Below are 53872 nucleotides of genomic sequence, written 5' to 3' on the forward strand. Positions count from 1 at the left end.
GGGTCCCAGTGAGGTGCCAGCCTCAGTACCCACCACCAAACCCCCCCATGTGCCCCTGTGGGGGTCCCAGTGAGGTGCCAGCCCCGGTACCCACTACCATCCCCCTCTAGGCTCCTGTGGGGTTCCGGGGGGGTGCCAGCCCCGGTACCCACCACCAAACCCCCCCGTGTGCCCCTGTGGGGTTCTTGGGGGGGTGCCAGCCCCAGTACCCACCACAAACCCCCCCGTGTGCCCCTGTGGGGGTCCCGGGGAGGTGCCAGCCCCAGTACCCACCACAAGGGATTCCCAGCATGGTACCAGCCCCAGTACCCGCCTCAAAGGGGTCCCAGTGAGGTGCCAGCCCCAGTACCCACCACAAACCCCCCGCCCCGTGTGCCCCAGGCGTGCAAGTTCGCGCTGCGGATGTGCGGGCCCAGCCTGGGCTGTGAGGGGCTGCGGGACATGTTCCTGAACCACCTGCACCAGGACAGGGGGCTGCACTTCGGGGAGTTCCTCAACCACGTCTGCAAGCACCTCGTGAGGGACAGGGGGGCACCGGGGGGCTCTGGGGACAGGGAGGGGGCTGTGGGGACAGGGAGGGGGCTGTGGGGGCACCGGGGGGCTGTGGGGACAGGGATGGGACTGTGGGGGCACCGGGGGGCTGTGGGGACAGGGATGGGACTGTGGGGGCACCGGGGGGCTGTGGGGACAGGGAGGGGGCTGTGGGGACAGGGAGGGGGCTGTGGGGCAGGGAGGGGGCTGTGGGGACAGGGAGGGGGCTGTGGGATCAGGGATGGGGCTCTGGGGACAGGGAGGGGGCTGTGGGGGCACCGGGGGGCTGTGGGGACAGGGATGGGGCTGTGGGATCAGGAATGGGGCTGTGGGGACAGGGATGGGGCTGTGGGGACAGGGATGGGGCTGTGGGGACAGGGATGGGGTTGTGGGAATGGGGACAGGGATGGGGCTGTGGGATCAGGGATGGGGCTGTGGGATCAGGGATGGGGCTGTGGGGACAGAGAGGGGGCTGTGGGGACACCGGGGGGCTGTGGGGAAAGGGATGGGGCTGTGGGGACAGGGAGGGGGCTGTGGGATCAGGGAGGGGGCTGTGGGGACAGGGAGGGGGCTGTGGGGACAGGGAGGGGGCTGTGGGGACACCGGGGGGCTGTGGGATCAGGGATGGGGCTGTGGGGACAGGGATGGGGCTGTGGGGACAGGGAGGGGGCTGTAGGATCAGGGATGGGGCTGTGGGATCAGGGATGGGGCTGTGGGGACAGGGAGGGGGCTGTGGGATCAGGGAGGGGGCTGTGGGATCAGGGAGGGGGCTGTGGGGACAGGGAGGGGGCTGTGGGGACAGGGAGGGGGCTGTGGGGACAGGGATGGGGCTGTGGGGACACCGGGGGGCTGTGGGGACAGGGAGGGGGCTGTGGGGACAGGAATGGGGCTGTGGGGACACCGGGGGGCTGTGGGGACAGGGAGGGGGCTGTGGGGACAGGGAGGGGGCTGTGGGGACAGGGAGGGGGCTGTGGGATCAGGGATGGGGCTACGGGGACAGGGAGGGGGCTGTGGGATCAGGGAGGGGGCTGTGGGGACACCGGGGGGCTGTGGGGACAGGGAGGGGGCTGTGGGATCAGGGAGGGGGCTGTGGGATCAGGGATGGGGCTGTGGGGACAGGGAGGGGGCTGTGGGATCAGGGATGGGGCTGTGGGGACACCGGGGGGCTGTGGGGACAGGGAGGGGGCTGTGGGGACAGGAATGGGGCTGTGGGGACACCGGGGGGCTCTGGGGACAGGGAGGGGGCTGTGGGGACAGGGAGGGGGCTGTGGGATCAGGGATGGGGCTGCGGGGACAGGGAGGGGGTTGTGGGATCAGGGAGGGGGCTGTGGGATCAGGGATGGGGCTGTGGGATCAGGGATGGGGCTGTGGGATCAGGGATGGGACCGTGGGATCAGGGATGGGGCTGTGGGATCAGGGATGGGGCTGTGGGGACAGGGAGTGGGTTGTGGGGACAGGGAGGGGGCTGTGGGGACAGGGATGGGGCTGTGGGACAGGGAGGGGCTGTGGGGACAGGGATGGGGCTGTGGGATCAGGGATGGGGCTGTGGGATCAGGGATGGGACCGTGGGATCAGGGAGGGGGCTGTGGGATCAGGGAGGGGGCTGTGGGGACAGGGATGGGACTGTGGGGACAGGGAGGGGACTGTGGGGATCACGGAGGGGGCTGTGGGGACAGGGATGGGGCTGTGGGATCAGGAATGGGGCTGTGGGGACAGGGATGGGACTGTGGGATCAGGGAGGGGGCTGTGGGATCAGGGAGGGGGCTGTGGGGACAGGGAGGGGGCTGTGGGGACAGGGAGGGGGCTGTGGGGACAGGGGGTTTTGAGTGTATTTTGGGTAGCTCTGGGGTATTTGGGGTGGTTTGGGCTGTTTTTGGGGTAGTTGAGTGTATTTTGGGTAGCTCTGGGGTATTTGGGGGTGGTTTGGGCTGTTTTAGGGGTAGTCGATGAGGCTCTGGAGGGATCCCACTCCCCCTGGGGGGACACTGGGAGCGTCCCCAACCTCCTGGAGAGCCCCTGGAGCTGGAATTCCAGGGCTGGGATGAGCCTGGCACCTGCCAGGAGAAGATTTTGGGGGGGAATTTGGGCTCAGGGGGGGCTCAGCCCAGCCAGGGACGCCGTGGGGGGAGTTCCCAGAGAGCCCCAATTCCTGCTGGGATCCAGGAGAGCCCAAATTCCTGCTGGGATCTGGGAGAGCCCCAATCCCTGCTGGGATCCAGGAGATTCCCAATCCCTGCTGGGATCCAGGAGATTCCCAATCCCTGCTGGGATCTGGAAAAGCCCCAATCCCTGCTGGGATCCAGGAGATTCCCAATCCCTAGTCGCCAGGATCCAGGAGATTCCCAATCCCTGCCAGGATCCAGGAGATTCCCAAACCCTGCTGGGATCCAGGAGAGTCCCAATCCCTGCTGGGATCCAGGAGAGCCCCAAACCCTGTTGGGATCTGGAAAAGCCCCAATCCCTGCTGGGATCCAGGAGATTCCCAAACCCTGTTGGGATCCAGGAGATTCCCAATCCCTGATGGGATCCAGGAGATTCCCAATCCCTGCTGGGATCCAGGAGATTCCCAAAGAGAGCCCCAATCCCTGCTGGGATCCAATTCCTGCTGGGATCCAGGAGATTCCCAATCCCTGCTGGGATCTGGGAGAGTCCAAAGAGAGCCCCAATCCCTGCTGGGATCCAATTCCTGCTGGGATCCAGGAGATTCCCAATCCCTGTTGGGATCCAGGAGAGCCCTAATTCCTGCTGGGATCCAGGAGAGCCCTAATTCCTGCTGGGATCCAGGAGAGCCCCAATCCCTGCTGGGATCCAGGAGATTCCCAATCCTTGATGGGATCCAGGAAATTCCCAATCCCTGCTGGGATCCAGGAGATTCCCAATCCTTGCTGGGATCCAGGAAATTCCCAATCCTTGCTGGGATCCAGGAAATTCCCAATCCCTGATGGGATCCAGGAGATTCCCAAAGAGAGCCCCAATCCCTGCTGGGATCCAATTCCTGCTGGGATCCAGGAGATTCCCAATCCCTGCTGGGATCCAGAAAAGCCCCAATTCCTGCTGGGATCTGGGAGATTCCCAATTCCTGCTGGGATCCAGGAGAGCCCAAATCCCTGCTGGGATCCAGGAGATTCCCAATCCCTGCTGGGATCCGGGAGATTCCCAATCCCTGCTGGGATCCAGGAGAGCCCCAAACCCTGTTGGGATCCAGGAGATTCCCAATCCCTGATGGGATCCAGGAGATTCCCAATCCTTGCTGGGATCCAGGAAATTCCCAATCCCTGCTGGGATCCAGGAGATTCCCAATCCTTGTTGGGATCCAGGAAATTCCCAATCCCTGATGGGATCCAGGAGATTCCCAAAGAGAGCCCCAATCCCTGCTGGGATCCAATCCCTGCTGGGATTCAGGAGATTCCCAAACCCTGTTGGGATCCAGGAGATTCCCAATCCCTGCTGGGATCCAGAAAAGCCCCAATTCCTGCTGGGATCTGGGAGATTCCCAATCCCTGCTGGGATCCAGGAGAGCCCAAATCCCTGCTGGGATCCAGGAGATTCCCAATCCCTGCTGGGATCCAGGAGAGCCCAAATCCCTGCTGGGATCCAGGAGATTCCCAATCCCTGCTGGGATCTGGGAGAGTCCAAAGAGAGCCCCAATCCCTGCTGGGATCCAGGAGAGCCCCAATCCCTGTTGGGATCCAGGAGAGCCCTAATTCCTGCTGGGATCCAGGAGAGCCCTAATTCCTGCTGGGATCCAGGAGAGCCCTAATTCCTGCTGGGATCCAGGAGATTCCCAATCCCTGCTGGGATCTGGAAAAACCCCAATCCCTGCTGGGATCCAGGAGATTCCCAATCCCTGCTGGGATCTGGAAAAACCCCAATCCCTGCTGGGATCCAGGAGAGCCCCAATCCCTGCTGGGATCCAGGAGATTCCCAATCCCTGCTGGGATCCAGGAGAGCCCCAATCCCTGCTGGGATCCAGGAGATTCCCAATCCCTGCTGGGATCCAATTCCTGCTGGGATCCAGGAGATTCCCAATCCCTGCTGGGATCTGGAAAAGCCCCAATCCCTGCTGGGAGTGGGATTTGGGGGGTCCCTCGGGTGGAATTTCCCCAAAAAGGGGCCATAAACACCCCCCCCCCCCCCCGGTGGCATTTTGGGAGCGGAGTTACGGAATTTTTCCTGGATTTCAGGGATTTTCTCCCCCCCCCCCCCCCCGTCACCGGTGACCTCATCACAGGCTCTGGTTTAAAACCAAAAAAAAACCCCCAAAAAATAAATAATAAAAAAAAAAAAAACCCACGGAAACTTTCGGAGCCTTCCAAGGGGGAGCTGAAAAAACACTAAAAAAGGAAAAACTCTGTTTTCCGTTGGCCCTTTCCAGCAGAAAGGGAGGCCTGGGCTGAGTGCTGGGATGAGGGAACTGCCCCCGGGTTAAATTAGAAATAAAGGCACAGGAGGGTCCTGAGTAAGTTTAAATTAAAATGAAAGGCAAAGGAGGGTCCCGAGTAAATTTAAATTAAAATAAAATGCACAGGATGGTCCTGAATAAATTTAAATTAGAGGTAAAGGCACAGGAGGGTCCTGAGTAAATTTAAATTAAAATTAAATGCACAGGATGGTCCTGAGTAAATTAAAATTAAAATTAAAGGCAGAGGAGGGTCCTGAGTAAATTAAATTAAAAGTAAAGGCACAGGATGATCCTGAGTAAATTTAAATTAGAGGTAAAGGCACAGGAGGGTCCTGAGTAAGTTTAAATTAAAAGTAAGGGTACAGGAGGGTCCTGAGTAAATTTAAATTAAAAGTAAGGGCACAGGATGGTCCTGAGTAAATTTAAATTAAAAGTAAAGGCACAGGATGGTTCTGAGTAAATTTAAATTAGAGGTAAAGGCACAGGAGGGTCCTGAGTAAGTTTAAATTAAAAGTAAAGGCACGGGATGGTCCTGAATAAATTTAAATTAGAAATAAAGGCACAGGAGGGTCCTGAGTAAGTTTAAATTAGAAATAAATGCACAGGAGGGTCCCGAGTAAATATAAATTAAAAGTAAAGGCACAGGATGGTCCTGAGTAAATTTAAATTAAAATAAAATGCACAGGATGGTCCTGAGTAAGTTTAAATTAAAAGTAAAGGCAGAGGATGGTCCTGAGTAAATTAAAATTAAAATTAAATGCACAGGAGGGTCCTGAGAAAATTTAAATTAGAAATAAATGCACGGGATGGTCCTGAGTAAATTTAAATTAGAGGTAAAGGCACAGGAGGGTCCTGAGTAAATTTAAATTAGAGGTAAAGGCACAGGAGGGTCCTGAGTAAATTAAATTAAAAGTAAAGGCACAGGATGGTCCTGAGTAAATTTAAATTAGAAATAAATGCACGGGATGGTCCTGAGTAAATTAAAATTAGAGGTAAAGGCACAGGATGGTCCTGAGTAAATTTAAATTAGAAATAAATGCACGGGATGGTCCTGAGTAAATTAAAATTAGAGGTAAAGGCACAGGAGGGTCCTGAGTAAGTTTAAATTAAAAGTAAGGGTACAGGATGGTCCTGAGTAAATTTAAATTAAAAGTAAAGGCAGAGGAGGGTCCTGAGTAAATTAAATTAAAATAAAATGCACAGGATGGTCCTGAGTAAATTTAAATTAGAGGTAAAGGCACAGGAGGGTCCTGAGTAAATTTAAATTAAAATTAAATGCACAGGATGGTCCTGAGTAAATTAAAATTAAAATTAAATGCACAGGATGGTCCTGAGTAAATTAAAATTAAAATTAAAGGCAGAGGAGGGTCCTGAGTAAATTAAATTAAAAGTAAAGGCACAGGATGATCCTGAGTAAATTTAAATTAGAGGTAAAGGCACAGGAGGGTCCTGAGTAAGTTTAAATTAAAAGTAAGGGTACAGGATGGTCCTGAGTAAATTTAATTTAAAAGTAAGGGCACAGGATGGTCCTGAGTAAATTTAAATTAAAAGTAAAGGCACAGGATGGTCCTGAGTAAATTTAAATTAGAAATAAATGCACGGGATGGTCCTGAGTAAATTAAAATTAGAGGTAAAGGCAGAGGAGGGTCCTGAGTAAGTTTAAATTAGAAATAAATGCACAGGATGGTCCCGAGTAAATTAAAATTAAAATGAAATGCACAGGATGTAAAGGCACAGGATGGTCCTGAGTAAATTTAAATTAAAAGTAAAGGCACAGGAGGGTTCTGAGTAAATTTAAATTAGAGGTAAAGGCAAAGGAGGGTCCTGAGTAAGTTTAAATTAAAAGTAAAGGCACGGGATGGTCCTGAATAAATTTAAATTAGAAATAAAGGCACAGGAGGGTCCTGAGTAAATTTAAATTAGAAATAAATGCACAGGAGGGTCCTGAGTAAATTTAAATTAGAAGTAAAGGCACAGGAGGGTCCTGAGTAAGTTTAAATTAAAAGTAAGGGCACGGGATGGTCCTGAGTAAATTTAAATTAAATGTAAAGGCACAGGATGGTCCTGAATAAATTTAAATTAGAAATAAATGCACTGGATGGTCCTGAGTAAATTTAAATTAGAGGTAAAGGCACAGGAGGGTCCTGAGTAAGTTTAAATTAAAAGTAAGGGCACAGGATGGTCCTGAGTAAATTAAAATTAGAGGTAAAGGCACAGGAGGGTCCTGAGTAAATTTGAATTAAAAGTAAAGGCACAGGTGGTCCCAGGGGGGGAGGACAGGGGGCACCCCGGGAATGCAGGACACGGCAGCCGGGGTTGTATCCAGAGGAGTTTTAATGAGCCCCGGGAATCCGGAGCGGGAGCGACGATCCCGGGAGGGTCCGGGCTCCGGGAGGGTCCCGGTGGGACGTGGTGGTCCTGGTGGGAGGGTCCCACCGTGGTGTCCCCAGCCCGGGGAGGGTCCCACCGTGGTGTCCCCAGCCCGGGGAGGGTCCCACAATGGTGGTCCCAGCCCTGCCCCACTCCCAGGGGGTGCTGGACCCGGAGCAGGGCCGGGATCCCTTGGGACGAGGAGCAGGGATCCCTCGGGATGAGGAGCAGGGCCAGGATCCCTCGGGATAAGGAGCAGGGATCCTTCGGGATGAGGAGCAGGGATCCCTCGGGATGAGGAGCAGGGCCGGGATCCCTCGGGATGAGGAGCAGGGATCCTTCGGGATGAGGAGCAGGGATCCCTCGGGATGAGGAGCAGGGATCCCTCGGGATGAGGAGCAGGGCCGGGATCCCTCGGGATGAGGAGCAGGGCCAGGATCCCTCAGGATGAGGAGCAGGACTGGGATCCCTCGGGATGAGGAGCAGGGCCGGGATCCCTCGGGATGAGGAGCAGGGCCGGGATCCCTCGGGATGAGGAGCAGGGCTGGGATCCCTCGGGATGAGGAGCAGGGATCCCTCGGGATAAGGAGCAGGGATCCTTCGGGATGAGGAGCAGGGATCCCTCGGGATGAGGAGCAGGGCCGGGATCCCTCGGGATGAGGAGCAGGGCTGGGATCCCTCGGGATAAGGAGCAGGGATCCTTCGGGATGAGGAGCAGGGATCCCTCGGGATGAGGAGCAGGGCTGGGATCCCTCGGGATGAGGAGCAGGGATCCCTCGGGATGAGGAGCAGGGATCCCTCGGGATGAGGAGCAGGGCTGGGATCCCTCGGGATGAGGAGCAGGATTGGGATCCCTCGGGATGAGGAGCAGGGATCCCTCGGGATGAGGAGCAGGGCTGGGATCCCTCGGGATGAGGAGCAGGGTCGGGATCCTTCAGGATGAGGAGCCGGGCCGGGATCCCTCGGGATGAGGAGCAGGGCCGGGATCCCTCGGGATGAGGAGCAGGGATCCCTCGGGATGAGGAGCAGGACTGGGATCCCTCGGGATGAGGAGCAGGGCCGGGATCCCTCGGGATGAGGAGCAGGGCTGGGATCCCTCGGGATGAGGAGCAGGGCTGGGATCCCTCGGGATGAGGAGCAGGGATCCCTCGGGATGAGGAGCAGGGCCGGGATCCCTCGGGATGAGGAGCAGGGATCCCTTGGGATGAGGAGCAGGGCAGGGATCCCTCGGGATGAGGAGCAGGGCTGGGATCCCTCGGGATGAGGAGCAGGGCCGGGATCCCTCGGGATGAGGAGCAGGGATCCCTTGGGATGAGGAGCAGGGATCCCTTGGGATGAGGAGCAGGGCAAGGATCCCTCGGGATGAGGAGCAGGGCCGGGATCCCTCGGGATGAGGAGCAGGGCCGGGATCCCTCGGGATGAGGAGCAGGGATCCCTCGGGATGAGGAGCAGGGCAGGGATCCCTCGGGATGAGAAGCAGGGCTGGGGTCCCTCAGGATGAGGAGCAGGGATCCCTCGGGATGAGGAGCAGGGTCGGGATCCCTTGGGATGAGGAGCAGGGCCGGGATCCCTCAGGATGAGGAGCAGGGATCCCTCGGGATGAGGAGCAGGGCCGGGATCCCTCAGGATGAGGAGCAGGGCCGGGATCCCTCGGGATGAGGAGCAGGGATCCCTCGGGATGAGGAGCAGGGCCGGGATCCCTCGGGATGAGGAGCAGGGCCGGGATCCCTCGGGATGAGGAGCAGGGCCGGGATCCCTCGGGATGAGGAGCAGGGCTGGGATCCCTCGGGATGAGGAGCAGGGATCCCTCGGGATGAGGAGCAGGGCTGGGATCCCTCGGGATGAGGAGCAGGGATCCCTCGGGATGAAGAGGAGGGCTGGGATCCCTCGGGATGAGGAGCAGGGATCCCTTGGGATGAGGAGCAGGGATCCCTCGGGATGAGGAGCAGGGCTGGGATCCCTCGGGATGAGGAGCAGGACTGGGATCCCTCGGGATGAGGAGCAGGGCCAGGGTCCCTCGGGATGAGGAGCAGGGCTGGGGTCCCTCGGGATGAGGAGCAGAGCCGGGATCCCTCGGGATGAGGAGCAGGGCTGGGATCCCTCGGGATGAGGAGCAGGGTTGGGATCCCTCGGGATGAGGAGCCGGGCCGGGATCCCTCGGGATGAGGAGCAGGGCCGGGATCCCTCGGGATGAGGAGCAGGGCTGGGATCCCTCGGGATGAGGAGCAGGGTTGGGATCCCTCGGGATGAGGAGCAGGGATCCCTCGGGATGAGGAGCAGGGCTGGGATCCCTCAGGATGAGGAGCAGGGCCGGGATCCCTCGGGATGAGGAGCAGGGCTGGGATCCCTCGGGATGAGGAGCAGGGATCCCTCGGGATGAGGAGCAGGGCTGGGATCCCTCGGGATGAGGAGCAGGGTTGGGATCCCTCGGGATGAGGAGCAGGGCCAGGATCCCTCGGGATGAGGAGCAGGGCCGGGATCCCTCGGGATGAGGAGCAGGGCTGGGATCCCTCGGGATGAGGAGCAGGGATCCCTCGGGATGAGGAGCAGGGCTGGGATCCCTCGGGATGAGGAGCAGGGCCGGGATCCCTCGGGATGAGGAGCAGGGCTGGGATCCCTCGGGATGAGGAGCAGGGCCGGGATCCCTCGGGATGAGCTACGTGTAGAGCCGGACGGTGCCGTCGGCGCCCGAGGAGAACACCCAGGGCTGGGTGGGGTGGAAAAGCACGTCCAGGACCCCCAGGTCCAGGGTGAGAACGTGGCCCTTGAGCACCTTCACGGGCACCAGCAGCGGGTTCTGCAGCAGGTCACTGGGGGGGTGGAGGGGGGACAGGTCAGTGGGGGCTCCGACCTCCCTGGGGTCCCCAAACCACCCCAAAAATGCTGTGTCCTACCCCAAAAATGCTGTGTCCGTGTTACAATCTGCCCCAAAAATGCTGTGTCCCACCCCAAAAATGCTTTGTCCTACCCCAGAAATGCTGTGTCCCACCCCAGAAATGCTGTGTCCCACCCCAAAAATGCTTTGTCCTACCCCAGAAATGCTGTGTCCCACCCCAAAAATGCTTTGTCCTACCCCAGAAATGCTGTGTCCCACCCCAGAAATGCTGTGTCCTACCCCAGAAATGCTGTGTCCCACCCCAGAAATGCTGTGTCCCACCCCAAAAATGCTTTGTCCTACCCCAGAAATGCTGTGTCCCACCCCAAAAATGCTTTGTCCTACCCCAGAAATGCTGTGTCCCACCCCAAAAATGCTTTGTCCTACCCCAGAAATGCTGTGTCCCACCCCAGAAATGCTGTGTCCCACCCCAAAAATGCTGTGTCCCACCCCGAGGTGCCCCACAGCCCCTGCAGGGCTCTGCTGGAGGAGGGGGACACTCAATCCTGGACCCCAAGGTCACCACACACCCCTCTGGCACCTTCACTGGGATAGTGGTGGGCACGGGACAGGTCAGAGGGGGCTCTGACCACCCTAGGGTCCCCAAACCACCCCAGAAATGCTCTGTCCCACCCCAAAAATGCTGTGTCCTACCCCAAAAATGCTGTGTCCTACCCCAAAAATGCTGTGTCCCACCCCAGAAATGCTGTGTCCTACCCCAAAAATGCTCTGTCCTACCCCAAAAATGCTCTGTCCTACCCCAGAAATGCTGGGTCCCGCCCCAAAAATGCCGTGTCCAGCCCCAAAAATGGTGTGTCCCACCCCAAAAATGCTGTGTCCTGCCCCAGAAATGCTGTGTCCCACCCCAGAAATGCTCTGTCCTACCCCAAAAATGCTGCGTCCCACCCCAGAAATGCTGTGTCCCACCCCGAGGTGCCCCACAGACCCTGCAGGGCTCTGCTGGAGGAGGGGGGGACTCAATCCTGGACCCCAAGGTCACCCACCACACACCCCTCTGGCACCTTCGCTGGGATAGTGGTGGGCACGGGACAGGTCGGTGGGGTCCCCGAACCACCCCAAAAATGCTGTGTCCCACCCCAAAAATGCTGTGTCCCACCCCAAAAATGCTGTGTCCTACCCCAGAAATGCTGTGTCCCACCCCAGAAATGCTGTGTCCCACCCCAAAAATGCTGTGTCCCACCCCAAAAATGCTCTGTCCCACCCCAAAAATGCTCTGTCCCACCCCGAGGTGCCCGACAGCCTCTGCAGGGCTCTGCTGGAGGAGGGGGACACTCAATCCTGGACCCCAAGGTCACCACACACCCCTCTGGCACCTTCACTGGGATAGTGGTGGGCACAGGACAGCTCAGAGGGGTCCCCGAACCACCCCAAAAATGCTGTGTCCTACCTCAAAAATGCTGTGTCCTACCCCAAAAATGCTGTGTCCCACCCCAAAAATGCTCTGTCCTACCCCAGAAATGCTGTGTCCCACCCCAAAAATGCTCTGTCCCACCCCAAAAATGCTCTGTCCCACCCCAAAAATTCTCTGTCCCACCCCAAAAATGCTCTGTCCCACCCCAGAAATGCTGTGTCCCACCCCAAAAATGCTGTGTCCCACCCCAAAAATGCTCTGTCCCACCCCAGAAATGCTCTGTCCCACCCCAGAAATGCTGGGTCCCACCCCAAAAATGCTCTGTCCTACCCCAGAAATGCTCTGTCCCACCCCAAAATTGCTCTGTCCCACCCCAGAAATGCTGTGTCCCACCCCAAAAATGCTGTGTCCCACCCCAAAAATGCTCTGTCCTACCCCAAAAATGCTGTGTCCTACCCCAAAAATGCTGTGTCCCACCCCAGAAATGCTGTGTCCTACCCCAAAAATGCTCTGTCCTACCCCAGAAATGCTGTGTCCTACCCCAGAAATGCTGTGTCCCACCCCAAAAATGCTCTGTCCCACCCCGAGGTGCCCCACAGCCCCTGCAGGGCTCTGCTGGAGGAGGGGGACACTCAATCCTGGACCCCAAGGTCACCACACACCCCTCTGGCACCTTCACTGGGATAGTGGTGGGCACAGGACAGCTCAGAGGGGTCCCCGAACCACCCCAAAAATGCTGTGTCCTACCTCAAAAATGCTGTGTCCTACCCCAAAAATGCTGTGTCCCACCCCAAAAATGCTGTGTCCTACCCCAGAAATGCTGTGTCCCACCCCAAAAATGCTGTGTCCCACCCCGAGGTGCCCCACAGCCTCTGCAGGGCTCTGCTGGAGGAGGGGGGGACTCAATCCCGGACCCCAAGGTCACCCACCACACACCCCTCTGGCACCTTCGCTGGGATAGTGGTGGGCACGGGACAGGTCAGAGGGGGCTCTGACCACCCTGGGGTCCCCGAACCACCCCAGAAATGCTCTGTCCCACCCCAAAAATGCTGGGTCCCACCCCAAAAATGCTGTGTCCTACCCCAAAAATGCTCTGTCCTACCCCAAAAATGCTCTGTCCTACCCCAGAAATGCTGTGTCCCACCCCAAAATTGCTCTGTCCCACCCCAGAAATGCTGTGTCCCACCCCAGAAATGCTGTGTCCCACCCCAGAAATGCTGTGTCCCACCCCAAAAATGCTCTGTCCTACCCCAGAAATGCTCTGTCCTACCCCAAAAATGCTCTGTCCTACCCCAGAAATGCTGGGTCCCACCCCAAAAATGCTCTGTCCCACCCCAAAAATGCTCTGTCCCACCCCAAAAATGCTGTGTCCCACCCCAAAAATGCTCTGTCCCACCCCAGAAATGCTCTGTCCCACCCCAGAAATGCTGGGTCCCACCCCAAAAATGCTCTGTCCTACCCCAGAAATGCTGTGTCCCACCCCAAAATTGCTCTGTCCCACCCCAGAAATGCTGTGTCCCACCCCAAAAATGCTGTGTCCCACCCCAAAAATGCTCTGTCCTACCCCAAAAATGCTGTGTCCTACCCCAAAAATGCTGTGTCCCACCCCAGAAATGCTGTGTCCCACCCCAAAAATGCTGTGTCCCACCCCGAGGTGCCCGACAGCCTCTGCAGGGCTCTGCTGGAGGAGGGGGACACTCAATCCTGGACCCCAAGGTCACCACACACCCCTCTGGCACCTTCACTGGGATAGTGGTGGGCACAGGACAGGTCAGAGGGGGCTCTGACCACCCTAGGGTCCCCAAACCACCCCAGAAATGCTCTGTCCCACCCCAAAAATGCTGTGTCCCACCCCAAAAATGCTGTGTCCTACCCCAAAAATGCTCTGTCCCACCCCAGAAATGCTGTGTCCCACCCCAAAAATGCTCTGTCCTACCCCAAAAATGCTCTGTCCCACCCCAAAAATGCTCTGTCCTACCCCAGAAATGCTGTGTCCTACCCCAAAAATGCTCTGTCCCACCCCAAAAATGCTCTGTCCCACCCCAAAAATGCTCTGTCCTACCCCAGAAATGCTGTGTCCTACCCCAGAAATGCTGGGTCCCACCCCAAAAATGCTGTGTCCCACCCCAAAAATGCTGTGTCCAGCCCCAAAAATGCTGTGTCCCACCCCAGAAATGCTGTGTCCCACCCCAGAAATGCTGTGTCCCACCCCAAAAATGCTGTGTCCAGCCCCAAAAATGCTGTGTCCCACCCCAAAAATGCTCTGTCCCACCCCAGAAATGCTGTGTCCCACCCCAAAAATGCTGTGTCCCACCCCAAAAATGCTCTGTCCTACCCCAAAAATGCTGTGTCCTACCCCAAAAATGCTGTGTCCCACCCCAGAAATGCTGTGTCCTACCCCAAAAATGCTCTGTCCTACCCCAGAAATGCTGTGTCCTACCCCAGAAATGCTGTGTCCCACCCCAAAAATGCTCTGTCCCACCCCGAGGTGCCCGACAGCCTCTGCAGGGCTCTGCTGGAGGAGGGGGACACTCAATCCTGGACCCCAAGGTCACCACACACCCCTCTGGCACCTTCACTGGGATAGTGGTGGGCACAGGACAGGTCAGAGGGGGCTCTGACCACCCTAGGGTCCCCAAACCACCCCAGAAATGCTCTGTCCCACCCCAAAAATGCTGTGTCCCACCCCAAAAATGCTGTGTCCCACCCCAAAAATGCTGTGTCCTACCCCAAAAATGCTCTGTCCCACCCCAAAAATGCTCTGTCCCACCCCAGAAATGCTGTGTCCCACCCCAGAAATGCTCTGTCCTACCCCAAAAATGCTGTGTCCCGCCCCAAAAATGCTGTGTCCCACCCCAAAAATGCTGTGTCCCGCCCTGAGGGGCCCCAGAGGCTCTGCTGGAGGAGAGGAGCCCCCATCCCAGCCCCCCCAGCCCCACGTACTTGTAGACCATGCCGTGGCAGACGATGACGGAGCCGTCGTCGGAGCCGGAGGCGAAGAGCGGGTAGTGCCGGTGGAAGGCCACGCTGCGCAGGGCACGCCGGTGGTGCCTGGCACGGGGGAGGGATTGTTGGCATGGGGGGAACTGGGGGGGAGAAAAGGGGGGCTCGGGCCTGCCCGTGGGATTTGGGATGGGACGGGTTTGAGGGAACCCCCTTGGCTGTGGGAGAGGGGAACTGGGACAAACTGGGAGCTGCTGTGGGCTCTGGAGAGCTGAGACTGTCCCCATTTAGGAACTGGGATAAACTGGGAGCTGAGAGTGTGCCCAGGGGAACTGGGATAAACTGGGAGCTGAGACTGTCCCCAGGGGAACTGGGATAAACTGGGAGCTGCTGGGGGCTCTGGAGAACTGAGACTGTGCCCATTTAGGAACTGGGACAAACTGGGAGCTGAGAGTGTCCCCAGGGGAACTGGGACAAACTGGGAGCTGTTGTGGGCTCTGGAGAGCTGAGACTGTCCCCAGGGGAACTGGGATAAACTGGGAGCTGAGACTGTGCCCAGGGGAACTGGGACAAACTGGGAGCTGAGACTGTCCCCATTTAGGAACTGGGACAAACTGGGAGTTGAGACTGTGCCCAGGGGAACTGGGATAAACTGGGAGCTGCTGTGGGTTCTGGAGAGCTGAGACTGTCCCCATTTAGGAACTGGGACAAACTGGGAGCTGCTGTGGGTTCTGGAGAGCTGAGACTGTCCCCATTTAGGAACTGGGATAAACTGGGAGCTGAGACTGTTCCCAGGGGAACTGGGACAAACTGGGAGCTGTTGTGGGCTCTGGAGAGCTGAGATTGTGCCCAGGGGAACTGGGATAAACTGGGAGCTGAGACTGTTCCCAGGGGAATTGGGATAAACTGGGAGCTGAGACTGTCCCCATTTAGGAACTGGGACAAACTGGGAGCTGAGACTGTGCCCAGGGGAACTGGGATAAACTGGGAGCTGAGAGTGTGCCCAGGGGAACTGGGATAAACTGGGAGCTGAGACTGTTCCCAGGGGAACTGGGATAAACTGGGAGCTGCTGGGGGCTCTGGAGAGATGAGACTGTGCCCATTTAGGAACTGGGATAAACTGGGAGCTGAGACTGTCCCCGGGGGAACTGGGATAAACTGGGAGCTGAGACTGTGCCCAGGGGAACTGGGATAAACTGGGAGCTGAGAGTGTTCCCAGGGGAACTGGGACAAACTGGGAGCTGAGACTGTTCCCAGGGGAACTGGGATAAACTGGGAGCTGCTGGGGGCTCTGGAGAACTGAGACTGTGCCCATTTAGGAACTGGGACAAACTGGGAGCTGAGAGTGTCCCCAGGGGAACTGGGACAAACTGGGAGCTGTTGTGGGCTCTGGAGAGCTGAGACTGTCCCCAGGGGAACTGGGATAAACTGGGAGCTGAGAGTGTTCCCAGGGGAACTGGGATAAACTGGGAGATGAGACTGTGCCCAGGGGAACTGGGATAAACTGGGAGCTGAGACTGTCCCCATTTAGGAACTGGGACAAACTGGGAGTTGAGACTGTGCCCAGGGGAACTGGGATAAACTGGGAGCTGCTGTGGGTTCTGGAGAGCTGAGACTGTCCCCATTTAGGAACTGGGATAAACTGGGAGCTGCTGTGGGCTCTGGAGAGCTGAGACTGTCCCCATTTAGGAACTGGGATAAACTGGGAGCTGAGACTGTTCCCAGGGGAACTGGGACAAACTGGGAGCTGTTGTGGGCTCTGGAGAGCTGAGATTGTGCCCAGGGGAACTGGGATAAACTGGGAGCTGAGAGTGTGCCCAGGGGAACTGGGACAAACTGGGAGCTGAGACTGTTCCCAGGGGAACTGGGATAAACTGGGAGCTGCTGTGGGCTCTGGAGAGATGAGACTGTGCCCATTTAGGAACTGGGATAAACTGGGAGCTGAGACTGTCCCCGGGGGAACTGGGATAAACTGGGAGCTGAGACTGTCCCCAGGGGAACTGGGATAAACTGGGAGCTGAGACTGTGCCCAGGGGAACTGGGATAAACTGGGAGCTGAGACTGTCCCCGGGGGAACTGGGACAAACTGGGAGCTGCTGGGGGCTCTGGAGAGCTGAGACTGTCCCCAGGGGAACTGGGATAAACTGGGAGCTGCTGTGGTCCCTCAGAGCTGCCACTGTCTCCATGTGGGAGTGGAGAGGGCAACTGGCACAAACTGGGACCTGTTGAGTTCTGTGACCCCTGGGGAGCTGCCACTGTCCCCATTTAGGAGGAGAGAGGGCAACTGGGACAAACTGGGACCAGTTGAGATTCCTGAGCCCTGGGGAGCTGCCCACTGTCCCCACACGGGAGAGGAACTGGGACAAACTGGGAGCTGCTGTGGGCTCTGGAGAGCTGAGACTGTCCCCATTTAGGAACTGGGACAAACTGGGAGTTGATGGGGGTCTGGAGAGCTGAGACTGTCCCCAGGGCAACTGGGACAAACTGGGACCAGTTGAGATCCCTGAGCCCTGAGGAGCTGCCACTGTCCCCACATGGGAGAGGAACTGGGACAAACTGGGAGCTGCTGTGGGCTCTGGAGAGCTGAGACTGTCCCCATTTAGGAACTGGGACAAACTGGGAGTTGATGGGGGTCTGGAGAGCTGAGACTGTCCCCAGGGCAACTGGGACAAACTGGGACCAGTTGAGATCCCTGAGCCCTGAGGAGCTGCCACTGTCCCCACATGGGAGAGGAACTGGGACAAACTGGGAGATGAGACTGTCCCCATTTAGGAACTGGGACAAACTGGGAGTTGAGACTGTCCCCATTTAGGAACTGGGACAAACTGGGAGCTGAGACTGTGCTCAGGGGAACTGGGACAAACTGGGAGCTGCTGTGGGCTCTGGAGAGATGAGACTGTGCCCATTTAGGAACTGGGACAAACTGGGAGCTGAGACTGTTCCCAGGGGAACTGGGACAAACTGGGAGCTGAGACTGTCCCTGGGGAAACTGGGATAAACTGGGAGCTGAGACTGTGCCCAGGGGAACTGGGACAAACTGGGAGATGAGACTGTGCCCAGGGGAACTGGGACAAACTGGGATCTGCTGTGGGCTCTGGAGAGCTGAGACTGTCCCCATTTAGGAACTGGGACAAACTGGGAGCTGAGACTGTTCCCAGGGGAACTGGGACAAACTGGGAGCTGAGACTGTTCCCAGGGGAACTGGGACAAACTGGGAGCTGAGACTGTCCCTGGGGAAACTGGGATAAACTGGGAGCTGAGACTGTTCCCAGGGGAACTGGGACAAACTGGGAGATGAGACTGTGCCCAGGGGAACTGGGACAAACTGGGATCTGCTGTGGGCTCTGGAGAGCTGAGACTGTCCCCATTTAGGAACTGGGACAAACTGGGAGCTGCTGTGGCCCAACTGGCTGCTCCCAGCACAGCCCCAGGGGCTCCAATTCCCCGGGCAGGTCCCAGGGGAGGGCCCAGCCCCAACTGGGGGGCTCTGGGGGGCTCTGGGCAGGGCAGGGGGGGCTGGCAGGGGCTCACCGGAGCAGTTGGTAGGGTCTGGTGGACAGGTCCAGGTCAAACCAGGCCAGTTTGCTGTCGTAGCTCCCACAGATCACGTTGTCACCTGCACAGGGAATTAGGGAATTAGGGAATTAGGGAATGGTGGGGGCACTTTGGGGGGAGATTGAGGTGTTGGAGTGTGCAGAGGAGGGACAGGGGGATGGGGAATGGTGTCACCTGCACAGGGAACAGGGAATTAGGGGATGCCTGGAATGGTGGGGGCACTTTGGGGGGCATTGGAGTGTCCAGAGGAGGGACAAGGGGATGGGGAATGGTGTCACCTGTGCAGGGAATTAGGGGAATGCCTGGAATGGTGGGGGCACTTCGGGGGGAGATTGAGGCGTTGGAGTGTCCAGAGGAGGGACAGGGGGACAGGGAATGGTGTCACCTGCACAGGGAACAGGGAATTAGGGAATTCCTGGAATGGGGGGGGCACTCTGGGGGGGAGATTGAGGTGTTGGAGTGTCCAGAGGAGGCACAGGGGGATGGGGAATGGTGTCACCTGCACAGGGAACAGGGAATTAGGGAATTCCTGGAATGGTGGGGGCACTTTGGGGGGAGATTGAGGTGTTGGAGAGTCCAGAGGAGGGACAAGGGGATGGGGAATGGTGTCACCTGCACAGGGAATTATGGGAATGCCTGGAATGGTGGGGGCACTTTGGGGGGTAGATTCAGGTGTTGGAGCATCCAGAGGAGGGACAGGGGGACAGGGAATGTTGTCACCTGCACAGAGAATTAGGGAATTCCTGGAATGGTGGGGGCACTTTGGAGGCAGATTCAGGTGTTGGGGTGTCCAGAGGAGGGACAGGGGGATGGGGAATGGTGTCACCTGCACAGGGAACAGGGAATTAGGGAATTAGGGAATGGTGGGGGCACTTTGGGGGGAGATTGAGGTGTTGGAGTGTCCAGAGGAGGGACAGGGGGACAGGGAATGGTGTCACCTGCATAGGAAATTAGGGAATTATGGGAATGCCTGGAATGGTGGGGGTAGTTTGGGGGGCATTGGAGTGTCCAGAGGAGGGACAGGGGGATGGGGAAAGGGCCTGGAGGGCACTGGGTGTGTTCAGCTGGAGAAGAGGAGCCTGAGGGGAGACATCAGTGGGGTCTTCAGCTTCCTGGGCAGGGGCAGAGACTGAGCTGTGCTCTGGGGGGAGCAGGGACAGGACCCAGGGAAGGGCTGGAGCTGTGCCAGGGCAGGCTCAGGGGGGGATTTTAGAAGAAGGAGTGGCTGGAGGAATGCTCTCAGGGCCAGGGTGAGATTTTTGGGGTGTCCAGGAGGAAAAAAAAAAGAAAAAAAAAGAAAAAAAAAGAAAAAAAAAAGGAAAAAAAGAAAAAAAAAGGAAAAAAAAGGGAAAAAAGAAAAAGAAGAAAAAAAGGAAAAAAAAAAGAAAAAAAGGAAAAAAGAAAAAAGGAAAAAAGAAAAAAGGAAAAAAGAAAAAAAGAAAAAAGAAAAAGAAGAAAAAAAGAAAAAAGAAAAAAAGGAAAAAAAGAAAAAAGGAAAAAAGAAAAAAAAGAAAAAAGAAAAAGAAGAAAAAAGAAAAAAGAAAAAGAAAAAAAAGAAAAAACAGGAAAAATAGAAAAAAGGAAAAAAGAAAAAAAAGAAAAAAGAAAAAGAAGAAAAAAAGAAAAAAGAAAAAAAAAGGAAAAAAGAAAAAAGGAAAAAAGAAAAAAAGAAAAAAGAAAAAGAAGAAAAAAAGAAAAAACAGGAAAAATAGAAAAAAGGAAAAAAGAAAAAAAAGAAAAAAGAAAAAGAAGAAAAAAAGAAAAAAGAAAAAAAAAGGAAAAAAGAAAAAAGGAAAAAAGAAAAAAAAGAAAAAAGAAAAAGAAGAAAAAAAGAAAAAACAGGAAAAATAGAAAAAAGGAAAAAAGAAAAAAAAGAAAAAAGAAAAAGAAGAAAAAAAGAAAAAAGAAAAAAAGGAAAAAAAGAAAAAAACCAGGAAAAATAGAAAAAAGGAAAACAGAAAAAAAAGGAAAAAAGAAAAAAAGAAAAAAAGAAAAAGAAAAAAGAAAAAAGGAAAAAAGAAAAAAAGAAAAGAAAAAAGAAAATAGAAAAAAGAAAAAGAAAGAAAAAAAGAAAAAAAGAAAAAAAGGAAAAAAAGAAAAAAGAAAACAAAAAGAAAACAAAAGAAAACAAAAAGAAAAAAAAAAGAAAAAAAGAAAAGAAAAAGATAAAGAAGTCACAAAAACAAGGCCTGTAGCTTTTTATAGGCCAGGAGTTGGACTGGATGGGACAAGGTATTGAGGATATTGAGGTCCTGGGCTCAGCCTGGAGAGGAGGAGGCTCAGGGGAGACCTCCTCACTCTCTGCAACCCCCTGACAGGAGGGGGGAGCCAGGGGGGGTTGGTCTCTTCTCCCATCAGCAAGACAAGAGGGCTGGGTCTGGAGCTGTGCCAGGGGAGGGTTAGGGTGGATATCAGGAAGAATTTCTTTGCAGAGAGGGTGCTCAGCCCTTGGAATGGGCTGCCCAGGGAAGGGGTGGATTCTCCATCCCTGGAGGTGTTTAAGGACAGACTGGATGTGGCATCAGTGCCATGGGCTGGGAACCACGGCGGGGTTGGATCAAGGGTTGGACTGGATGATCTCGGAGGTCCCTTCCAACCCAGCTGATTCTGGGATTCTCTGATTCTGTGGTTCTGTAATTCTGTGATTCTGTGACTGTGATTCTGTGATTCTGTGATTCTCTGATTCTATGACTCTGTGATTCTGTGATTCTCTGATTCTGTAATTCTCTGATTCTGTGATTCTGTAATTCTTGGATTCTCTGATTCTGTGACTGTGATTCTGTGATTCTCTGATTCTGTGATTCTCTGATTCTGTAATTCTCTGATTCTGTGATTCTGTAATTCTTGGATTCTCTGATTCTGTGACTGTGATTCTGTGATTCTCTGATTCTGTGATTCTCTGATTCTATGATTCTCTGATTTGTGATTCTGTGATTCTGTGATTCTATGACTGTGATTCTCTGACTGTGCTTCTGTGATTCTGTAATTCTCTGATTCTCTGATTCTCTGATTCTGTGACCGCGATTCTATAATTCTGTGATTCTATGATTCCATGATTCTGTGATCCTCTGATTCTATCATTTTGTGATCCTGTGATTCTATGACTGTGATTCTCTTATTCTCTGATTCTGTGATTCTGTGATTCTGATTCTGTGATTCTCTGATTCTGTGATTCTGTAATTCTCTGATTCTGTGATTCTGTGATTCTCTGATTCTGTGATTCTGTAATTCTCTGATTCTGTGATTCTCTGATTCTATGACTGTGATTCTCTGATTCTGTAATTCTCTGATTCTGTGATTCTCTGATTCTCTGATTCTGTGATTCCATGATTCTGTGATTCTCTTATTCTATGATTCTCTGATTCTATGATTCTGTGATTCTGATTCTGTGATTCTGTGATTCTGTGATTCTATGACTGTGATTCTCTGACTCTGCTTCTGTGATTCTGTAATTCTCTGATTCTCTGATTCTGTGACTGTGATTCTATAATTCTGTGATTCTATGATTCCATGATTCTGTGATCCTCTGATTCTATCATTTTGTGATTCTGATTCTGTGATTCTCTGATTCTCTGATTCTGTGATTCTCTGATTCTCTGATTGTGATTCTCTTATTCTATGATTTTGTGATTCTGTGATTCTGTGACTGTGATTCTATAATTCTGTGATTCTGTAATTCTCTGATTCTCTGATTCTGTGATTCTCTGATTCTGTGATTCTCTGATTCTGTAATTCTTGGATTCTCTGATTCTCTGATTCTGTAATTCTTGGATTCTCTGATTCTCTGATTCTGTGACTGTGATTCTGTGATTCTCTGATTCTGTGATTCTGTAATTCTCTGATTCTGTGATTCTATGACTGTGATTCTCTGATTCTCTGATCTCTGATTCTGTAATTCTCTGATTCTGTGATTCTGTAATTCTCTGATTCTGTGATTCTATGATTGTGATTCTCTGATTCTCTGATCTCTGATTCTGTAACTCTGGGATTCTGTGATTCTCTGATTCTGTGACTGTGATTCTGTGATTCTGTGATTCTGTAATTCTCTGATTCTGTAATTCTCTGATTCTCTGATCTCTGATTCTGTAATTCTGTAATTCTCTGATTCTGTGATTCCGTGTTTCTCTGATTCTCTGACTGTGATTCCCTGATCCTCTGACTCCAAGCCATTCCACCATCCCACAATCCCACGACCCCCCCAAGTCCCTCCAGCCCCCCCTGGGCAGGGTGGGACCCTCACCCACCTCCGGGGTGCACGGCCATGCTGGACACCCACTTGCAGTTGCTCATGAGCTTCTTGGTGAGCTCCTGCTTGAGCAGGTTGTAGACGCGGACGCAGCGCTGGGTGGCCACGAAGAAGAAGGGCCGGGTGGGGTGGAACTGGACGCACTGGACCATCCCCTTGCTCCTCTGGAAGGGGGCCTGGCTCCAGCGCTTGCTGCTCTGGTGGATCAGCACCTGCCGGCTGCCCGTGTCGCTCACCACGCTGGCAAAGTAGTCGCCCTTGCCGTGCCACGTCACCTGCTTCACCGGCTGGGGGCACAGCGAGGGGAGAGGGGGGGTAAGGAGGGAGGGGAGATGGAATTTGGGGGGTAACAAGGGAGGGGAGATGGTGACAAGGGAGGGGAGATGGAACTGGGGTGGTGACAAGGGAGGGGAGATGGAATTTGGGTGGTAACAAGGGAGGGGAGAGGGTTGGTAACGAGGGGAGGGGAGATGGAACTGGGGTGGGAACAAGGGAGGGGAGATGGAAGTAGAGTGGGAACAAGGGAGGGGAGATGGAACTGGGGTGGGAACAGGGGAGGGGAGATGGTAACAAGGGAGGGGAGATGGAACTGGGGTGGTGACAAGGGAGGGGAGATGGAACTGGGGTGGTGACAGGGGAGGGGAGATGGTAACAAGGGAGGGGAGATGGAACTGGGGTGGTAGGAAGGGAGGGGAGATGGAACTGCGTTGGTAGGAAGGGAGGGGAGATGGAACTGGGGTGGGAACAAGGGAGGGGAGATGGAAATGGGTGGGTGACAAGGGAGGGGAGATGGTAACAAGGGAGGGGAGATGGTTGGTAACAAGGGAGGGGAGATGGAACTGGGGTGGTGACAAGGGAGGGGAGATGGAACGGGGGTGGTGACAAGGGAAGGGAGATGGAACGGGGGTGGTAAGAAGGGAGGGGAGAGGGTTGGTAACGAGGGAGGGGAGATGGAACTGGGGTGGTAACAAGGAGGGGAGATGGAATTGGGTTGGTAACAAGGGAGGGGAGATGGAACTGGGGTGGTGATGAGGGAGGGGAGAGGGTTGGTAACGAGGGAGGGGAGATGGTAACGAGGGAGGGGAGATGGTAACAAGGGAGGGGAGATGGAACTGGGGTGGGAACAAGGGAGGGGAGATGGTAACAAGGGAGGGGAGATGGAACTGGGGTGGGAACAAGGGAGGGGAGATGGTAACAAGGGAGGGGAGATGGTTGGTAACAAGGGAGGGGAGATGGAACTGGGGTGTTAACGAAGGAGGGGAGATGGAACTGGGGTGGGAACAAGGGAGGGGAGAGGGTTGGTAACGAGGGAGGGGAGATGGTAACAAGGGAGGGGAGATGGAATTTGGGTGGTAACAAAGGAGGGGAGAGGGTTGGTAACAAGGGAGGGGAGATGGAACTGGGGTGGTGGCAAAGGAGGGGAGAGGGTTGGTAACGAGGGAAGGGAGATGGAACTGGGGTGGTGACAAGGGAGGGGAGATGGAACTTGTTAACAAGGGAGGGGAGATGGAACTGGGGTGGGAACAAGGGAGGGGAGAGGGTTGGTAACGAGGGAGGGGAGATGGTAACAGGGGAGGGGAGATGGAACTGGGGTGGTGACAAGGGAGGGGAGATGGAACTGGGGTGGCTCCAACAGCCCCCCCTCAAAATAATAATAATTTTCTGTAATATTTAATATTAATATTCTTTGGTATCGTATAAATAGATAACAGATAAATAGATATATAATATATAGATAAATATAAATAATATAGATAAATAGAGAAAATATAGGTAATATATTATCTATAGATAATATAGACCATATAATATAGATAAATACATAGATAAATATAAATTGTATAATTATATATAATATATAGATAAATATATATTATTATAATATAATAGATAAGTATAAAATAGATAACAAAAATATAAATATAGATATAAATATTTGATATCTATTTTATATAAATAGATAAATAGATAACAGATAAATAGATATATAATATATAGATAAATATTGATAATATAGATAAATAGAGAAAATATAGGTAATATATTATCTATAGATAATGTAGATAATATATATAAATGTATAGGTAATTATATTATCTATAGATAATACAGATAATGTATAGATAATGTAGATAAATATATAGACATATATATATTGTATAATTATCTCTATATATAATATATATCTATATTTATCTATGTATTTATCTACATATCTATATAATATATAGATAAATATAGATAATTAATTATCTATATATAGTATATAGATAAAAATAAATTATTATAGTATAATAGACAAATATAAAACAGATAACAAAAATATAAATATAGATATAAATACTTTATATCTATTATATAATCAGATAAAAAGATAGATAATATATAGATAAATATAGATTATATAGACAAATATAGAAAATATAGGTAATATATTATCTATAGATAATATAGACCATATAGATAATCTAGATAAATACACAGATAAATATATATTATATAATTCTATATAAAATATATATAGATAAATATATATTATTATTATATAATAGATAAATATAAAATAGATAACAAAAATATAAATATAGATATAAATATTTGTTATCAATTTTATATAAATAGATAACAGATAAATAGCTATATAATATATAGATAAATATAGATAATATAGATAAATAGAGAAAATACAGGTAATATATTATCTATAGATAATACAGACAATATAGATAATATAGACAACTATATAGGTAAATACATTATCTATAGATAATAAAGACCATATAGATAATGTAGATAAATATATATTATATAACTATATAACTATATAATATATAGATACATAGATATTATTATAATATAATAGATAAATATAAAATAGATAACAAAAATAAAAATATTTGATATCTATTTTATATAAATATATAAATAGATAACAGATAAATAGATATATAATATATAGATAAATATAGATAATACAGATAAATATAGAAAATATAGGCAATATATTATCTATAGATAATATAGGCAATATATTATCTATAGATAATATAGATAAATAATATAATTATATATAGTATATAGATAAATATATATTTATATAATATATAGATAAATATAGATAATATAGATAATATATTATCTATAGATAATATAGATAATACAGATAAATATATATTATATAATTATCTATCTATATATAATATATAGATAAATATATATTATTATATTAATATATAAAAAAAATGTCTTTAATATCCCAGAAAATTCCCTGAGTGGGGATGGACCCTCAGAGCACACACAATGTCATTGCTTTCTGGCACTTTGTATGATGGAGGAAGAATATCCGAGAATAAAAGTGGCGTTTTTAAGGAATTTTATCGTTTTTCGGATAAAGGTGAGCGTTGAAAACCTGCCTGGGATATTTTTTTATTGTTATCTATTTTATATTTATCTGTTATATTATAATAATATATATTTATCTATGTATCATATATATATATATATATATTATATATATTTATCTATATATTTATCTGTATTATCTATATGACCTATGTATCTATGGATAATATATTATCTCTATTATCTATATTTATCTATATTTATCTATATATTATATAAATATATATTTATCAATATACTATATATAATTATATTATTTATCTATACATTTATCTAAATTATCTGTATGATCTATATTATCTATATTTATCTCTATACTAATGTAAATATATATTTATCTATATATTATCTATATTTATCTGTATACTAATATAAATCTATATTTATCTACATATTATCTATATTATCTATAAATACATTACCTGTATTTTCTATATTTATCTATATTATCTATATTTATCTATATACTATATAAATACATATTTATCTATATATTATCTATATTATCTATAAATATATTTCCTATATTTTCTATATTTATCTATATTATCTATATTTATCTGTATACTAATATAAATCTATATTTATCTACATATTATCTATATTATCTATAAATACATTACCTGTATTTTCTATATTTATCTATATTATCTATATTTATCTATATACTATATAAATACATATTTATCTATATATTATCTATATTATCTGTAGATAATATATTACCTATATATTCTATATTTATCTATATTATCTGTATTTATCTATATATTATCTATCTATTTCTCTGTTATCTATTTATATATTTATATAAAACAGATATCAAATATTTATATTTTTGTTAGCTATTTTATATTTATCTATTATATTATAATAATATACATTTATCTATATATTATATAGAGATAATTATATGATATATATTTATCTATATATTTATCTACATTATCTATATGGTCTATATTATCTATAGATAAAATATAACCTATATTTTATATATTTGTCTATATTATCTATATATTATCTATATTTCTCTGTTATCTATGATCTATATTAACTATAGATAATATACTATCTATATATTATTGATATTTATCTATATTATCTATATTTATCTATATATTATATGTCTATTTGTCTGTTATCTATATATTTATATAAAATAGATATCAAATATTTATGTCTGTATTTATATTTTTGTTATCTATTTTATATTTATCCACTATATTATAATAATATATACTTATCTATACATTATATATAATTATATAATATATATTTCTCTATGTATTTATCTACATTATCTATATGATCTATATTATCTATAGATAATATATTATCTATATTATCAATATTTATCTATATTATCTATATATTATATACCTAATTATCTGTTATCCATTTATATATTTTTATAAAATAGATATCAAATATTTATATCTATACTTATATTTTTGTTATCTATTTTATACTTACCTATATAATAATAATAATAATAATAATAATATTAATAAATAATAATAATAATAATAATAATAATCCTTCCCAGGATCCTCGGGATGCAGGTATTTCAAGGACAAGGACCTTCCCAAGATCCTGTCCCTCTGGATGCAGGGAGAGGGACAAGGACCTTCCCAGCATCCTGCCCCTTGGGATTCAGGGAAATGAGGGACAAGGATCTTCCCAAAATCCTGCCCCTCGGGATGCAGGGAAATGAGGGACAAGGACCTTCCCAGGATCCTCGGGATGCAGGGAGAGGGACAAGGACCTTCCCAGGATCCTGCCCTTTGGGATACATGGATGTGAGGGATAAGGACCTTCCCAGGATCCTGCCCCTCAGGATGCATGGATGTGAGGGATAAGGACCTTCCCAGGATCCTGTCCCTTGGGATGCAGGGAAGTGAAGGACAAGGACCTTCCCAGGATCCTCGGGATGCAGGGAAAGGGACAAGGACCTTCCCAACATCCCGCCCCTCGGGATGCAGGGATATGAGGGACAAGGACCTTCCCAGGATCCTCGGGATGCAGGGAAGTGAAGGACAAGGACCTTCCCAGCATCCTTGGGATGCAGAGATGTGAGAGACAAGGACCTTCCCAGGATCCTGCCCCTCGGGATGCAGGGAGAGGGACAAGGACCTCCCCAGGATCCTCGGGATGCAGGGAGAGGGACAAGGACCTTCCCAGGATCCTCGGGATGCAGGGAGAGGGACAAGGACCTTCCCAGGATCCTGCTCCTTAGGATGCAGGGAAATGAGGGACAAGGACCTTCCCAGGATCCTCAGGATACAGGGAAAGGGACAAGGACCTTCCCAGGATCCTGCCCCTCAGGATGCATGGATGTGAGGGACAAGGACCTTCCCAGCATCCTGCCCCTCGGGATGCAGGGAAATGAGGGACAAGGACCTTCCCAGGATCCTTGGGATGCAGGGATATGAGGGACAAGGACCTTCCCAGGATCCTGCTCCTCGGGATGCAGGGAAATGAGGGCCAAGGACCTCCCCAGCATCCTCGGGATGCAAGGAGAGGGACAAGGACCTTCCCAGGATCCTCGGGATGCAGGGAAATGAGGGACAAGGACTTTCCCAGGATCCTGTCCATTGGGATGCAGGGAAGTGGGGGCCAAGGACCTTCCTGGGATCCTTGGGATGCAGGGATATGAGGGACAAGGACCTTCCCAGGATCCTCGGGATGCAAGGAGAGGGACAAGGACCTTCTCAGGATCCTTGGGATGCAGGGATGTGAGGCCCAAGGACCCAGAGCTGGGTCTGGGCTGCACTGGGTGACCCCACAGGTCTCTCCCTCGCCCGGTGACCCCCCCATTCCCCGATTCCCAGATTCCCAGTGCCCACCTTGCCGTGCTGGATGATCAGCCGGATCCCTTTCCTGTGTTCCTCGGCGCTGGCCGGGACCCACTGGACGGGCTGGACCCGCTCCTCCTCCGGGGGCACGAAGGACTCCAGCAGCTGGTCCGTGGCCCCGTAGAGCAGCTTGTCCCCGAGGCAGGGATTCACCAGGAGCACCGACTGATCCCTGGGGAGGGATTAGGGTCAGGGAAACCCCCCTGGGTGTCCCCGAGGCAGGGATTCACCAGGAGCACCGACTGCTCCCTGGGGAGAGGGATTAGGGTCAGGGAAACCCCTCCCGAGGCAGGGATTCACCAGGAGCAGGGACTGATCCCTGGGGAGGGATTAGGGTCAGGGAAACTGCACTGGGTGTCCCCGAGACAGGGATTTATAAGGGAAACCCCCCTGGGTGTCCCCGAGGCAGGGATTCACCAGGAGCACTGACTGATCGCTGGGGAGAGGGATTAGGGGTCAGAGAAACCCCCCTGGGTGTCCCCGAGACAGGGATTCACCAGGAGCACCGACTGATCCCTGGGGAGAGGGAGGAGGGTCAGGGAAACCCCTCCCAAGGAAAGGATTCACCAGGGAAACCCCCTGGGTGTCCCCGAGGCAGGGATTCACCAGGAGCACCGATTGATCCCTGGGGAGAGGGAGGAGGGTCAGGGAAACCCCTCCCAAGGAAGGGATTCACCAGGAGCACCGACTGACTGCTCCCTGGGGAGAGGGATGAGGGGTCAGAGAAACCCCCCTGGGTGTCCCCAAGGAAAGGATTCACCAGGAGCATCCACTGCTCCCTGGGGAGAGGGATGAGGGGTCAGGGAAACCCCTCCCAAGGAAGGGATTCACCAGGGAAACCCCCCAAGTGTCCCCAAGGAAGGGATTCACCAGGAGCACCAACTGCTCCCTGGGGAGAGGGATGAGGGGTCAGGGAAACCCCCCTGGGTGTCCCCGAGGCAGGGATTCACCAGGAGCATCCACTGCTCCCTGGGGAGAGGGATGAGGGTCAGGGAAACCCCTCCCAAGGAAAGGATTCACCAGGAGCACCAACTGACTGCTCCCTGGGGAGAGGGATGAGGGGTCAGAGAAACCCCCCTGGGTGTCCCCGAGACAGGGATTCACCAGGAGCATCCAGTGCTCCCTGGGGAGAGGGATGAGGGTCAGGGAAACCCCTCCCGAGGAAGGGATTCGCCAGGGAAACCCCTCTGGGTGTCCCCGAGGCAGGGATTCACCAGGAGCAGCGACTGCTCCCTGGGGAGAGGGATTAGGGTCAGGGAAACCCCTCCCAAGGCAGGGATTCACCAGGAAAACTCCCCTGGGTGTCCCCAAGGTAGGGATTCACCAGGAAAACCCACTGGGTGTCCCCGAGGCAGGGATTCACCAGGAGCATCCACTGCTCCCTGGGGAGAGGGATGAGGGGTCAGGGAAACCCCCCTGGGTGTTCCCAAGGCAGGGATTCACCAGGAGCACCGACTGATCGCTGGGGAGAGGGAGGAGGGTCAGGGAAACCCCTCCCAAGGAAGGGATTCACCAGGAGCACCGACTGATCCCTGGGGAGGGATTAGGGTCAGGGAAACCCCCCTGGGTGTCCCCGAGGCAGGGATTCACCAGGAGCACCGACTGCTCCCTGGGGAGAGGGATGAGGGTCAGGGAAACCCCTCCCAAGGCAGGGATTCACCAGGAGCATCCACTGCTCCCTGGGGAGAGGGAGGAGGGTCAGGGAAACCTCTCTCAAGGAAGGGATTCACCAGGGAAACCCCCTGGGTGTCCCCAAGGCAGGGATTCACCAAGAGCATCCACAGCTCCCTGGGGAGAGGGATTAGGGTCAGGGAAGAGATCCCTGTGCCACTGGAGGACGGGACACAAGGGGGGACAGGGCCGTGGGGAGGGACCTGTGGGGCTCTGCCAGATCCCAGGACCCTGCAGAGACTGGGAATCAGGAGGATATGGGGGCTCATCCCAGCCTGGAATTCCCAGGGAGGATATTGGGGAAAGGGAGGGGAGTTTATCATTCCTGGGAAGGATATTGGGGAAAGGGGAGGAATTTATCGTTCCTGGGAAGGATATTTGGGAAATGGGGAGGGAGTTTATCATTCCCAGGGAGGATATTGGGAAGGGGGGGGTTTATCATTCCCAGGAAGGATATTGGGGAAAGAAGGGGGGAGTTTATCATTCCTGGGGAGGATACTGGGGAAAGGGGGGGAGTTTATCATTCCTGGGAGGATATTGGGGAAAGGGGGAGGGGAGTTTTTCATTCCCAGGGAGGATATTGGGGAAAGGGGGGGGAGTTTATCATTCCTGGGAGGATAGTGGGGAAAGGGGGGGAGTTTATCATTCCTGGGAGAATACCGGGAAAAGGGGAGGGGAGTTTATCATTCCTGGGAGGATAGTGGGGAAAGGAGGGGGGAGTTTATCATTCCAGGGGAGGATACTGGAAGGGGAAAGGGGGAGAGAGTTTATCATTTCTAGGAAGAGTATTGGGGAAAGGGGGGGAGTTTATCATTCCTGGAGAGAATATTGGGGAAAGGAGAGGGAGTTTATCATTCCTGGAGAGGATATTGGGGAAATGGGGGGGAGTTTATCATTCCTGGAGAGGATATTGGGGAAATGGGGGGGAGTTTATCCTTCCAGGGACGGATATTGGGGAAGAGGGGGGAGTTTATCATTCCCAGAAGAATATTGGGGAAAGGGGGGAGAGTTTATCATTCCCAGGGACAACGGTGGGAGATGAGTGGTCCCTCCCAAGAGGACCAAGGGCCACCAACGGAGCGGGAAGAGGTGCCTTTGCTCCCCCCTGGGCCTGGCCAGGACGGGGGATCCCCAGCTCTGGGGAGTCCCTGGAGGCTCCGGGATGGGTTCCAGGAGAGGGATCCGGGAGCTCCCGGCGGGAAGGGAGGCCGGGAAGGGGCCGCCCCGGGACACTCACACGGCCACGGCCACCAGGCAGAGGGTGGGGTTGGGGTTCCAGGCCACGCTCTTCACCGCGGCGCCCACGGGCAGGGTCCTCATGCAGCGAGCGGTGCCCACCTCCCAGAACCGCAGAGAGCCGTCGTCAGAGCCTGCGGGGAGAGGGACGGGGTCGGGGTGGGATGGGGTGGGATAGGGGTGGGATGGGGATGGGATAGGGGTGGGGTCGGGGTGAAATTGGGATGGGATCAGGACAGGATCAGGACGGGATTGGGACAGGATCGGGGTGGGGTCGGGGTGGGATTGGGATGGGATCGGGGTGGGGGTGGGATGGGGATGGGATGGGGATGGGATCAGGACGGGATTGGGACAGGATCGGGACGGGATCGGGATGGGGATGGGATCAGGGTGGGATTGGGACGGGATGGAGATGGGATTGGGACGGGATGGAGATGGGATTGGGACGGGATGGGGGTGGGATAGGGATGGGATTGGGGTGGGATCGGGGTGGGATTGGGGATGGGATTAGGGTGGGATGGGGATGGGATGGGGATGGGATCAGGATAGGATCGGGACGAGATCAGGATGGGATTGGGATGGGATTGGGATGGTATTGGGATGGGATTGGGATGGTATTGGGATGGGGTTGGGATGGGGATGGGATGGGGGTGGGATGGGGATGGGATGGGGGTGGGATAGGGGTGGGATGGGGATGGGATGGGGGTGGGATAGGGGTGGGATGGGGATGGGATGGGGGTGGGATCGGGGTGGGATGGGGATGGGATGGGGATGGGATGGGGGTGGGATAGGGGTGGGATGGGGATGGGATGGGGGTGGGATAGGGGTGGGATGGGGATGGGATGGGGATGGGATGGGGGTGGGATAGGGGTGGGATGGGGATGGGATGGGGGTGGGATCGGGGTGGGATGGGGATGGGATGGGGATGGGATGGGGGTGGGATGGGGGTGGGATTGGGGTGGGATTGGGGTGGGATCGGGGTGGGATTGGGGATGGGATTAGGGTGGGATGGGGATGGGATGGGGATGGGATCAGGATAGGATCGGGACGAGATCAGGATGGGATGGGGATGGGATCGGGGTGGGATTGGGGTGGGATCAGGGTGGGATTGGGATGGGGGTGGGATGGGATGGGGGTGGGATGGGGATGGGATTAGGGTGGGATCAGGGTGGGATGGGGATGGTATTGGGATGGTATTGGGATGGGATGGGGATGGGATTGGGATGGTATTGGGATGGGATGGGATGGGATCGGGATGGGATCGGGATGGGATCGGGATGGGATTGGGATGGGATGGGGATGGGATGGGGATGGGATCGGGATGGGGACGAAGGGACACAGGGATGCAGGGACACAGGGATGCAGGGATTCAGGGACACAGGGACACAGGGATGCAGGGATTCAGGGATCCAGAGACGCAGGGATGCAGGGATCCAGGGATTCAGGGATCCAGGGATGAAGGGATACAGGGATGAAGGGATACAGGGATGCAGGGACGCAGGGATTCAGGGATACAGGGATGCAGGGACACAGGGATGCAGGGATCCAGGGATGAAGGGACAAAGGGATGCAGGGATGAAGGGACACAGGGACACAGGGATTCAGGGATACAGGGACGCAGGGATGCAGGGACACAGGGATACAGGGATCCAGGAATCCAGGGATTCAGGGATGCAGGGATGGAGGGATCCAGGGATCCAGGAACCCAGGGATTCAGGGATGCAGCCCTTACCTGACACCAACCACTGCCCGCTGGGGGAGATGCCGAGGCAGCGCACGAGGCTCGAGTGCCCACGGTAGATCTGGGGGAAGGGAGGGAGGGAGGGAAGGGGTGAGGGTCCCACAGAGCCCGGAATGGGAGGGACCCCCCAACTCTGCAGGGCCTGCCCAGCACTGCCCTGGGATCCTGGGGGAACTGTGGCCAGGGCCAGCCCTGCCCGTGTCCCCAAGTGCCACCTCCCCAGGGATGCTCCATCCCCCCCCAGGGATGGGGATCCAGGGCTGGGCAGCCCTTCCCAGCAGGGATTTTTCCCCAAGATCCCAAATAAACCTCCCCTGGCCCAGCTTGGGGCCGTTTCCCCTCATCCTGTCCCTGTTCCCTGGGAGCAGAGCCCGATCCCACCTGGATCCACCCTCCTGTCCCCCTGGATTCCCCCTGATCCCCCTTTTCTCCAGGCTGAGCCCCCCCAGCTCCCTCAGGAGTTCTCCAGCCCCTTCCCAGCTCCGTTCCCTTCCCTGCACACGCTCCAGGACAGGTTTGGGCACACCCCAAACCCCTCTCCCATCCCCTCACCAGGGCCTGGGTGGTGGGGAAGGGCTGCAGATCCCGCGGCTTCGGCAGTTTGGGGATCAGATCCTCGGGATCCACGTTGACCTGCGGGAGGGAGGGGATGAGGCAGGGGATGAGGGAGGGCATCGTCATCCCACCAGGATCTTTCCACCTCCGTCAACTACCTGGGTTTCCCACCCCCCTCATCCCACCAGGGCTTTCCCACCCCCCTCATCCCACCAGGATCCTTCCACCCTCCTCATCCCACCAGGATCTTTCCCACCCTCCTCATCCCACCAGGATCTTTCCACCCCTGTCATCCACCCGGGTTTCCCACCCTACTCATCCCACCAGGATCTTTCCATCCTCCTTATCCCACCAGGATCTTTCCATCCTCTTCATCCCACCAGGGCTTCCCCACCCTCCTCATCCCACCAGGATCTTTCCATCCTCCTTATCCCACCAGGATCTTTCCACCCCCCTCATCCACCCAGGTTTCCCACCCCCCTCATCCCACCAGGATCCTTCCATCCTCCTCATCCCACCAGGATCTTTCCATCCTCCTCATCCCACCAGGATCTTTCCATCCTTCTCATCCCACCAGGATCTTTCCACCACCCTCATCCCACCAGGGTTTTCCCACCCTCCTCATCCCACCAGGGCTTTCCTCCCCCCTCATCCCACCAGGATCTTTCCATCCTCCTCATCCCACCAGGATCTTTCCACCCTCCTCATCCCACCAGGGCTTTCCCACCCTCCTCATCCCAACAGGGCTTTCCATCCTCCTCATCCCACCAGAATCCTTCCATCCTCCTCATCCCACCAGGATCTTTCCATCCCCCTCATCCCATCAGGATCTTTCCACCCCCCTCATCCCACCAGGATCTTTCCACCCTCCTCATCCCACCAGGGCTTTCCCACCCTCCTCATCCCACCAGGATCTTTCCACCCCCCTCATCCCACCAGGGCTTTCCCACCCCCCTCATTCCACCAGGGGCTTTCCACCCCCTCATCCCACCAGGATCTTTCTACCCCCCTCATTCACCCAGGTTTCCCACCCTCCTCATCCCACCAGGGCTTTCCCACCCTCCTCATCCCACCAGGATCTTTCCCACCTTCCTCATCCCACCAGGATCTTTCCATCCTCCTCATCCCACCAGGATCTTTCCACCCCCCTCATCCCAACAGGATCTTTCCATCCTCTTCATCCCACCAGGATCTTTCCACCCCCCTCATCCCACCAGGATCTTTCCACCCTCCTCATCCCACCAGGATCTTTCCACCCTCCTCATCCCACCCGGATCTTTCCCACCACCCCTCCGGCCCCGCATCCCGGCGGGAAGCTCCGGGGGCAGAGCGGGATCGCGGGACAGCACCGGGCTCAGACATTCCCAGGTGCCCTGGGTGGGCAGTGCCAGGGAAGGGGGGTCCCTCACCCTCATTTTCCTCTGCCGAGGGCACAGGTAGAGGTCGAGGCAGCGCTCGAAGCGCTCGTGGATGAAGCGGGGGTAGGCGGGCACGGCCCGCAGGCACCGGTGCTGCCGCGGCACGAAGTTCAGCCGCCGCTCCGACGGCTCCTGCTGCTCCCAGGCCAACCTCTGCGGGGTGGGGGACACAGGCAGGGCGTGGCAGGACCCCCGGCTCAGCCTCCACACCCCCACCCCGAGCCCAGGAAGAGCCGTCCTGGAGGTTCTCACCGTGATCGGCACCGCGCGGCCTCGGTCGGCACCGCTCGGCACACGGGCGCTTCTCCGCCCTCCTCATCCCACCAGCAGGGCTCTTTCCCACCCTCTGCAGCCCACCAGGGCTTTCCCACCCTCCTCATCCCACCAGGGCTTTCCCACCCTCCTCATCCCACCAGGTTCTCCCACCCTCCTCATCCAACCAGGGTCTTTCCACCCCCCTCATCCCACCAGGGCTTTCCTCCCTCCTCATCCCACCAGGGTCCTTCCTGCCCTCCTCATCCCACCAGGGCTTTCCCACCCTCCTCATCCAACCAGGGTCTTTCCACCCCCCTCATCCCACCAGGGCTTTCCACCCCCCTCATCCCACCAGGGCTTTCCTCCCTCCTCATCCCACCAGGGCTTTCCTCCCCCCTCATCCCACCAGGGCTTTCCCACCCTCCTCATCCCACCAGGTTCTCCCACCCTCCTCATCCAACCAGGGTCTTTCCACCCCCCTCATCCCACCAGGATCTTTCCCACCCCCCTCATCCCACCAGGGCTTTCCTCCCTCCTCATCCCACCAGGGTCCTTCCTGCCCTCCTCATCCCACCAGGATCTTTCCACCCCCCTCATTCCACCAGGGCTTTCCCACCCTCTTCATCCCAACAGGATCTTTCCACCCTCCTCATCCCACCAGGATCTCTTCTCCCTCCTCATCCCACCAGGATCTTTCCATCCTCCTCATCCCATCAGGATCTTTCCATCCTCCTCATCCCACCAAGGCTTTCCCATCCTCCTCATCCCACCAGGATCCTTCCACCCCCCTCATCCCACCAGGATCTTTCCATCCTCCTCATCCCACCAGGATCTTTCCATCCTCCTCATCCCACCAGGATCCTTCCTCCCTTCTCATCCCACCAGGATCCTTCCTCCCTCCTCATCCCATAAGGATCTTTCCACCCCCCTCATCCACCCGGGTTTCCCACCCTCCTCATCCCACCAGGATCCTATCCATCCTCCTCATCCCACCAGGATCCTATCCATCCTCCTCATCCCACCAGGATCCTTCCATCCTCTTCATCCCACCAGGGCTTTCCCACCCTCCTCATCCCACCAGGATCTTTCCACCCCCTCATCCCCAAAGGATCCCTCCACCCCCCTCATCCCCCCAGGATCACTCCACCCTCCTCAGCCCACTGGGGTTTCACTGCCTGTTTTTTCCCAAGCCCCTGGGGCTGAACGTGCCTCTGGATGCCTCGTGCCAGCCCAAATCCCACACCAGGACATCCCCATCCATCCTGGGGGGCTCTGCCAGGGCCACCCCGACCCCTGGGACGCAGCCCCAGGGTTTCTTTTTAATTCCAGGGGCTGAGTCATGGAATCATGGAATGGGTTGGGATGGATATTAAGGATCATCCATTTCTACCTCCCACTGTGGGCAGGGACACCTCCCACTATCCCAGGCTGCTCCCACGTGGCCTTGGACACCTCCAGGGACGGGAAAACACCTTGGCTTCGACTTCCCCCGCGAGGTCCCACCTCCCACCCGCGCCGTGTCCCAACGCCCACGGAGCTTCCCGAATTCCCAGCCCTTTCCCAGCGGCTCCCGGGGGCTGCAGGGCCCCCCCCTCACCTCCTCCTCGCTGAGCAGGTACTCGGGGGGGGGGTTGTAGGACTCCTCGTGCCCAGGTAACCTCAGCTTGGGGGCCGGGACGTGCATCTTGTGGCGGCCCAGGACGGAGTTGGGGTCCTCGTGGGCCCACAGGTCGTAGTAGGTGGGGGTGTCGTCCCGGGGCTTGCGGGGTTTGATCCAGCCCATCTTGATGGCGTGGACCAGCTTGGACACCTGGGAGGAGGAGGGTGGGATGTGGGGATGGAAATGGCACTGCTGGGCACAGGGCTGGGGGAGCAGGACCCTCTGTGGGATCAGGAATGAGGAGGAGGGTGGGATGTGGGATGGAAACGGTGTTGCTGGGCACGGGACTGGGGGAGCAGGACCCTCTGTGGGATTGGGAATGAGGAGGGTGGGATGTGGGGATGGAAACGGTGCTGCTGGGTATGGGATTAGGGGAGCAGGACCCTCTGTGGGATCAGGAATGAGGAGGAGGGTGGGATGTGGGGATGGAAACGGCACCACTGGGCACAGGATTGGGGGAGCAGGACCCTGTGTGGGATTGGGAACGAGGAGGAGGAGGGTGGGATGTGGGGATGGAAACAGCGCCGTGGGGCACAGGATTGGGGGAGCAGGACCCTCCCTGACCTTCTCCTTCTCGATGAGGGAGGGGATGAAGCTCCTCTTGTCGGCGGGGCGGTTGGTCACCGGGTGGATCATGACCTCGTGGGTGAAGAAGTCCACGGCCGGCTGGGGGGACACACGGGGCGGTGAGGGAGGGAGGGAGGGAGGGAAGGAGGGAGGGGCAGCCGGGACCCCCCAGCCCCACCCCTGGGGAGGGGGAGCAGCCACGGCCTCACCTCGTAGGGGTCGAAGTTGACGTCCCCAAACTGCCCCTTCTGCAGGCGCTGCACCAGCTCCACCTGCTCGTCCGTCAGCTTCACGTCCGCCCCCGTCATCCTGTCCTGCACCGTCCTCCTGCGGGAACGGGAGCGGGAGTGGGAACGGGAATGGGAATGGGAACGGGAATGGGGAGGGTGAGGCAGGGACTGTCCTGCACCAGGGACTGTCTGTCCTGCACTGTCCTCCTGGGGGAATGGGAACGGGAAAGGGAATAGGGTGAAGAGGGTGAGGCAGGGACTGTCCTGCACCAGGGACTGTCCTGCACCGTCCTCCTGCGGGAACGGGAACAGGAATGGGAATGGGAATGGGAACGGGAATGGGAACGGGGAGGGTGAGGGTCAGGAGGGTGAGGCAGGGACTGTCCTGCACCAGGGACTGTCCTGTACCATCCTCCTGCGGGAACGGGAATGGGAATGGGAATGGGAATGGGAATGGGAATGGGAATGGGAATGGGGAGGGTGAGGGTCAGGAGGGTGAGGCAGGGACTGTCCTGCACCAGGGACTGTCCTGCACTGTCCTCCTGGGGGAACGGGAACAGAAACGGGAATGGGAACGGGAATGGGAATGGGAATGGGAATGGGAACGGGAATGGGAACGGGAATGGGGAGGAGGGTGAGGCAGGGACTGTCCTGCACCAGGGACTGTCCTGCACCATCCTTCTGTGGGAACGGGAACAGGAGTGGGAATGGGGAGGGTGAGGAGGGTGAGGCAGGGGCTGTCCTGCACCAGGGACTGTCCTGCACTGTCCTCCTGCGGGAACGGGAACGGGAACGGGAACGGGAATGGGAATGGGAACGGGAACGGGAATGGTGAGGAGGGTGAGGCAGGGACTGTCCTGCACCAGGGACTGTCCTGCACCAGGGACTGTCCTGCACCATCCTTCTGTGGGAACGGGAACAGGAGTGGGAATGGGGAGGGTGAGGAGGGTGAGGCAGGGACTGTCCTGCACCAGGGACTGTCCTGCGCCGTCCTCCTGGGGGAATGGGAACGGGAATGGGAACGGGAATGGGAATGGGGAGGGTGAGGAGGGTGAGGCAGGGACTGTCCTGCACCAGGGACTGTCTGTCCTGCACCGTCCTTCTGCGGGAATGGGAAAGGGAACAGGAATGGGAATGGGAATGGCATGGGGAGGGTCAGGAGGGTCAGGAGGGTGAGGCAGGGACTGTCCTGCACCAGGGACTGTCCTGCACCGTCCTCCTGTGGGAACAGGAACGGGAATGGGAATGGGAACGGGAATGGGAATGGGGAGGGTGAGGCAGGGGCTGTCCTGCACCAGGGACTGTCTGTCCTGCACCGTCCTGCGGGAACGGGAATGGGAATTGGAATGGGAATGGGGAAGGTGAGGAGGGTGAGGCAGGGACTGTCTTGCACCAAGGACTGTCCTGCACCATCCTCCTGTGGGAATGGGAATGGGAACGGCACAGGGAGGGTGAGGAGGGTGAGGCAGGGACTGTCCTGCACCAGGGACTGTCCTGCACTGTCCTCCTGGGGGAACAGGAACAGGAGTGGGAACGGCATGGGGAACGGGGAGGGTGAGGCAGGGACTGTCCTGCACCAGGGACTGTCTGTCCTGCACCGCCCTCCTGGGGGAACAGGAACAGGAACAGGAATGGGAATGGGAACAGGAATGGCACAGGGAGGGTCAGGAGGGTGAGGCAGGGACTGTCCTGCACCAGGGACTCTCCTGCACTGTCCTCCTGGGGGAACAGGAATAGGAATGGGAACGGGAATGGGAACAGCATGGGGAGGGTCAGGAGGGTCAGGAGGGTGAGGCAGGGACTGTCTTGCACCAAGGACTGTCCTGCACCGTCCTCCTGTGGGAATGGGAATGGGCACAGGGAGGGTGAGGAGGGTGAGGCAGGGACTGTCCTGCACCAGGGACTGTCTGTCCTGCACCATCCTCCTGCGGGAACGGGAAAGGGAATGGGAATGGGAATGGCATGGGGAGGGTCAGGAGGGTGAGGCAGGGACTGTCCTGCACCAGGGACTGTCCTGCACTGTCCTCCTGGGGGAACAGGAACGGGAATGGGAACGGGGAGGGTCAGGAGGGTGAGGCAGGGACTGTCCTGCTTCAGGGACTGCCCTGCTCCAGGGACTGTCCTGCTTCAGGGACTGCCCTGCTCCAGGGACTGTCCTGCTCCAGGAACTGTCCTGCTCCAGGGACTGCCCTGCACCAGGGACTGTCCTGCACCAGGGACTGTCCTGCACCAGGGACTGTCCTGCTCCAGGGGCTGTCCTGCTCCATCCTCCTGGCAGGAACAGCCCAGGGAAGGTGAGGCAGGGATGAGATGGAAGGTCTGTGCCGGGTGGGATCCCCTCGCTCTCCCAAAGCCACACATCCGTGGAGTCACACCAGGAGAACCTCAGGGGTCCCCAGACAACACTCCAGGGAACCAGGGGAGGGTTTCAAGCCCTGGTGTGGACGCACATCCCACCTGGGAGAGGGTGTCCCACCGTGCTTGGGGTGGGAGGGACTTGGGGATCATCCATTCCCACCCCCCTGCCGTGGGCAGGGACACCTCCCACTATCCCAGGGTGCTCCAAGCCCCGTCCAGCCTGGCCTTGGACACCTCCCCGAGGTTCTCACCAGTAGTCAGGGTTCTCCATCTTCTCCAGGAACATGTCCAGCTCGTCCTTGTTCCGGATGGGTTTGTAGATCTTCTTGCCGTCCAGGTTGTAGCCGATGTGTGGGAAGTCCTGGTACCACTCCATGGGGATGTTTCCCACCGTGTTACGGATGTCCTGGAGGGGAGCAGAGGGGAGAGGTGCCAGGGAGACCTTGGAGCCCCTCCCAGGGCCTGAAGGGGCTCCAGGAGAGCTGGAGAGGGACTGGGGACAAGGGCTGGAGGGACAGCACCCAGGGAATGGCTTCCCAGGGTTAGGGGGGAGAGTGGGAAGGGATTCCTGGCTGGGAGGGTGGGGAGGGACAGGGATGGAATTCCCAGAGCAGCTGTGGCTGCCCCATCCCTGGAATTGCTCTGCCTGTGCCCTGTAGCTCCAACCCCCCCCAGTGGGAGCAGAGCAAAGAGCTGGATGAACGGGAATGGTTCAGGAGCAGGGGGGGACAGGGGCTGGTGGCAGGGGCTGCCCCTGGGGATGAGGAGAAAGGGACGTCTCTCCCCAGTAATGGGATCCATGTCCCACCTCAGCACCTGGATCCATGTCCCCTCATCAGTGGGATCCACATCCCCCCATCAGTGGGATCCACATCCTCACATCAGTGGGATCCACATCACATCATCATCAGGATCCACATCCTCACATCAGTGGGATCCACATCCCCACATCAGTGGGATCCACATCCCCACATCAGTGGGATCCACATCCCCTCAACAATGGGATCTACATCCTCAGATCAGTGGGATCCACATCCCCCCATCAGTGGGATCCACATCCTCACATCAGTGGGATCCACATCCCCACATCAGTGGGATCCACATCCCCTCAACAATGGGATCCACATTCCCTCATCAGTGGGATCCACATCCCCTCAGCAGTGGGATCTACATCCTCACATCAGTGGGATCCACATCTCCCCATCAGTGGGATCCACATCCTCACATCAGTGGGATCCACATCCCCACAACATCAGGATCCACATCCCCTCATCAGGGGGATCCACATCCCCTCATCAGTGGGATCCACATCCCCTCATCAGGGAGATCCACATGCCCTCATCAGTGGGATCCACATGCCCTCATCAGTGGGATCCACATCCTCACAACAGCGGGATCCACATCCCCTGATCAGTGGGATCCACATCCCCACATCAGTGGGATCCACATCCTCACATCAGTGGGATCCACATCCTCACATCAGTGGGATCCACATCTCCCCATCAGTGGGATCCCGTGCCGGGATCAATCCCTGCCGTGCCGGGATCAATCCCTGCCATGACAGGATCAATCCCTGCCGTGCCAGGATCAATCCCTGCCGTGACAGGATCAATCCCTGCCGTGACAGGATCAATCTCTGCCGTGACAGGATCAATCCCTGCCATGCTGAGATCAATCCCTGTCGTGCCAGGACCAATCCCTGCCGTGCCAGGATCAATCCCTGCCGTGCCAGGATCAATCCCTGCCGTGACAGGATCAATCCCTGCCGTGCCAGGATCAATCCTTGCCATGCCAGGACCAATCCCTGCCGTGCCAGGACCGATCCCTGCCGTGCCAGGACCGATCCCTGCCGTGCCAGGATCAATCCCTGCCGTGCCAGGAATCAATCCCTGCCGTGCTGGGACCGATCCCTGCCATGACAGGATCAATCCCTGCCGTGCCAGGACCAATCCCTGCCGTGCCAGGACCAATCCCTGCCGTGCCAGGATCAATCCCTGCCGTGCCAGGATCAATCCCTGCCGTGATAGGACCAATCCCTGCCGTGCCAGGACCAATCCCTGCCATGACAGAATCAATCCCTGCCGTGCCGGGATCAATCCCAGCCATGCCAGGAATCAATCCCTGCCGTGCTGGGACCGATCCCTGCCATGACAGGATCAATCCCTGCCGTGCCGGGATCAATCCCTGCCGTGCCAGGACCGATCCCTGCCGTGCCAGGACCGATCCCTGCCGTGCCGGGACCGATCCCTGCCGTGCCGGGATCAATCCCAGCCGTGCCGGGATCAATCCCAGCCGTGCCAGGATCAATTCCTGCCGTGATAGGACCAATCCCTGCCGTGACAGGATCAATCCCTGCCGTGACAGGATCAATCCCTGCCGTGCCGGGATCAATCCCTGCCGTGCCAGGATCAATCCCTGCCGTGATAGGACCAATCCCTGCCGTGACAGGACCAATCCCTGCCGTGACAGGATCAATCCCTGCCGTGCCGGGATCAATCCCTGCCGTGCCCCGTTTCCCGGGCAGCTCCCGCGGGCAGGTCCCGCTCCAGCAGATCCCGTTCCAGCGGCTCCCGCTCCAGCGGGTCCCGCAGCCCCCTCCCCGCAGCCCCCTCGCCGCCCCCGCGGTCCCAGCTCTCCCGGCGCTGCCGTCACTCAGCCGCGCGTCTGGAAGTTGTTCTTGGATGGGCCCTGGGCATTCCTAGACGCACATTCCTGGCAGCCGGAGAGCCCCGTAGGAAAGATTTCTTCCCTTGAAAATATCCGGTCCACGTGGAGGGGAAAAGGGGACGGGGCAAGCGCGGCTCTCCCGCCCCCATCCCGGCGTTCCCGGGGCGCCGGGGATCCCTGGGATCCCGGCACGGGGACACCTCCGGAGCCCCCCCCGAGGTGACCAAACAGCCCTGGGGGGGGTCTCTGTGCCCCCGGCAGTGCTTCCCATAGGAGTGGGATCCCAGAGGGTCCAGCACAAACCCCGGGAACTCCTCGGAGTCAGGAATGTCATCCCAAGCACCCCCCGCTCTGCAGGGCTGTCAGCAGGGAGGGGGGATCTGAAGGTGGGGAGAGGCAGGATCCAAAGGGATCAGGAGAGCCTTGGAGCAGGGAACGGGAGTGAGTCCTCCCCACTCCACAGGCCAGGCCAGGTCCTAAAGCAGGGGACGGATCACAGCGAGGAATTCCGGGATTGGCCTCTCTGGGAGAAGGCTCCTACCCCAGGCTCTGCTGCCCTGCCAGGGCTGGGAAGTGATGCCCAAAGTGGGACATCCTGGAAGCTCTCTGGGAAGCAGGGGAAGCTGCAGAGTCAGGGGCTGGGAGGCTGCTCCAGCCCCAAATCCCTATTTCAGAATTCCCGAGCCAGCGCCGGGTCCGGAGCTCTGGCCCGACCCAGGGCTGAGGGTCACCGGCCCAGGAACCTGCTCCCCATCCCGGTGTGAGCCCGAGGAGCCCCGGAGGATCCAGCCAGATGTGCCTCTGCCCAGGAAGGCCAGCAGGGAGAGCGCCCGGGAATGGCAGCGGGATGGAAGGTGCTGGAGAAAAGCGGGATCATTAGCGGAGCTAAACGAAAGCAGATGCTCCGGGAGCCGGGGCTTCCAAAGCACACACGGAGAGCGCCCGGCCCGGCGAGGGGATGACAGTGGGCTGGATTTCGGAAGCTGCTGAGACATGGATTAACTGTGGGAGCACGCGGGGAAGGTGAGGAATTCCGGCTGGGAGCGACAACCCCCCCCCCGCACGGAGCTGCCGGGAGCGGAGACTTCCCGGCAAACGGCAATTCCCGTCTCCATCCAGGTTAAGGTGCTGCTCATCCACACCGGGCAAAGGCACGGAGAGGAGGGCACACATTCCCGCTGTGCCCAGGGTTGGGGTTGGGATAAGGAAGCCCCTCGAGCGTGGAGAACTCCCCAGAGCTCCAGAGCGGGGAGGGATCCACAGGGATCCACCTGGAGCCGGCGTGGCTGTGGGATCTCGGCCCCACACCTCGGTGGCCTGGGATGCTGGGGGGATTCCAGGGCCCAGAGGAAGAGGAGGAGGCTGATGGTCGTCACCAGGGCCAAATGAAGGGTGAGGAAGATGCTGCCAGGGCTGGAGCCCCTCTGCTCTGGAGCCAGGCTGGGAGAGCTGGGAATGTTCACCTGGAGAAGGGAAGGATCCAGGGAGACCTTGGAGCCCCTTCCAGGGCCTGAAGGGGCTCCAGGAGAGCTGGAGAGGGACTGGGGACAAGGGCTGGAGGGACAGCACCCAGGGAATGGCTTCCCAGGGTTAGGTGGGATATTGGGAAGGAATTCCTGGCTGGGAGGGTGGGGAGGGGCTGGGATGGAATTCCCAGAGGAGCTGTGGCTGCTCCATCCCTGGGAGTGTCCAAGGGCAGGTTGGATGGGGCTCGGAGCAACCTGGGCGAGTGGAAGGTGTCCATGGCAACCCTGGCATGGCCAGCAGGACACAGGGATGGGGGACAGGACACAGGGACAGGACTGGGCTCAGCACACAAGCCCCAAATTCCATCCCTGATACCTGGGCAGGGAACTCAAGCAAATCCAGGCGAGCCCTGGAGCTCGGGCGGCCCCTCAAGGGTTAATTCCTCCCTCTCTGCCCCATTAGCAGCCGCAGGAGCAGCAGCAGGAGCAGCAGCAGGATGGATTCCGTCATGCTGGGAAGGGGAGGGGGCTCTGGGGGCTCCCTGGCTGGGATTCATCCTGAGCAGGAGCCCCTGGCCCGGGCACGAAGTGTCCAGGAATCCCATGGGAACGGGGTCAGGGGAGGGACTGGGAATCCCACGGGAACAGGGTCAGGGGAGGGACACGGCCCCCAGTCCCACCCCAGCACGGAGGGTCCTCTGGGAGCGCCCAGGGACACCCAGGGATCCATCCCACTGTCATTCCCCTGGGACAACGTGCTGGTTTTGGGATGCAGGTACCGGCCTGGGGCCGGGAGCACCGTGGAAAAGGACACGGTGGGGACACCGGGAATGCTGCGGGACCAACCTCCTCCCTCAGCTCCAGGGGCTCATCCTGCTCCTCGAGGGGGTGCAGGGACCCCCAGGAGCCCCCCGGCAGTGCTGTGCCCACCCGGGCCATGCCGGGACGGTGCCAAGTGTGCCGGGCTGACCCGGGTGAGCCCCGGCCCCCCGTGCCGAGCCCAGACCGGGATCGGGACACAGATTCAGGGGGAAAACAGCTCTGGGGCGAGATGAGACAAACGGAAAAGCGGGAGGAGCGGAAAGCCCCGGCGCAGACGGCGAGTTGTTGGCAGGAGCTCGGCGGGACCCCCGCGGGCCCGGCCGAGCCCGGAAGAGTTAAATCCCCGCCGGAGGGTGAGCTCAGGTAGGCTGAGCCTGGGGCTCCCCTCGAGCCGGAGGAGGGGCCTTGGCTGACCAGTGCCGCCTCACAGAACCCGGCTCCCCGCCGCTATAAAAGCCGGCTCTGCCAGGCTGGGCGCGCACCGTGCCCGTGCGCGCGGGGGAGCGGGCGGGCCGGCCCCGAAGCCCCCTCCCCGAGCCCGGCGGGGACCCCCCCCCGAGCACCGCGCAGCGCCCAGGACATCCCCCCCCCTTCCCCCAACCATGTCCTTCGCCATGCTGCGCTCGGCGCCCAGCCGCTACCTGTACCCCGAGATCAGCATGCTGTCGGAGGACGAGGAGAACGGCAGCGAGAGCTCGGGCTCGGACGAGAAGCCCTTCCACCTGGACGCCGAGGGCTACGCGCTGAAGGCGGGCAAGCGGCGCGGGGCCAAGAAGGCGGCGGCGGCGGCGCGGCTGTCGCGGGAGCCCCGGCAGAGGCACACGGCGAACGCGCGGGAGCGCGACCGCACCAACAGCGTCAACACCGCCTTCACCGCGCTGCGCACCCTCATCCCCACCGAGCCGGCCGACAGGAAGCTCTCCAAGATCGAGACCCTGCGCCTGGCCTCCAGCTACATCTCCCACCTGGGCAACGTGCTGCTGGTGGGCGAGGCGTGCGGCGACGGGCAGCCGTGCCACACCACGCCCGCCTTCTTCCCGCACGCCGGAGGAGGAGGTGGAGGTGGAGGTGGAGGTGGAGGAGGCGGCAGCCCCCCGGCGCGGGACCCCGACAGCTCCCAGCCCAAACAGATCTGCACTTTCTGCCTCAGCAACCAGAGGAAGCTGGTGAGTGGGGTGCTCGGGGTTGGGGGGGGATGCGGGGAGGGTGCGGGATGTGTCGCCCAGGAATTGGGGGGTCCGGCAGTGCCGGAGCGCCGAGACGGGTCCGGTTTAAATGGCATCGCACCAAGGGGGAGTAGGGTGACTGGGATAGAAAAGCAGCTCCGGTTGGAGCTGGAGAGACACCAGAGTCCGAAATCCTCACAGGGGACCCCCCAGGCTTGGGGGTCTGGGAGTGCGAGGGGCACCGAGACAGCTCTGCTTTAAATGCACCACACCGGTGTGAGCCGAGGGGGAGTGGGGTGACTGGGATAGACGGGATGACTGGGACACAAAAGCAGCTCCGTCTGGGGCTGGAGAGACACCCGAGTCTGTCAGAGAGTGCAAAATCCACTCAGGGGACACCCGGGTGCCCCCAGACGTGGGAGCCCCGGGAGTGCTGGGGCGCCCAGACAGCTCCAGTTTAAATGGCCCCAGGCTGGTGTGAGCCGAGGGGGAGCTGGGATGACTGGGATAGAAAAGCAGCTCCGGATGGAGCTGGAGAGACACCGGAGTCTGTCAGCGAGTCCAAAATCCTCCCAGGCACGGGGGTCTGGCAGTGCCGGGGTGCCAAGACAGCTCTGCTTTAAATACCATCGCAGTGGTGTGAGCGAGGGGAGGAGTGGGACGGCTGGGAGAGACGGGATGGCTGGGATGGAAAAGCAGCTCCAGTGGGAGCTGGAGAGACACCAGAACCTGCTGGCGAGTCCAAAATCCCCTCAGGGGATCCCCGGGTGTCCCCAGGAACGGGAGGGGGGTCTGGGAGTGCCGGGGCACGGAGATGGTTCCACTTTAAACAGCACCAGTGGTGTGAGCGAGGGGGAGACGGGATGGCTGGGACAGACAAACGGGATGGCTGGGACAGACAAACGGGATGGCTGGGACAGACAAACGGGATGGCTGGGACAGACGGGATGACTGGGATAGAAAAGCAGCTCCGGCTGGAGCTGGAGAGACACCAGAGCCCGTCGGCGAGTCCAAAACCCGCTGTGGAAAATACGGTGCCTCCCCTGAGCACGTCCAGAGCTGCCGCCCGAAGCTGCTTCCAAATCCCAAAAAAAAAAAGAGGCAAAGGGACGGCAGGAGGGAAGCCCCGCGAGGGGGAGAAAGGGGACTGATTGAGGAGCTGGAAACCAGAGGCACAGGGAAAGTGAGAGTGTGGGAAGAGCCCGTGGCTCCCCTCCGGCAGGACCGGGCAGCAAACGGAGACGGGAGAGGGATTTGGGAGCCGGGCTGGTCGCAACCGGGGCTCCCAGTATCCCAGTGCTGGGGCTCCCAGTATCCCGGTGCTGGGGCTCCCAGTATCCCAGTGCTGGGGCTCCCAGTATCCCAGTGCTGGGGCTCCCAGTATCCCAGTGCTAGGGCTCCCAGTATCCCAGTGCTGGGGCTCCCAGTATCCCGATGCTGGGGCTCCCAGTATCCCAGTGCTGGGGCTCCCAGTATCCCGATGCTGGGGCTCCCAGTATCCCAGTGCTGGGGCTCCCAGTATCCCAGTGCTGGGGCTCCCAGTATCCCGATGCTGGGGCTCCCAGTATCCCAGTGCTAGGGCTCCCAGTATCCCAGTGCTAGGGCTCCCAGTATCCCAGTGCTGGGGCTCCCAGTATCCCGATGCTGGGGCTCCCAGTATCCCAGTGCTGGGGCTCCCAGTATCCCGATGCTGGGGCTCCCAGTATCCCAGTGCTGGGGCTCCCAGTATCCCGATGCTGGGGCTCCCAGTATCCCAGTGCTGGGGCTCCCAGTATCCCGATGCTGGGGCTCCCAGTATCCCGATGCTGGGGCTCCCAGTATCCCGATGCTGGGGCTCCCAGTATCCCGATGCTGGGGCTCCCAGCCCCCTGATCCTGGTGCTCCCAGTTCCCCAGCGCCTGGCTCCCTGCTCCTGGCTTGGACCCCGTGTTTTTTAGGGAATACTCTCCTCCCAGCCTCTGGCTGAGGCTGCTTCTGTCCCCACTGCCACCGTCCCCGTCCCAGTGGCTCTGCTGGGCAGGTAGAGCAGGACAGACTGGGAAAATCCAGCGGGAATTTCCTCTTGGATCCAAACCCTAAAATCCAAAAGGCAGTGAGCAGGGACATCAGACCCCCTGGGGGGTGATCCCTGCCTGCTCCATCTCCCAAGGATCATCCCAGAGTGACCCCTGCCCACTCCATCCCTGCAGGATCATCCCAGAGTGATCCCTGCCTGCTCCATCCCCCCAGGATCATCCCAGAGTGATCCCTGCCTGCTCCATATCTGCAGGATCATCCCAGAGTGATCCCTGCCTGCTCCATCCCCACAGGATCATCCCAGAGTGATCCCTGCCCGCTCCATCCCCACAGGATCATCCCGGAGTGATCCCTGCCTGCTCCATATCTGCAGGATCATCCCAGAGTGATCCCTGCCTGCTCCATCCCCACAGGATCATCCCAGAGTGATCCCTGCCCGCTCCATCCCCACAGGATCATCCCGGAGTGATCCCTGCCTGCTCCATCCCTGCAGGATCATCCTGGAATGATCCCTGCCTGCTCCATCCCCACAGGATCATCCCAGAGTGATCCCTGCCCGCCCCATCCCCACAGGATCATCCCAGAGTGATCCCTGCCTGCTCCATCCCTGCAGGATCATCCCAGAGTGATCCCTGCCTGCTCCATCCCCGCAGGATCATCCCGGAGTGATCCCTGCCTGCTCCATCCCTGCAGGATCATCCCAGAGTGATCCCTGCCTGCTCCATCCCCCCAGGATCATCCCAGAGTGATCCCTGCCTGCTCCATCCCTGCAGGATCATTCCAGAGTAATCCCTGCCTGCCCCATCCCCACGGGATCATGCCGGAGTGATCCCTGCCTGCTCCATCCCTGCAGGATCATCCTGGAATGATCCCTGCCTGCTCCATCCCCACAGGATCATCCCAGAGTGATCCCTGCCTGCTCCATCCCCACGGGATCATTCCAGAGTGATCCCTGCCTGCCCCATCCCCACAGGATCATCCCAGAGTGATCCCTGCCCGCTCCATCCCCGCAGGATCATCCCGGAGTGATCCCTGCCTGCTCCATCCCTGCAGGATCATCCCAGAGTGATCCCTGCCTGCTCCATCCCCCCAGGATCATCCCAGAGTGATCCTTGCCCCCTCCATCCATCGCCTCAGGCTCCGGCTGATCCCGGTTAACCCCAGCGAGGAGGGAAAGTCTTTGGGAAGGATTTGAGGCTCGTTAGGCAGAAGTGGTGACGGTAAAACCGGTCCCAGCAAAGTCTGACAGCGCCGGGACCCTCGGGGCAGGAAAAGCTGAGCCTTGTTAATCCCCCTGCACGTCCTTTCCAGGTCCTTTCCAGGTCCTTTCCAGGTCACAGAGCCCGGGGCGGGAGGGAAGGGACTTGGGAGGGGTTTGTGCCTGACAAAAAGGGGGATACAGGGGCTCATTCCACCCGGGAAGCAGGGACCGAGCACCTGCCCTGCACCAAACTCTTCCAGGGGGTGAGGGATCGTGGAATGGTTTGGGCTGGAAGGGAGTTCAAGGATCATCTTGTTCCACACCTCCCGCTATCCCAGGCGGCTCCAAGCCCCTTCCAGGAGTGGGGCGTCCCCTGGGAAATCCATTCCAGGGCCTCCCCACCCTCACAGGGAAGGATTTCTTCCCAATATCCCATCCAACCCTGCCCTCTGGCAGTGGGAAGCTATTCCTGAAAGCGGGAGATGCAGGAAAAGGGGGGGAACGTAGGAAAAGAGGTGGGAGAAGTGCCCTCGTGCCTCAGCAAACCGCTCCGACCAGTACATCCCAGTTCAAAACCAGAAGCCACAGGTGGGGCTGGACTGGAAAACTTCTCCACCTTCCAGTTACCAGTTTCCACGCTCCAAAGGCCGAGCATTCCCTTCCACTTTTGCCCCAATTCCCGTGAATTCCCACTGCCGCTTTTACGTCGAATCCGATAAATTCCCTCCGGCGCCTTTGCACCAATTCCAATAAATCCCCGTCACTGCTTTTCTATCAATTCCTGTAAAGCCCCATCACTGGTTTTCCATCAATTCCAGTAACTTCCCATCACCTTTTGTGCCTCATTCCCAGCACAGGCTCCCGGGCAGGAGCAAATCCCGGGATGTGCCGAGGAGGGCGGGAGGGATAATCCGTGCAGAACTCCCAGGCCAAGACGGGCCACGTCCCTTCCTGCAGGACTGAACCTCCCTGGGATCAGATCCACGGGGACAGGACACTCTGGTCTGGCTGAGGAATAAGCTGTGGGAACAGCACTGGGAATTAGGGATGGGACAGACGGTGCCTCGGCCCGCGCCGGAGGTTTTCCAGCCGGATCCGCACTCGTTGGGGTTTATTGTGTGTTAAAGGAACAAAACCCCTTTGATCAGGAGGGAGAGGGAGAGGGAGAAGAGAGAGAGAAGCAGAGGGAGAGGGAGAGGTGGAAGGAGAGGGAGAGGTAGAGGTGGAAGGAGAGGGAGAAGGAAAGGGAGAGGAGGAAGGAGCTCCGTGCCGGAATATGAACGGTCGGGAAGAGCGGCGGGTTCAGCCCATCCATCCCCATCCCAGAGCTCCATTTCTCCCCCATGAGCAGGGATGTGACCCCTGCCCTGCTGGGAGGGGTCCCTGCCCACGGCAAGGAATGGGACCGGAGGGGTTCTGAGGTCCCTTCCAACCCAAACCACCCCACGATTCCACGGCGGTTCCACCGCTGGTCGTGCCGGATGTGCCGGGAGGCTCCTCCCGGGAGCAGGAGACACCCCAGGCTGGGGGTGGCAGCTCCCTAAAAACCCCCTCCTGCCCCAAAAACCCCCTCCTGCCCCAAAAACCTCCTCCTGCCCCAAAAACATGCTGTGGCTGATGCTGGGACTGCCCAGCTCTGTCCATGCTGGACACACCGTGTCCATCCCAAACCCTGTCTGTCCATCCCAAACTCTGTCTGTCCATCCCAAACCCTGTCTGTCCATCCCAAACTCTGTCTGTCCATGTTGGACACACTGTGTCCATCCCAAACCCTGCCTGTCCATCCCAAATCCTATCTGTCCATGCTGGACACACCATGTCCATCCCAAACCCTGTCTGTCCATCTCAAACCCTGTCTGTCCATCCCAAACTCTGTCTGTCCAGGCCAGACACACCATGTCCATCCCAAACCCTGCCTGTCCATCCCAAACCCTGCCTGTCCATCCCAACCCCTGTCTGTCCATCCCAAACCCTGTCTGTCCATCCCAACCCCTGCCTGTCCATCCCAAACCCTGTCTGTCCATCCCAAGCCCTGTCTGTCCATCCCAAACCCTGTCTGTCCATCCCAAACCCTGTCTGTCCATCCCAAACTCTGTCTGTCCAGGCCAGACACACCATGTCCATCCCAACCCCTGCCTGTCCATCCCAACCCCTGCCTGTCCATCCCAACCCCTGTCTGTCCATCCCAACCCCTGTCTGTCCATCCCAAATCCTGCCTGTCCATCCCAACCCCTGCCTGTCCATCCCAGCCCCTGCCTGTCCATCCCAACCCCTGTCTGTCCATCCCAAACTCCGTCTGTCCATGCTGGACATACCATGTCCATCCCAACCCCTGCCTGTCCATCCCAAACCCTGTCTGTCCATCCCAAACTCTGTCTGTCCATGCTGGACACACCATGTCCATCCCAAACCCTTTCTGTCCATCCCAACCCCTGCCTGTCCATCCCAAACCCTGCCTGCCCGTGTCAGGACGGAGCTTGGGAGGGATGTTTGGAGGGGGATGGATCCGAGGGACACCCGGAGGGACAGCAGGGAGGGCGGGGAACCCTTCCCAGAGGGACCTTCCCCTCATCCCAGTTCTGCTGGATCAGCAGAAGGGGCTTCCCAGCTGGCTCCTGGTGAGTCACCTCCCCTCACAGCCGGCACCCACAGCCTCATCCCGGGACTTTCCCACCCGGGGCCGAGCCTGACCCCGTCTCCCTGGGAAGGTCCTGCTCCAAAATGACTCATGGAGGAGCCCGGGAAAGGCTGAGCTCTGCTGAGGGGGCTGGGCCAGATCCCGGATGGAATCCAAGGGTTAAAAACCTCCGTGGGGAGAAGACTCTGGGGCTGTGCCTGGCTGGGACAGGAGCAGCATTCCCACTGGGAACAGCTGGCCGTGTGGGCTGGGGGGAGCTGCTGGGAGCAGCCTCAGCTCAGGGGTTCCCCCCCTGTCTGTACTGGGGGGACCTGGGCCTCTTTAAATGCCCCCCAAAAAAATCCAAATCCACCCAAATCCTCCCCAGCACCCCCCCCCCGGGAAGGACTGAGGGGACACAGGACTTGGGGACACCGGGGGGGGTCATTGGGGTGGCACCAGTGAAGTGACAGGGAAGTGTCCAGCACTGGCCACTCCGTGCCCTGGAGCTGACAGCAAACTGGGAAGGGGTCACTGAGACCCCCGGGAGCCAACTGGGGTCACAAGGGCTGCCCTGTCCCCTCTCCCCACGGTGCCACCTCCCTTCCCAAGGGCACAGGGAATGCAGCCTGAGCTGGAATTGGAGCCCAGAGCCGCAGAGCCCCCCCAGCCCGGGGGGCTGGAGGCAGCTGGGACCCCCCCGAGGGTGGGCCGGGGTCGGGGCACAGACAGGGAGGCTGGAAATGATCCCTGGGTGATCCCAGATCCCTGCCCATCCCGGGGGGACAGGAAGGCTGGAAATGATCCCTGGGTGATCCCAGATCCCTGCCCATCCTGGGGGGACAGGGAGGCTGGAAATGATCCCTGGGTGTTCCCAGATCCCTGCCCATCCCGGGGGGACGGGGAGGCTGGAAATGATCCCTGGGTGTTCCCAGATCCCTGCCCATCCCGGGGGGACGGGGAGGCTGGAAATGATCCTTGGGTGATCCCAGATCCCTGCCCATCCCGGGGGAAGGCTGGAAATGATCCCTGGGTGATCCCAGATCCCTGCCCATCCTGGGGGGATGGGGAGGCTGGAAATGATCCCTGGGTGATCCCAGATCCCTGCCCATCCCAGGGGGATGGGGAGGCTGGAAATGATCTCTGGGTGTTCCCAGATCCCTGCTCATCCCCTGGGGAAGGCGCCGATCTGAGAGCAGGGGGATCGGGATATGGAGGGATGTTGGGGTCTGGAAGGGTATCGGGATCCAGAGGGGCACTGGGATCTAAAGGGGTATTGGGATCCAGAGGGGCACTGGGATGTGGAGGGGCACTGGGATCCGGAGGGAAACTGGGATCTGGAGGGGTATCGGGATCCAGAGGAGCACTGGGATCTGGAGGGGCACTGGGATCCGGAGGGGCACTGGGATCCAGAGGGGTATCAGGATCCAAAGGGGTATCGGGATCCAGAGGGGCACTGGGATGTGGAGGGGCACTGGGATCCAGAGGGGTATCGGGACCCACACAGAGGAGCCGCAGTGGTTCCACCAGGGATTGGAGATTCCCAGCTCTGTGCCAGGGGCTGGAGCAGCTCCGGGTCCCACTCCCAGCCCGGAGGGCAGAGCCAGCAGGGAGGGCACACTGCCTGCTCCACAGCCTGCTCTTCCCAAAGGATTCCTGATCCTCGGGAGGA

The 53872-nt window shown here is 56.3% G+C and overlaps 2 protein-coding genes and 2 long non-coding RNA genes across 6 annotated transcripts; 2 read left to right on the forward strand and 2 right to left on the reverse strand.

Moving 5' to 3' along the window:
- Nucleotides 1-9819: 9819 nt before the first annotated feature.
- On the reverse strand, nucleotides 9820-40948 carry BOP1 (BOP1 ribosomal biogenesis factor; the record flags this gene model as incomplete). The annotated part of the gene is made up of 13 exons (XM_051774453.1): nucleotides 9820-10113; nucleotides 14494-14601; nucleotides 18025-18109; nucleotides 22293-22581; nucleotides 28546-28726; nucleotides 31463-31595; nucleotides 33194-33263; nucleotides 33755-33835; nucleotides 35167-35328; nucleotides 37028-37240; nucleotides 37655-37756; nucleotides 37867-37984; nucleotides 40497-40948. Coding segments are annotated over 13 exons (2148 nt in total), but the record flags the coding sequence as incomplete, so codon positions are not given.
- On the forward strand, nucleotides 15108-16601 carry LOC127464218 (uncharacterized). 2 transcript variants are annotated; one of them, XR_007901234.1, is made up of 4 exons: nucleotides 15108-15217; nucleotides 15412-15875; nucleotides 16050-16245; nucleotides 16342-16601. It is a non-coding gene; the product is annotated as an uncharacterized LOC127464218 (long non-coding RNA). The 2 variants fall into 2 exon arrangements; XR_007901235.1 differs by lacking the exon at nucleotides 16050-16245 and having other exon boundaries at nucleotides 15203-15217; nucleotides 15452-15875; nucleotides 16266-16601.
- LOC127464219 (uncharacterized) lies at nucleotides 27323-28331 on the reverse strand. Of its 2 annotated transcripts, none has more exons than XR_007901237.1 (3): nucleotides 28143-28331; nucleotides 27744-27912; nucleotides 27323-27464 (listed from the first exon to the last, which is right to left on the reverse strand). It is a non-coding gene; the product is annotated as an uncharacterized LOC127464219 (long non-coding RNA). The 2 variants fall into 2 exon arrangements; XR_007901236.1 differs by having other exon boundaries at nucleotides 27744-27786; nucleotides 28100-28331.
- Nucleotides 40949-45792: 4844 nt separating the features above from the next.
- Nucleotides 45793-46827, forward strand: SCX (scleraxis bHLH transcription factor). The gene is made up of 2 exons (XM_051774454.1): nucleotides 45793-46366; nucleotides 46780-46827. The coding sequence occupies exons 1-2, from the start codon at nucleotides 45803-45805 to the stop codon at nucleotides 46825-46827; spliced, it is 612 nt and encodes a 203-aa protein (XP_051630414.1). The 5' UTR covers nucleotides 45793-45802.
- Nucleotides 46828-53872: the final 7045 nt, after the last annotated feature.

Source organism: Manacus candei, unplaced genomic scaffold (assembly GCF_025592945.1).
Source record: "Manacus candei isolate 608988 ecotype Guabito, Panama unplaced genomic scaffold, ASM2559294v1 h1tg000200l, whole genome shotgun sequence".
Classification (NCBI taxonomy): domain Eukaryota; kingdom Metazoa; phylum Chordata; class Aves; order Passeriformes; family Pipridae; genus Manacus; species Manacus candei.

What these genes read in the sequence shown, in the direction of transcription:
- SCX (XM_051774454.1), top strand. Translation starts at nt 45,803, where the DNA reads ATGTCCTTCGCCATGCTGCGCTCGGCGCCCAGCCGCTACCTGTACCCC. An exon ending in TCAGCAACCAGAGGAAGCTG is followed by an intron (nt 46,367 to 46,779) that starts GTGAGTGGGGTG and finishes GGGTGCCCCCAG; the next exon opens with ACGTGGGAGCCCCGGGAGTG.